At 37.9% G+C, this 72,089-nt stretch overlaps 2 protein-coding genes, 1 non-coding gene and 1 pseudogene across 3 annotated transcripts; 1 reads left to right on the top strand and 3 right to left on the bottom strand.

The window, feature by feature from the left end:
- Positions 1–1,719: 1,719 nt before the first annotated feature.
- On the bottom strand, positions 1,720–2,709 carry LOC112101007. Its single transcript, XM_024190899.1, has one exon. The coding sequence runs from the start codon at positions 2,707–2,709 to the stop codon at positions 1,720–1,722; it is 990 nt and encodes a 329-aa protein (XP_024046667.1).
- Positions 2,710–24,616: 21,907 nt separating this feature from the next.
- On the top strand, positions 24,617–26,367 carry LOC112101006. The gene is made up of 3 exons (XM_024190898.1): positions 24,617–25,123; positions 25,220–25,696; positions 25,801–26,367. The coding sequence occupies exons 1-3, from the start codon at positions 24,617–24,619 to the stop codon at positions 26,365–26,367; spliced, it is 1,551 nt and encodes a 516-aa protein (XP_024046666.1).
- On the bottom strand, positions 25,225–25,332 carry LOC112101387. The gene has a single exon (XR_002907513.1). It is a non-coding gene; the product is annotated as a small nucleolar RNA R71 (small nucleolar RNA).
- Positions 26,368–40,511: 14,144 nt separating the features above from the next.
- LOC112101005 lies at positions 40,512–71,199 on the bottom strand (annotated as a pseudogene).
- Between the last annotated feature and the right edge of the window lie 890 nt (positions 71,200–72,089).

The following is a 72,089-nucleotide window of genomic DNA, read 5'->3' as shown; positions in this document are numbered from 1 at the left end:
AAATACCAATTCACCCCCCCTCTTAGGTTGCACACTTGTATTTCAGTAGAAACTTTTACCACTAGACTGAATGTTTCAATATAATCAATGCCATGAACCTGATGAAACCCTTTAGCAACCAATCGCGCTTTGTACTTTAGTATTGACCCATCAGGATTGTATTTTATTCTGAAAACCCATTTATTACTAACCACTTTAACATGAGCTTTAGGTAATACCAATTCCCAAGTATTATTAGCTTGGAGGGCTTGAAACTCTTCTTGCATGGCTTTGAACCATTGTGGATCAGTTAAAGCTTGAGTGACAGATGCAGGTTGAAATGGTTGGGCTAAAAGAGTTGAGAGATAAGACTTTGGTTTAAAAATGCCATTCTTAGACCTAATGATCATAGAATGACCAACAAAGGTGGTTCAGGAAGGATATGAGGTGGAGAATTACTTAAAAGAGAAGATGAGTTGTGTGAAGAATATGAGGTATAGTTTGAATTATGTGTGGTAGAAACTGAGAGCAAAGGTGAGTATTGAGGTGATACCTGAGGAGATGTTGAGATTGGAGCTATAGAATCATATGCTAAAGTTGTTGCTAAAGGAGCTTGAAGTTGAATAACAGAAGATGATGAAGAATGATACTTAGAATCTGACTGAAGTGCAGATTCTGTTTGAGAAGATATTGAGACTGAGGAAAAATCAAGACCATGAACATAAGGAAATGATTTTTCATCAAAGACTACATGATTAGAAATGTATGTTCTTCCAGAGGAAGGTCGACATAGGTAGCCCTTATGATTGGAACTATATCCAATAAAAATACACCTACCAATCCTGAATTCAAGTTTGTGTCTGTTATAGGGTCTTAGATAAGGAAAACATGCATAACCAACAATTCTAAGAGTAGAATAATCTGGTTTTTTATGGATTAGTTTTTGATAGGGTGAGATATTATGCAAGACTGGTGTGGGAAGTCTGTTGATTAGGAAAGCGGCAGTATGAAAGGCATTCCACCAGAATTTTAAATGAAGATGTACTTGAGCAAGTAAGGTAAGGCCATCATCAACAATATGTCTATGTTTCCGTTCAATTCTTCCATTTTGATGATGAATATGAGGACAAGGATGCCTAAATTGGATTCCTGAATTGTTGAGTAAGGAAGAAAATGATATGAATTCCCCACCCCAGTCAGTTTGTACTGTTTTGATATTCTTTTGTAGATGCTTTTCAATCAAGGTTTTGAACTTCACAAACATTGTTAATGCATCAGACTTGGAGTTTAATGGAAATATCCAAGTAAAACGGCTAAAATCATCTAAGATTGATAGGTAATAGGCATAACCTTGAGTGAAAGTAACATGAGGGGGACCCAAATATCTGTATAAAGTAGCTATAATGGTTTTGTGGACTTAGTTTGAACAGAGTTAAAATGTAACATATGATTCTTTCTAAATTGGCAAGCATAACAGAATTCTAAGTTTTGAATTTTATTGAGACTACCAAACTTGTTAAATGAGTCAAGGATTGTTTTCAAGACATGAACAGCAGGGTGTCCCAATCTTCTATGAAGAAGATTTACATCAACAACTTTTGAAGCCATAACAGACAGACAAGACTTTTTATTTTCCTGAAAGGAATTGAAACCAAAAGTTTCACAAGCTAAATGAGGAAAACAATCAAAAAAAGACTAAAATTTATTCTGAGTAAGAGAAATTGTATTGACAGCAACAGACTAAGGATGAGAACTTGGACTTTTGACTATATGGAGACCTCTTTTAGCAACTCCTTCAAGCAATATGATCCATGTTCTCCTAGCCTTAATAAAACAATAAGTTCCAACAAATTCAAGGGTAACATTATTATCAGCAAGTAATTTAGAAACACTGAGTAAATTCTTAGTGATTTTAGGTACATGTAAAACATGATTAAGAAACAATGACTCAAATGTGTTTGTAGTAAGTTGTACTGATCCAACATGTTCAATAAGCAATGCATTTCCATCACCAACATATAGTTGTTCATTACCAACATAAGCTTTAGGATTGACAAGCTTACTTAAATCATTTGTGATGTGGTTAGTTGCTTCACTATCGATATACCAAGAGGGATCTTCAACAATCTCAGGATTTGCAGCACAAGTTACTTGAGTTGATGGTCCAAAGATACTAGGCATACCATTGGGAACATTTCCAGAAAAATATGGAGAGAGACTGTGAGTAAAGCTCGGAGTAGAGAACCCATGAGTGTGTCCAGGAGCAAAAGCATTAAAGCCAATAGTGTAATTATAAGGAGTATAGCCAGGGATAAGAGTAGGATCTAAGTAAGCCATATTGGCTTGAAATGCAGCTCCTCTTGGCATATAAACATTCCCAAAATTAAGTCCAGAAAAAACTGACCCTCTGCCAAAGTTATTAAAAGACCTGCCTCTACCATATTGTCCTCTGAAATTTCCTCTACCAAAATTCTTCTGAGGAACAAATGAAGGATTGAACCTGTTTTTGCATCTATTTGCTCCATGTCCAGGAATGAAGCAAATCTGACAGACAAGATTAGAAAAATTTCTTCCACTAGCAAATTGAGGTCCTCCATTATTATTAAAACCTCCATTATAACCACCAAAATTTGGACTATTATCATTTCCAAAATTACCTCCAGAATTTTTCTGAAATCCATTATTATTTTTGCCAGAATATGAGCCTTTTTTAGCTACATTTGTAGACATATGATGCATAACATCACTAGCAATTTTGCCTTTCTTTCAATCAATCCTATTTTCATGATTCAGAAGTAGTGAGTACAAATCATCTAGAGTAATAGTTCCTTCTTTGGCTAAAATATCAGTTATCAAAGACTCATAATCAAAAGAATTAAGACCGGTCAGCACATGCATAATAAAGTCACTTAGCTCAATTGGTTTCCCTGCTAAGGCTAATGTATCTGCTATACGTTTGATTTTAGAAAAATATTCAACCATAGTCATAGATCCTTTCTTAATTGTCTGGATTTGCATTCTAAGTGTTTGAATTCGTGCTTGAGACTGAGAAATGAACATACAGTTAAGTGATTCCCAGAGTTGCTTTGAAGTTGCACAATCAATCACAGTTGACAGCAAGCTTTGCTGAATGGATGACATCATCCAATTCAAGAGAAGTTGATTCGTCTTTATCCAAGCAACGAACTCAGGATTTGCAAATCGTGATTCATTTTCATCTGATGTTGAAGCTTCACCAGTATTGGAAAGTGAGATAAATTTCTCTAGACATTTCAGATCACCATTAATAAAGCCTTCTAAACTGTTTCCTTTAATTGAAGCCAAAACTTGTGTTCTCCACAAAATGAAATTGTTTTGATCCAGTTTTATTGGTGTGACAAAGCTATAGGATGAATTGGATTGAGTAATATTTGCCATTGGTAGCTTTGATACCATGATAGAAACTTAAGTATATGTGTTTGGCAAACGAGAAAGTTGAAAGAAAGAGAAAGAAAATCTTATAAAGGAAACTTATAGAAACTTCTTATTAACAGAATGAATACATCTCACACACACTTTTATAACGAGTATCAATCAATTGTTAATAAGTTGTTACACACACACGTGAGATTTCTTAAACCAATATAACTAACTGAGCCACGTCAGCTGAGTGAGCTAATTTGCTACACTCATACATAAGGATGGCAGTTTAACCCAGACCCGGACGAACCCGGATAATTCGGGACGGGTTGAACCCATACCGGAGTGTAAAAAATCTGGTATCCGGAATGAATTTTGGTTCTGGGTTTGGGTTAACCCGTATATCCGGAACCCGGACCCGGATATCTTATTTTAATATTATTTTTTAATTATATTTATTAATTAATATAAATACAAACAACGAAAAAAAAAACCCAATTTTATCTATTCCTCTTCCTCATATCGCAGCTGCCGCCTGCTGCAGGAAAAGTGCCTATTCATCATCATCAGTCCAGACTGTTGCCGTCACAAGCTCGAGTTCACCATCGTCGCCAACGCCTTGCGTCTTTTGTCAGATCGCTCGCAATTCGAACTCAACAACACTCCTTCATTCGGTTTGCCCCGCTCTCTGTCTCTCTTAAACTCCATGCGTTAACATCTTCGATTTGGCCGCAGGAGACCAAATGGCTGGATTAATCTTTAACTAATCCATGGATCTTCCTTCATTTCCTTCGCAACCAAACAGGGCCTTTACCTTGGATTAACGTGCTAATTATTTTCGCTTTGTGGCATCATGCAAGACAAGAAGGTCGTCGCTTTCAGGACATCAAGCATTCAAGCCCACTGCTTGCAGGTTTCATAGAAAATGATGGAGAAATATTTGTGGTTTTTTTATTAATTGAAATATTGAAATTTATGGATTTATATTATTGGATGTGTTATTGCTTAGAAAATTGTATTGTTTATGGATGATTTACAATCCGAATGTGTTATTGATTGGAAATGTATTAAAATTTTATTTTTAGAATTTTAGAAACTGATTCATTGATCTGGGTTCAAAACCTGGATTTTGCCGGGTTAAACCCATTCCGGACCCGGATGAAAAAAACCGGATTTTAATGCGGGTCCGGGAAGAAGAAAATGGTGTTCGGATCCGGAACCGAAAAGGCTAAACCTGAACCCGAACCTGAATTTTACCATCCCTAGTCATACAGACAATAACAACATGTGCTCGTTTCCTCTGTTTCATCACATTTTATCAACTTGACTAACAAGTTTCAACCATTTTAATTTATTGTATCATTAAAGTAAATGCGGTACATGTGTTTTCTTCTTGGTGGGTCAAAATCGTGTGACTTTGGGATATGGACATGCGCACATATCATTCAAAACGCTTTTCATGCAACTTGAATTTTGTTTATTTTTGCTTAGAATTTCTCTTTCAATTTACTGAGGAGACAGACATAGGGAAAAGAAAAAAGAAAAATAAGCTGCGGAAAAAACGATGACTTTGGAATTAATGCGAGAAAATTCCTAGAAGTTGCGGTGTCAATGTGTTATTTCAAAGTGCACGTTGATTGAATGTGTTAAGAATACAAGAGTCAGCAGAGTCAGCATTAGCAACGGCTCAACGTCAGCTCAGAGTCAGCAGTAGCTCAGCATTAGCATCAGCTCTACGTTAGCTCAGAATAACAAACTTTGATGATGTGGCCGCTGAGTCAGCAAGTTAGCTAGAATTAAGCAGAGCCATATTTCTCATTCTGTTAAGACAGTTTGTTTACTTGAGCTTAATTCAAGCACATGCCATTTGTGTGTATAGAAAGTTCCGGATGTATGTATAAATCGGCTTGTAAAATCAGATTCAAGAAGTATGAAATATACGTTAAGCTCATCAAATTCTCTCTTTCAAGTCAACACTTTCTTTTCAACTTTCTCAGTAGCTAAACAGCATTGTTCTGCAAATTAAACTTTGATTGAATGCAACATGCATATGTAAATCTAAGTCAGTGACGTGGAAAACGATAAATGTATTTTTACCCTCTCTCATCTGCGCTCTCAGCATCAGAATTAAACAGTTAAACCTAGTCTATCACCACCACCACCAATCAGTATATATTTTACACTGAGGATGATAAAGACGTACATGTATCCTCAAATGATCACAATAAAAATTTGCACTTCTAGATATTATAAAGGTCTACAAAGCATGCGAACATCCAGAGATGTAAAGAATGGTGGAATAATGTCAAAGGCCGGTGGCCACAAAGCCAATTCAAGTTGGCTTTGACAAGCCGGCCAAAGAAAATGGTGATGCCGGCCAAAGAAAATGGTGCCATCCAAATGGAGAAAAAGAAGAAGTTGGCAACAACATTTGAAATATATACATATATATATATATATTAATTTAATAGCCATTTTTTGGCTATAAAAGGAAGAGCTCCCTAATTCATTTTATTCCAATCTTGAGATCCAAGTTTTGTAGAGAGAATTGAGAGTTTAAGAGCTTGCATTTATAAGCTCTAATTTTAGTGATTTGAGAGTTTGGGTGTATTGAGGTTTTGGGTAGTGAGCTAAAATACTACAATACTTGTAACTTCTTTTCACTAGTAAAATATTTCCTTTTGTCTTCGCCCGTGGATGTAGGTTAAAAGCCGAACCACGTAATTTCTGGTGTCCTCTATTGTGCTTGTTCTTTATTTTATTTCCAATTTCATTTTAGCTGCGGTCCTGCTTCACCCACCAATTTCCTAACAGTGGTATCAGAGCTATTGGTTGTATTTTTGGAGTCAGGAATTGTTCACGTATTCACGTATACAGTGTACGGCACTATTCACGTATACGGCATACGATACTATTCACGTATACGGAGTACGGCACTATTCACGTATACGGTGTACGGTACTATTCATGTATACGGTACTATTCACGTGAAACGGTGGAAGCGATCCAAGAATTTTGCGGTGCAAAGCAGGGAATAGTGGTGTGAGTAAAGCAACTGTGTGATTCTGTACATGTCTAGGAAAGTTCTGTCACAAAGGCGATAAGAGCTTAAGGAGTCTGGGTTTTAAGTGGGACCATTGTGACCCCTCCAGTCTTTCCTGGGAACTTTCCTGGTGTGCATTCTCACACATACTCACAACTATTCAAGGTGGTACACTAGCTTGTGTACAGTATTTATCAATAAAATGGCGGCAAAGTATGAAATTGAGAAATTTAACGGAAATAATTTTTCGTTGTGGAAAATGAAGATGAAAGCTGTATTGAGGAAAAATAATTGCTTGGCAGTAATTGAAGAAAGGCCCATGGAGATAACTGATGACAAGTGGAACGAGGTAGACGGCAACGCCATTTCTGATCTACACTTGGCACTTGCGGATGGAGTATTATCCAGTGTGGCAGAGAAAAATACGGCGAAGGAAATATGGGATACTCTCACAAAATTGTACGAGGCCAAGTCACTACACAATAAAATCTTCTTGAAGAGGAAACTCTATACTCTTCGAATGGCGGAATCTACAATGGTGACCGACCACATCAACACATTGAAGACTCTATTTTCACAACTCACAACGTTGGGTCATAATATAGAGGAAAATGAACGTGCAGAGCTTCTACTTCAAAGTCTACCAGATTCGTATGATCAACTCATCATCAACCTGACGAACAACAATCCAGTGGAGGGTCTAGTTTTCGACGATGTTGCAGCCTCCGTATTAAATGAGGAGAGCAGGCGAAAAAACAAGGAAAACAGACAAGCAAGTTCGCAGCAAGCGGAGGCGCTATCGGTGACGAGAGGAAGATCAACAGAACGTGGCCCCAGTGGGAGTCAAAATCATGGTAGATCAAAATCCAGAAGTAAGAAGAATGTTAAATGCTACAACTGTGGCAAGAAAGGGCACGTCAAAAAGGAGTGTTGGAGTAACCAGAAGAAAAAAGAGGGCAAAGAACCTGAGTCATCAAATGCTCAGGGGTGTGTAGCAAGTACCTCAGATGATGGCGAAATTCTCTACAGTGAGGCAACAACTGTTTCAGAAGGCAGAAAACGACTTTCTGATGTCTGGCTTATAGACTCGGGAGCTACCTGGCACATGACCTTTAGGAGAGAATGGTTCCACACATATGAACCTATCTCAGGAGGATCTGTATATATGGGTAACGATCATGCCTTGGAGATCGCTGGTATTGGTACTATCAAAATAAAAATGTTTGATGGTACAATTCGCACAATTGGAGAGGTAAGACATGTCAATGGCCTAAAGAAAAATCTATTGTCTTTGGGACAAATGGATAGTCATGGGTGCAAAACTCATGTGGAGAATGGAATTATGAAGATCGTTAAAGGCGCACTTGTATTGATGAAGGCAGAAAAGATCCGTGCTAATCTATTCATGCTTAAAGGAGAAACACTACAGGAGGCTGATGCGTGTGTCGCGTCAAATGGAGAAGAATCAACGATGATGTGGCATCTCAAACTCGGCCACATGTCAGAACAAGGCTTGAAGATTCTCTCTGAGCGAAAATTGCTTCCGGGGCTCAAATCGGTAAGTTTACCATTTTGCGAGCATTGTGTTACAAGTAAGCAGCATAGATTAAAATTTAGTAGATCTATTGCTAGAAGTAAATGCATTCTAGACTTGATTCATTCTGATGTTTGGGAATCACCGAATATATCCATGGGAGGTGCAAAGTACATGGTGACTTTCATTGATGATTATTCCAGAAGATGTTGGGTGTATCCAATTAAGAAAAAGTCAGATGTATTTCCAGTGTTTAAAGAATACAAAGCGCGGGTGGAACTTGAATCTGGTAAAAAGATCAAGTGCTTGAGGACAGATAATGGTGGAGAATATACAGACGGCGAGTTTCTTGCTTTCTGTAAGCAAGAAGGTATTCAGAGACAGTTCACGGTGGCATACACTCCTCAACAAAATGGAGTGGCAGAACGGATGAACAGAACTCTTACAGAAAGAATAAGAGCTATGTTGAGGACTGCTGGTCTACCCAATTCATTCTGGGCAGAAGCAGCCAAAACTGCCTGTTATATAGTAAATCGGTCGCCATCTACAGCTATTGGGTTGAAGACGGCGATGGAGATGTGGACTGGAAAGCCAGCTGATTATTCCTACCTACATGCATTTGGATGTCCTGTGTACGTGATGTACAATGCCCAAGAAAGAACAAAGCTGGATGCAAAATCTAGAAGATGTATCTTCTTGGGGTATGCTGATGGAGTAAAGGGGTATCGTTTGTGGGACCCCACTGCCCACAAGATCGTCATCAGCAGAGATGTTATTTTTGTAGAAGATCAACTGCAAAGAAAAGATGAAGATGATGGCACTGTAAAAGAAAAGTCAGAGACTGTGCCGGTATATGTCGAAAATAATCCAGAAGATTCAGATTCTTCTGAAGCAGCATCAGAGCACGAGGAACAAGAACCAGTTGAGTCCGAGGCTCCAGAAGTTCGTCGGTCAACTCGTGAGAGACGACCGCCAACGTGGCACTCGGAGTATGTCACAGAGATCAACGTTGCATACTGTCTTCTAACAGAGGATGGAGAGCCTTCAACTTTCCATGAAGCTTTAAACAGCTCAGATGTTGCTTTGTGGGTGACAGCAATGCAGGAAGAAATTGAAGCTCTACACAAGAACAAGACATGGGAACTTGTACCACTACCACGTGGAAGAAAAGCCATTGGAAACAAATGGGTCTACAAGATCAAACGTGATGGCAATGACCAAGTGGAGCGGTATCGTGCGAGACTGGTAGTGAAAGGATATGCTCAGAAAGAAGGTATTGACTTCAACGAGATATTTTCTCCGGTGGTTCGACTCACAACAGTCAGAATAGTCTTGGCAATGTGTGCTACATTTGACCTACATCTAGAGCAGTTAGATGTTAAAACTGCATTTCTTCATGGAGAACTTGAAGAAGAAATTTATATGCTCCAACCAGAAGGTTTTGCAAAAAAAGGAAAGGAGAACTTGGTTTGCAGGTTGAACAAATCTCTATACGGTCTCAAACAGGCGCCAAGGTGTTGGTATAAGAGATTTGATTCCTTCATCATGAGCCTTGGATATAACAGACTCAGTTCAGATCATTGTACATATTACAAGAGATTTGAAGATAATGATTTCATCATTTTGCTGTTGTATGTGGATGACATGTTGGTAGCAGGTCCCAACAAAGATCGAATCCAAGAATTGAAGGCACAGTTAGCTAGGGAGTTTGAAATGAAGGACTTGGGACCAGCAAACAAGATTCTAGGGATGCAAATTCACCGAGACAGAAATAACAGGAAGATTTGGCTCTCACAGAAGAATTATTTGAAGAAAATCTTGCGGCGCTTCAACATGCAAGATTGTAAGTCAATTTCTACCCCACTTCCTGTTAATTTCAAATTATCCTCAAGTATGTGTCCTAGCAATGAAGCAGAGAGGAAGGAGATGTCTCGAGTACCGTATGCATCAGCAGTGGGAAGTTTAATGTTCGCTATGATATGTACAAGACCGGACATTGCACAAGCAGTGGGAGCAGTCAGTCGATACATGGCGAATCCTGGCGGAGAGCATTGGATAACTGTGAAGAGGATTCTGAGATACATCAGAGGAACCTCAGATGTTGCATTATGTTATGGAGGATCAGAGTTTACTGTCAGAGGTTATGTGGATTCAGATTTTGCAGGAGATCTTGATAAAAGGAAATCCACTACTGGTTATGTGTTTACACTTGCGGGAGCAACTGTAAGCTGGGTTTCGAAACTGCAGACCGTTGTGGCTTTATCTACAACAGAAGCAGAATACATGGCAGCTACACAAGCTTGCAAGGAAGCTATCTGGATACAAAGATTATTGGAGGAGCTCGGGCACAAACAACAGAAAATTCCTGTGTTTTGTGACAGTCAGAGTGCCTTGCACATTGCAAGGAATCCAGCTTTTCATTCCAGGACAAAGCACATAGGAGTTCAGTATCACTTCGTTCGAGAAGTAGTGGAAGATGGAAGTGTGGATTTACAGAAAATCCATACGAAGGAGAACCTAGCAGATGTTTTGACCAAGCCGATAAATACTGATAAGTTTGTCTGGAGTAGATCCTCCTGTGGCCTAGCAGCAACGTAGGCAACATGATTATGGCGAAGCAGAAAGGATGATGTGGAGATTGATTGATTTTCAATCAAATCTCCAAGTGGGAGAAATGTCAAAGGCCGGTGGCCACAAAGCCAATTCAAGTTGGCTTTGACAAGCCGGCCAAAGAAAATGGTGATGCCGGCCAAAGAAAATGGTGCCATCCAAATGGAGAAAAAGAAGAAGTTGGCAACAACATTTGAAATATATACATATATATATATTAATTTAATAGCCATTTTTTGGCTATAAAAGGAAGAGCTCCCTAATTCATTTTATTCCAATCTTGAGATCCAAGTTTTGTAGAGAGAATTGAGAGTTTAAGAGCTTGCATTTATAAGCTCTAATTTTAGTGATTTGAGAGTTTGGGTGTATTGAGGTTTTGGGTAGTGAGCTAAAATACTACAATACTTGTAACTTCTTTTCACTAGTAAAATATTTCCTTTTGTCTTCGCCCGTGGATGTAGGTTAAAAGCCGAACCACGTAATTTCTGGTGTCCTCTATTGTGCTTGTTCTTTATTTTATTTCCAATTTCATTTTAGCTGCGGTCCTGCTTCACCCACCAATTTCCTAACAAATAATGCAGGATAAAGGACAGATCCACGAAGAAATTCCAAATTGTGCATTTACTGTAGTAATAAATTATTTATTATAAATATTAGAAATCATCGTGCATTTACTGTAGCAAGCACTGCAATGATGTGTGTGTGTATATATATGTATTAAAAATAAAAATGGAGCTTTCAGTTCTCTCAAAAGAAAATTAATTTAGGTTATATTTGGAATTAAGGTGCTGTACTTTTAAACTACAGCTGTTGTAGAAAAAAAAAGTTGTAACTATAAATAAAATTTAATAATTTATAGTAAATATAAATTTTAAATAATAATTTTGATAAGATTATTAAAGATATAATAGATTTTTCATGATATAAGTGAAAAACCATATTAACATAGGTTTCAAATTACAGCAATTAGTATTTACCAAACACCTTAGTGCTATAACTTTTAAGTTATACCTATCCAACATTAATCCCAAATGCACTCTTAATTGCTCAATCTGATTTCATTTCATGGATTTATGATTTATCAGGAACGGTCCCCATCTGCAGAAATTTTTTTAGGTTGTTTGGAGCCACTGGTATGGAACAACTCCGAATCCCACTGTATTTGACTGCTTTTGTTGACTGGCCTGAGGGTCGTTTTGGGCTGAAATGGCTCAAAAATTTCAAAGTCGTTTCATGCACCCCTGTAATTTAATCAAGCCGATAACTGCAAAAATCAAGAGTTATTTAATTCAGTTTATATATAATAAATTTAAAATGAATTTATAGCTCTATCTTCGTTGTATTATTATAAACGAAGAGCGTTATTCCTATTTATGCTCTGCTTGTAACCTTTTTAATTACCACTATCAAATCCTCGAGTTCATGGCCGACGTATATAAAAAGCAAAAATTCCTGAATTTGCAGCTATTAAAGATGCGTATCGCTACATTGAAGGTACTAGTCCAAATCCACGTAGAGGGCATTTTATCCATTTTCACCGGAACGTGGAACGGGGGAAAATATGCATTCACTATTATTATTACTTTTTTGTCCTCCTAATCCACTTTCCTTAGTTTTCTACCTTCTTCATCTTCTCCTTTCGAGATTGGGCAATGGCAGCTATGGGGAAGACCTCGACAAATATTTAAACTAAAGCCATGGGGTAACAAAAATTATAAGAATTGAAATATAAAGCCATAGGATAAAATAGTTAATTTAGTTTTGTAAGACTTCACTAGACAAACAAGCAAAAAGAGAAAGTACATGTGTTTAACATATTGAATGACCAGCAAAAACACAAATATTATTTACCTCAGATTTTATAAGACTTGGGATGTCTATCAACTGAGCATGTCCCGTTTTGGGGTAAAACCCAAAATGAATATGAATATGTACCATGTAATTGACAAGAATAATTCTTATCTCCAATCCACAAGAATAATACAAATTGTGGCTGATAATTAATATCTTCATGAGCAATACGTGTACGGAGGAGCGGAATTATGGGAGGTCTAGGACGCCAAACTTTAAAAATGACCTTTATCTAGGTAAATTTTATTCTTTACCCCCTCAGTTTCATAGTTCTCACGTATTGCCAGCTGCGTTAATAAAGTTTGTTGTTTCCACATTATTATACATGAAAAAAAAAACACGAATTGCAGAGCATATATATTACATAGTAACATAAATAATTGGTTCATTAAACGAATTGGTTCATTAAGTTAGTTGCTTCCATATTATTATAACATGAAAAACAAAAAAGGAATTGCAGAGCATCTATATTACATAGAAACATAAATAATTGGTTCATTAAAACATGTTTATTGTCATAAAACTGAAATATTAGGTAGTCCTTCATGGGTTATTGTGTTTAAATCGAGTTGATACTAGGACTTTGGGCTAGTTTGGTAATATTGTAACTTTTAAAATAATTATTGTTAGCTATACCATAGAAATAATCAACTATTAAGAGAATCAATTAAATATTTTGTAAAATATGTTTAAAAGTTTTGAGAGTTTTAAAAACAGTCAGATGTGTTTGATAAATCTTATTGTTAAATTACTGCAAGAATATAGAAAAATAAATTGGGCTTAACGTTGAATAAATTTTTTTACACATTTATAAACATATATATAATATATTTTGTTGTGTATATACAATAATTAATAACTCAAATAAATATTTAATTTTATTAAATTCATTTTTATTTTGTTATCTCAATATAATTGATGATATGATGATAATCTTTTTAAAGTGAACGATTTTATTTTCTAATTGATGAGGTTAATTTTAGACTTTTATAATATATATGGGATATACATAAACTGTATTGGGCAAAAGTCCATTTAGTCCCTGTATTTTAAGATTGATATCCATTTAGTCCTTGTATTTTTAAAAATGCCTCGAAACATCCCTGCCGTTAAAGTATTGATACCCATGCCATTACTTTTTATTTCTTTTGGCTTATTTTTACAATATCACCCTTTTATAATAATTTTTTTTGTTTAGACATTAATAAAAAGAAAATAATTAAATTACTAATTTAACTCTAGAAAATAAAAAAATTATATTAATTTTTTTACAAGCACCATTTGCACACTTGGTAGTTTGCATACAATTTTTGACAATTTAATTTTTGACAATTAAAAATTAATATAATTTTTTTATTTTTAGGGTTAAATTGGTAATTTAATTATTTTCTTTTTATTAATGTTCAAACAAAAAAATTATTATAAAAGGGTAATATTGTAAAAGTAAGTCAAAAGAAATAAAAAGTAACGGTAGGGCCGGGTATCAATACTTTAACGGCAGGGATATTTCGAGACATTTTTAAAAATACATGGACTAAATGGATACTAATCTTAAAATACAGGGACTAAATGAGCTTTTACCCAACTGTATTAAGTACAAAGCTAATTCTCAAATTTAGATTTTGAAAAGCACTCCTTCCCTTTTTTTCAAATATTTTATAGGATGTGTTGATTTTATCAAAAATGATTTCTAAAAAAAATTAATAAATATTACAATTAATTTCTAACTTTTCCAAATAACTTTTGAACCTCTTAAAAGCAATCCCAAAATGCGTCCTTTGAATGAATGCAACATGTAAGTTAAGAAGGTGAAATATATATAGAGCTGTTATCGGGACTCTGAATGAATGCAACATGTAAGTCACGAACGTGGAAGAACTGTAATCTTAGTCATGAGATTGTCTTATTACTTCTTCACAATCTCATTTTGGTTCAATTAAACAAATTATGAATATATGCTTGTTACTAGATATTATGCCCATCTCTGATCACCATCCACCATGCAATTTCTACCATTTTAATTTATTGTATCACGAAAGAATGTGTGCGATCATGCATGTGTTTTCTTCTTGGTGGGTCTAAGCCGTGTGACTTGATGAGGATAGTGTTGGATCATAAACTTGATCCAAGATGAATAAATCAAGCCCAACTCATGGAAGGTTCCATGAGTAGGTATGGTTTGTGAGGTGTGAGGATTGAATTATTTGAGTTAGGTGTGGTTGGAGAAGTATGTGAGTGGTAGGTTTTAATGGATGGTGAGAATTTGTTTATTAGTTGAATAAATGAATGGTTATGATTAGTTTGTTTCATGTATAAATACCCCCTCTCCCCTTTGGTTTAAACATCAAGTGAAGTAGCAAAATCTCTAAGGTGTAGAGAGTGAAAAATAAGAGTTGTAATTGGTGAGGAGTGTTGTTGAAGAAATAAAATAGTGTGTTTTATGTGAGTTTTATTTATTAATTCTCCAATAAAGTGGTATTAGAGCTAGTACTTGATGCTATATATGGTCATATAGCATATCAAATCGAAGATCTCGACGAGAGGAACGTGACGTCGCAAAACTCATCCCGATCCGAGACCGGACGCGCCCACACTTGCCGCCGGAATTTTTCTGTCCTGAAGCTGAGTCGACTCACCGAATTGAACTAAGCTGAGCCGAGCTGAACCGAATCAAGTCGAACCGAGCCAACTCGAGCTGAACTAATCCGGACCGAGCCAAGACTACCAAGCCGGTGTTGACCGTTGACCGTTGACTAGCGTTGACCGTTGACCGAAAGTTGACTCGAGTCCTTCCCAAGGTTTTTCGAAGTGCCGGATCCATCTGTGCTTTCAGAATCTCCAAATTCTCACTCAATTTGTGAGTTATGGCAAATGATAGTATGATGTCATTTCAAGTTCCACAATTAAAGGGAAGTAAGTTTGACAATTGGAGTATTAAAATGAAGGCTCTATTGGGCGCACATGACGTATGGGATGTCGTGGAGAAAGGCTTTATTGTGCCAGAAAATGAAGCCACTTCAACTGCGGCGCAGAAGGAGAATTTAAAAGACTTAAAGAAGAAAGAGAATAAAACAAAGTATCTCATCTTTCAATCATTAGATAAAGATGCTTTTGAAAAGATTACTAGTACAACCTCCTCAAAAGAAGCATGGGAGAAACTAGAGACCTCTTACAAAGGAGCGGAGCAAGTTAAGAAGGTTCGTCTCCAAACATTACGAGGAGAATTTGAGTCCTTACACATGAAGGTGTCGGAGTCAATTTCTGACTACTTTACTCTGGTTGTGACCGTTTCCAATGAATTAAAAAGAAATGGCTAGGAGTTAAAAGAGGTAAGGATCATTGAAAAGATACTTCGATCAGTAGACTCGAAGTTTGACCATATTGTTGTGACAATTAAGGAAACAAGAGATTTAGAGGATATGACGATCGAGCAACTTCAAGGAATGTTGCAAGCTTATGAAGAAAAACTAAAAAAGAAGTAAGGAATCGAAGAACAACTTCTCAAGATGGAGGTCAATCAAAAGAAAAGAGAAGAAAGCTCCGACAACGAGAGAAGACACTATGTCCGAGGAAGAGGACGAGGACATGGTAGAGGTCGTGGTCATGGACGAGGTTGGAATTTCAACAACAACAACTCAAATTATGCTAAAGGAGAAAGCTCAACCAGAGGATGAGACAGAGGCAATCCAAGATCGAGGTATGACAAATCCCAAGTACAGTGCTGTAATTGTCAAAAGTTTGGGCATTATGCTTCAGAATACAGAGCTCCAAGCACCAGAATTGAAGAGAAAGTGAACTATGCTGAAGAGAAAAATGGTGAAGATGATACACTTTTACTAGCACGCAATAACACAAGTGGAGGTTAAGAAAATACATGGTATCTTGACACAGGTGCTAGCAATCATATGAGTGGAAACAAAATAATGTTCGTGCAACTAAGTGAATCTATGAATGACAGTGTTGCTTTTGGAGATGATTCAAAAGTACCAGTGAAGGGTAGAGGTAACATTCTTTTTTGTGCAAAAGATGGTAGTCACAAAATAATTTCAAATGTTTATTATGTGCCCAATATAAAAAGCAACATTCTTAGTTTGGGTCAACTTTTAGAAAAATGCTATAATATTCACTTAAAAGATTATAGTCTTTTCCTAAGAGATGACAAAGGAAATCTAATTACAAAGGTGAGAATGTCAAAGAATAGAATGTTTCCTTTAAATATTCAAAATGATGTTGCAAAATGTCTCAAAGCCTGTCACAAAGATCAATCCTGGATTTGGCATCTTCGATATGGGCATCTCAACTTTGAAGGACTGGAGCTACTATCTAAGAAGAACATGGTGAAAGGCTTACCATACATTAATCACCCTGATCAACTTTGTGAAGGATGTTTACTTGGCAAGCAGTTTAAAAAGAGCTTTCCAAAGGAGTCAAACTCAAGAGCTCAGAAGCCACTCGAGCTCATTCATACTGATGTGTGCGGTCCATTCAAGCCAAACTCCCTTGGTAAAAGTAACTACTTCCTTCTCTTCGTAGATGATTTTTCAAGAAAAACTTGGGTGTATTTTTTGAAGCAAAACTCAGAAGTCTTTGAAGCTTTCAAGAAGTTTAAAGCTGCAGTTGAAAAAGAAAGTGGATACCAGATTAAAGCCATGAGATCTGATCGAGGTGGAGAGTTCACTTCCAAAGATTTTTTAGAGTTTTGTGAAGCAAATGAAATTCGACGCCCTTTGACAGTTCCAAGATCCCCCCAACAAAATGGTGTTGCAGAAAGGAAGAACAGAACCATCCTCGACATGGCAAGAAGCATGCTTAAGAGTAAGAGGCTACCTAAAGAATTTTGGGCTGAAGCTGTTGCATGTGCAGTCTACTTATCCAATCGATCTCCAACAAGAAGCGTGTGGGGCAAGACGCCACAAAAAGCTTGGAGTGGAAGAAAACCTGGCATCACCCATCTAAGAGTTTTCGGAAGCATTGCCCATGTACATGTACCAGACGAAAGTAGAGCCAAACTGGATGACAAAAGTGAGAAGTTCATCTTCATTGGCTACGACAACAACTCCAAAGGATACAAGCTTTACAATCCAAACAACGGGAAGATCGTGATCAGTCGAGATGTAGTTTTTGATGAAGAAGAAGAATGAGATTTTGGCTCTGGTGTGAATGACTTCAACTTATTTCCCATTGAAGAAGATGATCATACACAGATAAAACAAGTAGACGAACAACAAGAGCCTGCCACTCCACCTATCTCACCAGCATCAACCACATGCGGAGATTCACCGCCGTCTTTCTTAAATGAGGTAACTGAGAGACATGATAATCTCACTCTCTTTTGCCTCTTTGCTGATTGTGAGCCAGTCAACTTCCAAGAAGCTGCACAAGATGAGAAGTGGATAATTGCAATGGATGAAGAAATCAAAGCCATTGTGAAGAATGATACTTGAGAGCTTACTACTCTTCCAAAAGGTCACAAGGCGATCGGTGTCAAATGGGTGTATAAAACAAAAAGAAATGCGAAGGGAGAAATTGAAAGGCACAAGGCGAGGCTAGTTGCAAAAGGCTATAGTCAAAAGGCTGGCATAGACTATGACGAGGTATTTGCTCCTGTAGCTCGACTTGAAACTATTAGACTTATTATTTCTTTGGCTGCTCAGAACAAATGGAAGATTTTTCAAATGGATGTAAAGTCTGCTTTCTTGAATGGATTCCTTGAAGAAGAAGTTTACATCGAACAACCATTAGGCTATGTGGTGAAAGGACATGAAGACAAAGTTTTGAGATTGAAGAAAGCTCTTTACGGGTTAAAGCAAGCACCAAGGGCATGGAATAACAGAATTGACAAGTATTTTCAAGAGAAAGGCTTCACCAAATGCCATATGAACATGCTCTCTACGTCAAAGAAAAAGATGGAGATATTTTGATTGTGTGCCTGTATGTGGATGATCTCATCTTCACTGGAAGTAATCCAACCTTGTTTGAAGAGTTCAAGAGAGTGATAATAAAAGAGTTCGAGATGACTGACATCGGACTGATGGCATATTACCTCGGCATTAAAGTCAAGCAAAAGGAAGAAGGCATATTTATCTCCCAAGAAAGCTATGCAAAGGAGATTCTCAAAATGTTCAAGATGAATGATTGCAAGCCTATAAGCACGCCAGTGGAATGCGGAGTCAAGTTATCCAAATATGATGAAGGCGAAGATATAGATCCAACATTCTTTACGTTATTTGACATGCACAAGACCAGATATCTTTTATGCTATTGGACTTGTGAGCCGATACATGGAGAATCCAAAGACCACCCATTTTAAAGCTGCAAAAAGAATCTTTTGCTACATCAAAGGTACAACTAATTTCGGCTTGCTATACTCATTTTCTAATGACTACAAGCTTGTTGGATATAGCGATAGTGATTGGGGTGGAGATGTAGATGATCGAAAGAGTACCACAGGATTTGTGTTCTTTATGGGAGATACTGCTTTCACATGGATGTCAAAGAAGCAACCAATTGTCACGCTATCCACCTATGAAGCTGAATATGTAGCTGCCACATCAAGTGTTTGTCATGCAATTTGGCTCAGAAATTTGCTGAAGGAGTTGAGTTTGGCACAAGAAGAGCCAACCAAGATTTGTGTTGATAACAAATCAGCAATTGCCCTATCCAAGAATCCAGTTTTTCATGATCGAAGTAAACACATAGACACTCGCTATCATTTCATAAGAGAGTGTATTGCAAGAAAAGAAGTGCAAATCAAGTTTGTAAAATCACAAGATCAAGCAGCTGATATCTTCACTAAGCCACTCAAGCAAGAAGACTTTGTAAGATTCAGAAGTTTGCTTGGTGTCACAGGATCAAGTTTAAGGGGAGGTGTTGGATCATAAACTTGATCCAAGATGAATAAATCAAGCCCAACTCATGGAAGGTTCCATGAGTAGGTATGGTTTGTGAGGTTTGAATTATTTGTGTTAGGTGTGTTAGGTGTGTTAGGTGTGGTTGGTGAAGTAGGTGAGTGGTAGGTTTTAATGGATGGTGAGGATTTGTTTATTAGTTGAATAAATGAATGGTTGTGATTAGTTTATTTCATGTATAAATACCCCCTCTCCCCTTTGGTTTAAATATGAAGTGAAGTAGCAAAATCTCTAAGGTGTAGAGAGTGAAAAATAAGAGTTGTAATTAGTGAGGAGTGTTGTTAAAGAAATAAAATTGTGTGTTTTTTGTGTGTTTTATTTGTTAATTCTCCAACAGATAGCTGAGAAATGGATGGTTGATTATGAAAGCAGCTCTTGCCAGTATTTGCGAACTTCTCAGCTATAAATATCGTGGTTGATATTTATATACAATCAATTTGATAATCCCTATGATTTAATAGTTTTTCTGGACTCTAACTTAATATTTCTGCATTAGGGTACTTATTTCATGTCATAGCAAACTTAAATTTGTGACTTCTTGATTTTCGCTCGCCCCACAGAAAGACTGGGCCAGCAAAACTAAAATCCTTGTTCCTGCTACGAAAACTGGGTAAGATCCTAATAGGAGACGCTATTACTGGCAAGAGGCACTTTCAAAATTAATGAATTATATGTAAATCTAGAATTTATATAGCTGAATTTATTGATTTCTAAACCATAACATAATGTGATCAAAAGTTGGTGACAAATTGCTAGTAGGGATGTTGTGCTCTAGAAGCGTCATTTCTTATGGTTTGATACCACTTTTGCGCAAACCGAAATCAATAAGCACCAAATTTTCATAAGAAAATAATAGACACAAGAATTTAATATGGTTCAACAATAAAGCATATGTCCCCGCAGGTAAAAGAGAACAATTGTTTTACTAATAATTAATAGAGTACAAATTTGAGTAACAAAACCTCATCTTCCCCAATACTCAAACACACCCAGTACTTTTATACATCTCGAGAAAAACAGTTTTCCCAAGACACATATTCTCTCATATCTCTACAAATAGCGCAGACCCAAACTGAACACCCAAGGAAATGCTCTCCCAAACTTTCTAAGAGCTCACTGGCATATACTCCCTTTCTTTGGACTCTTTCACAAAGAAATCTCTTTGCACTCTCAGAAAGCTCTTCATCTAAGCTCTATATAATTCTACATTTTTAGCTGTTTTCACTGAACAAAATGACTCGGCATTAAACAATGCATTGCATGTCTTACATTAAAAAGGAACTTTTCCATCACAACATGCACGACAGAAATATATTTTTCAGCGTTCACATGCAATTTAATCTACACCTAGCATTCTCTGCTTAAACATAAGAAAATTGGATGCATTTCAATTTTCTAGAGAATTAAACCATTTTCTCCTAGTTCAGATGCCATTTTCTCCTTTGACAACTTCAATTTCAAAGCTTGAACATTTCCATTTCCGAGCACAATTAATTCGAAGCTTGACTTCTGATTTTCCTTCCTTCTCAGTGATTGTATAAAAGGATAGGTAGTTCAATTGTTTTAGTTGCAACCAAATACTTTCTCCATTTCTTATTGGAATAATAATTATGTCGAGGTGCCACGGAAGAATAAATGCAGCTGTCTCCACTTTACTTATTGCCTATATAGTTTTGTCAGTCTGTTCATGTCCCTTGCTTATAGAAGCCAGAATTCAAAATTTCTCAGCTATCCAAGGTGCAGATCAATCTTCGCAACTTCAATTAATTTCTTGTAAATATTAATCACCATTTAATCATTTATATAGTAGTTTTATTTATTAATTAGTCTTTGCTTCGAACTTCTAATTACATGCGACAGGAAGTTTAGTTCATCAAAGTAAGAAAGAAGGATTAGACCATCGGAGACGAATGAGGAAGCTCCTAAACTACCTTTTCCTCCGGCAGGCAATCGTGGGCCCCATGCCGGAGATTTTTAGATTGTTTGGAGCCAATGATATGGAACAGCTCCGAATGCCACTGTCTTTGACTGCTTTTGTTGACTGGCCCGACGGTCGTTTTGGGCTGAAATGGCTCAAAAAATTCAAAATTGTTTCGTGCACGCCTGTAATTTAATTGAGCCGATAACGGCGGAAAAGCGGAAATCAGAAGACTTCAGCTCAGTTTGGTATTATTTGTATGCGAGAAATAAAATATTCAAACAACTAACGCAAAAATCAAGAGTTATTTAATTCAGTTTATATAATAAATTTATATGAATTTGTAGCTCTATCTTCATTGTATTATCATAAACGAAGAGCGTTATTCCTATTTATGCTTTGCTTGTAACCTTTTTAATTACCGCTATCAAGTCATCGAGTTCATGGCGGACGTAAATAAAAAGCAAAAATTCCTGAATTTGCAACTATTAAAGATGCATATCGCTACATTCCATTTCCACTGTAACGTGGAGGAGGGGCAAATATGTATTAACTCCCAATATTTGAGAGAACTCGATACGAGACCCGTGTGTTGAAAAATTCAAGATTGGAATTCAAATACAAGCACTCAAATTTGGCTAATCCATCAATTGGCCATCTTGCATACACATGCATGCATTCAGCATTGGAGGGGCAAATTTGAAGACAAATTGCTAAGGTAAGCAACTAATTTTTGTTGACAATTTTGTTGGGGTTGGTGCAATAGTGCACCCCATTTTTCCTTATAAATAGAAGGCAATCCTCATTTGTTAGTGCATCCAAAATTTGTGAGATCCAATTGAGTTTTGGTAGAGAAATTCCTTAGGTGCTAAGGGAATTTGGGTGTATTAGGTTTTGGGTTTTGAGAGTTTTTCCACTTTTGTAAAGTCTCATTATTAGTAAAATTATCTTTCAATTTTTGTCCGTGGACGTAGGCTTTACGCCGGACCATGTAAATTATTGTTTCCTTTTCTTTGCATTTGTTTACATCACATTTATATTTCTCCAAAAATTGCAGTCACCGTAATATTGGTAATTGCTGAACCCACACTTCCGCAACACCGTGGGATCCTTTTTCTTTTTTCTTTTTTCAATTTTTTTCTTTACCCGTCACTAGAGTCGAGCTAGACAGAAATGAAAATGGTTCGACAATAAAGCATATGTTCACGGAGGCAAGAGAGAACAATTGTTTTACTAACAATTAATAGAGTACAAATTTGAGTAATAAAACCTCATCTTCCCCAATACTCAAAATTGTTTTACAAATGAAAATTGTTTTACAAAATCAATTTCTTAAATTAGAAAAGTAAAATAGTACATTCACTATTATTATTGTAGTTTCTTTCTCCTAATCCACTTTCCTTAGTTTTCTACCTTATATTACGGAAGCGCGGGTTAAGCAATTACCAATATTACAGTGACTGTAACTTCCGGAAAAATATAAATGTGGTGTAAATAAATGCAAAGAAAAAGACAATAAATTTTATGTAGTTCAACGTAAAGCCTACGTCTATGAGCAAAACTGAAAGATAATTTCACTAATAATGGGACTTTATAAAAGTGGAAAGACTCTAAAAAAACAATACCCAATACACCCAAATTCCCTTAACACCTAAGGAAATTCTCTACCAAAACTCACTTGGAAATCTCACAAATTTGGATGCACAAATAAATGAAGACTTGCCTTCTATTTATAGCAAAAATTGGATGTACTATTGCACCAACCCCAACAATTTTGTCAACAAAAATTAGCTGCCTACTGATAACTCTAGGAAATGAGAGTTATTACATCTGTTCTAGACTTGAATAAAGGGCATTTAGAGAGCAAATAATGTGTTTTGAGTACATTTCGGTAACCTTTTGCATAAACATTCATTTTAATTGAGTTGTAACAAGTTTTGCTTGAATCATAATGATTTATGCTAAAAACAGGTTTTAATTTGTAGGTTTTCGATTCATGAAAGAATGCGAAAACAGGAGATGAGAAAGAGGAGGAAAGAAGATGGTCACAAAAGAAAGAAAGCATAATCGGAAATAAAACAAGTGCTGTTGCGGATGTCAGAGCAACTAGTGCTGCAGCAATTTGTGAGTGACGCGGGAGAAAATATAGGCGCGGTCAGCAATTAAGTCACGATTTGCATGTTTCCTAATTTAAACACATGCACGCTCATAGGTTTCGGTTTTAACCTATTATTGCAATATATAAAGGAAGCATGCACCACATAGCAGGAGGCGGAGAATTATTATCATCCAAAAATATCAATTACAAAGGTGAAAAGAAGAAGAGGATTAAGGAGTGTTGCTCGACATCGTTGAAGAACCGAGGAGGATCCTTAGACTTTCATCGTGCTCAATCTATATTATTTTTCTTCTTTTGATTGATTGGATGTATTCTGAGATCAGTATATTTATGTTTACTTTTCTCATTCAGAGTATGAACTAAATTTAAGTGTAGTTGAGTGACAAATAATCCAATGGGTTCTTGACTGTTCTTATATGTTGCTATGATAATGTTGTAGCATTATAATCTAATAGCTTTTATGAACATAATTGTTATTTCGGTTGACCACCCATTTAATGGTTTCAGTTAAGATAGAGCAGCAAAAAGACATGTCTTAGCGGATATTATTAGAGTATTACTTGTTCTTAAGTTGAGTTTCCTGGATTAGGTTATCCTAAATCCTATAAGGGCAATACTTGAATTAAGATGTGTGATATCCTAGACATAGGTGTTCACCTTGTAGGGTAGAGAGATTAAAGGTCATAAAGCCATACATTAAATTTATGAGCAACTGGTCATTGTTCGTAGATTTGAAAGTATGAGATTTCCAACATGCGATAGCTGCGGAAGCAGATTTGTTCTACCCAGTGCTGCAGCACTTATCATAAACAACTGGTGCTAATTCGGTAATCACAATCACCCCATTAAGAGAGTTTGATCATTTAACTACTACGTTCTCAATTGATTCTTAAACACAATTAACTTTTTTTATTTTGTACAAGTATTAGTTTATTTCTATCTCTCATAATTATTGATTACGGGAGAATAATTTGACAAGTGTTTGTTTCGATCTTTAGTTGATTGCATTATTGTGGTTGCTTTAGCACTTTGAGTAACATCAATCCCTGTGGAGACGATTTTGAATACTCATTACTTTATTACTTGTTGTGTACACTTGCACTTTGGCATTGATAATAATTGATTATATAAATCAACCAACAAGTTTTTGGCGCCGTTGCAGGGGATTGATTGTTTATTTCTGAAGTGTAAAGTAAATCGTGATATCACTAAACTAAACTTGATTCATTCTATTGATTGGCAGATCATCACGTGCATGGGCAAGGACGGATCTGTGATATTCCAATTCGATCCTGAGATTGAACGGACTATCAGGAGATTGCGAAGAGAACAAAGAAATCCAAAGACTGTTACAGGCATGAATAACTTGCAAGATGAGGGAAATTTGAACCCTCACGGGCCTTTACAACCAGCCAACATTCAAGAAGAGCAGAATGAACATGTTAATGGGAGACAACCAGGAAATAACAATATTATTTACATGGCAGACGACAGGGACAGAGCTATACGAGATTATGCCGTGCTAACTCCTCAAGTTGTCCACCCTGGCATCATCAGACCTGAAGTAAATGCTGTCAACTTTGAGTTAAAACCAGTGATGTTTCAAATGTTGCAAACAGTTGGGCAATTCAATGGTTTGCCAAATGAAGGTCCTCATCTCCATCTTAAATTATTCTTGGAAGTAAGTGATGCTTTTAAGATTGCTGGAGCAACGCAAGATGCCTTAAGGCTGAGACTTTTTCCTTATTCCTTAAGAGATCGAGTAAGAGCATGGTTAAATTCATTACCATCTGACTCCATCACTACATGGAATGAATTGGCTGATAAATTCCTAATGAAATATTTTCCACCGACAAAGTATGCAAAATTACGGAATGAGATTACCTCTTTCCATCAAATTGAAGATGAGAGTTTGTACGAGGCTTGGGAAAGATTCAAGGAATTGCTCAGAAGGTGTCCTCATCATGGTATTCCCTGTTGCATTCAATTGGAAACTTTCTATAATGGGTTAAACCCGAGTACAGGGTTAATGGTGGATGCTTCAGCAAACGGGGCCTTGTTATCCAAATCCTACACTGAAGCTTATGAAATTTTGGAGAGAATTGCCAATAATAACTACCAATGGCCTTCAGCTAGGCAACCAGTAGCCAGAGGATCAGCAAGGGTACACATCATTGATGCAATTACAGTCCTATCATCTCAAGTAACTTCATTGACTAACATGGTAAAAGCCATGACAGCTGCTCCAGCAACAGTAAAGCAAGTTACTGAACTTTCTTGTGTTTATTGTGGTGAAGATCATGATTTCGATAATTGTCCTGGAAATCTAGCCTCAGTAAATTATGTGGGTAACTTCAATCGACAACCTTAGAACAACCCATATTCAAATACTTACAACCCAGGCTGGAACAACACCCAAATTTCTCATGGAGCAATCAGAATCGCAATGCTCCAGCATTGAATGGACTAAGTAGAAACACACAGCCACAACCACCTGGTTTTCATCAACAAAGCCAAGGGCAAAAGCATGTCAGTCAGGATCCAATCACTTCATTGGAAGTATTAATTAAGGAGTACATCGCAAAGAATGAAGCAATTGTGCAGAGTCAAGCTGTATCCTTGAGAAATCTTGAAAACCAAATGGGACAACTAGCTACAGCAATGAGCAGCAGAACTCAAGGAAGCTTACCTAGCAACATAGAAGATCCTAGGAGAGAGAGCAAAGAACATTGCAAAGTGATTAGTCTGAGATCTGGAAAGCATGTTGATATACCATTTAAGGTAACCAAAAATGGGATGGAATGCAATTCAGCTCAAAAACCAACACAAAAGGGAAGTCTGTTACAGCAGACTCCCCATCAAGACACTGATGCAAGGGATCCAGCTACAGCAACTGCAAAAGAAATCCAACCAGAACTTGCTGAAAAAGAAGTTACAACACCAGTAGCCACAACCTGCACCAACCTAAACAAACAGAGTTTGGTACTTCCTGAATCTAACCAGTAGTTTAGACATCCGTCACCCTTCCCTCAAAGGTTCCAGAAGTAAAAACAAGACAAGCAGTTCAACAAATTTCTGGTAGTGCTGAAACAATTGCACATAAACATACCTTTTGTGGAAGCTTTGGAGCAAATGCCAAATTATGTGAAATTTCTAAAAGATATCTTGGCACAAAAAAGAAGGCTGGGAGAGTTTCAAACTGTTGCTCTAACATAGGAAAGTAGCCATATGCTTCAGAGTAAAATTCCGACAAAATTAAAAGATCTAGGGAGTTTTACAATACCCTGTTCTATAGGGAATATGTATGCTGGCAGAGCACTTTGTGATCTGGGAGCTAGTATTAATTTGATGCCATTATCTGTGTTTAAGCAACTTGGAGTAGGGGAGTGCAGACTAACAACTGTCACTCTGCAATTGGCTGACAGATCTCATGCATATCTTGAAGGAAAGATAGATGATGTACTGGTGAAGGTTGACAAATTCATTTTCCCTGTCGATTTCATTGTGTTGGACTTTGAAGCTGACAAAGAAGTACCCATTATACTCGGCAGACCTTTTCTAGCAACTGAAAAGACTCTGATAGATGTACAAAAAGGAGAGCTGACCATGAGAGTAAATGATCAGCAAGTCACATTTAATGTACTAGAGGCTATGCGAAGCCCTGATGAAATAGAAGATTACAATTTCCTCAGTATAGTGGATCTTGTTGTAGCAGACAGAGAGGACAGATGCTACAGTAATGTACTTAATAAAGTCACCACCTTTGAGGAGGTTGAAGAGGAAGATGTTGCAGCAATTCAAACAGATTGGATGGACCAACAGAAATCTAATAGGCACAACAAAGCTATTGAACACCTGAATCTTTCAGACAGGGAAGTAAAAATAACTTTACCATCTATTGAATCACCCCCTAGTCTTGAATTAAAAATGTTACCGTCACATTTAAAGTATACTTATCTTGGTCAAAACAACACACTCCCTGTAATCATTTCTTCTACTTTGGATGCAGGTAAAGAACAAAGCCTAGTGGATTTGCTGGGAAAATACAGAAGAACAATTGGATGGACCATGGCAGATATAAATGGTATCAGCCCATCAATATGTATGCATAAGATCCTTTTAGAAGACTGTTCCAGTAATTCGGTGGAGTACCAGAGAAGGCTAAATCCCATTATGAAAGAAGTGGTAAAGAAGGAAATCATCAAATGGTTGGATGCTGGAATCATATACCCAATATCAGACAGTTCATGGTTAAGCCCAGTTCAGTGTGTTCCAAAGAAAGGATGGATAACAGTAATGGCTAATGAGAAGAATGAACTCATTCCTACAAGGACAGTGACTGGATGGAGAGTGTGTATGGATTACAGAAAGCTTAACAAAGCCACAAGGAAAGACCATTTCCCACTTCCATTCATAGATCAGATGCTGGACAAACTTGCAGGAAAACAGTACTACTGTTTCTTAGATGGGTATTCAGGCTACAACCAGATTGCTATAGCACCAGAGGATCAAGAGAAGACTACATTTACCTATCCTTATGGAACATTTACCTTCAGAAGAATGCCATTTGGGCTATGCAATGCTCCAGCAACATTTCAGAGATGCATGATGTCTATATTTTCCGATATGGTAGAGCAAACTTTGGAAGTTTTCATGGATGATTTCTCAGTTTTTGGAGAAACATACAGTACTTGTTTACACAACTTGGAAGAAGTTCTTAAAAGATGTGAGATGACCAACTTAGTATTTAATTGGGAGAAGTGCCATTTCATGGTGCAAGAAGGAATAGTGTTGGGTCACAAGATATCTAAGGATGGTATTGAGGTAGACAAAGCCAAGATAGAGGTAATAGATAAACTGCCACCCCCAACTTCAGTGAAGGGGATTAAGAGTTTTTTGGGTCATGTTGGATTCTACAGAAGATTCATTAAGGATTTTTCCAAAGTCGCTAAACTTCTGTGTTCATTGCTGGAGCATGACAAACCATTTCACTTTGACAAAGAATGCATGCAAGCATTTGGAGAATTAAAGAAAGCCCTCATTACTGCCCCAATAGTCATATCTCTAGATTGGAATTTACCATTTGAATTGATTTGTGATGCTAGTGATCATTCTGTGGGAGCAATACTAGGGCAAATGAAGGATAAGGTTTTTCATTTCATATACTATGCAAGCAAAACTTTCACTCCAACACAGATCAATTACACCACTACAGAGAAAGAGTTGTTGGCAGTAGTTTTTGCTTTTGACAAATTTAGAGCTTACCTGGTAGGTACTAAAGTGACTGTTTACACAGACCATGCAGCCATCAAATATTTAATTTCAAAGAAGGATGCTAAATCAAGACTAATCAGATGGATCTTATTGCTTCAAGAATTTGATATGGAAATCAAAGATAGAAAGGAGACTGAGAATCAGGTGGCAAACCACTTGTCGCGGTTGGAAGCAGACGCTAGTATATTGACAAGGAAGGGCATCACTGAAACCTTTCCTGATGAACAGCTGTTGGTAGTACAGCAAGGACAGATGCTGCAGCACTCAGAATCTCCTTGGTATGCAGACTTTGCTAATTATCTAGTAAGTGGGTTGCTACCACCTGAGCTGAAATTTCAAGAGAAAAAGAAGTTTCTTCATGATGTTAAGAGTTACCAGTGGGATGACCCGCATTTATATAAGTTATGCTCAGATCAAGTAATAAGAAGATGTGTTGCAGCAGATGAAATACCTCAAATACTGGAGTCCTGTCATGTTGCAGCATACGGAGGACATTTTAGGGGGCACAGAACAGCTGCCAAAATTATGCAATCAGGTTATTTTTGGCCCACTATTTTTAAAGATGCTTATGACTTTGTTAAAAGTTGTGATAGATGTCAAAGAACAGGGAACATAACTAGCAGACATGAGATGCCATTGACCAACATACTGGAAGTGGAAGTTTTTGATGTTTGGGGAATAGATTTTATGGGACCCTTTCCCCCATCCTTTGGAAAATTATATATCCTGGTTGCTGTAGATTTTGTCTCCAAGTGGGTGGAAGCTACAACATTACCTACCAATAATGCTAAAACCGTGGTAACTTTTCTTCAAAAAAATGTTTTCTCCAGGTTTGGCACTCCTAGAGCAATTATTAGTGATGAAGGTGCACATTTTTGCAACAAAATCTTTGCTGCAACAATGATGAAATATGGAGTCAGACACAAAGTAGCAACAATATATCACCCACAATCAAATGGTCAAACTGAAGTATCTAATAAAGAAATTAAGAAGATCTTAGAAAAAGTGGTGAACCCAACAAGGAAGGATTGGTCTTTACATTTGCATGACTCTTTATGGGCTTACAGAACAGCATACAAAACCCCACTCGGCATGTCTCCTTACCGAATTGTTTATGGCAAGGCCTGTCATTTGCCGCTGGAGCTCGAGCATAAGGCACACTGGGCACTGAAGAAACTAAATTGGGATATGTATGCTGCAGCAGAACATAGGAAGCTTTAACTTTGTGAGCTTGATGAATTAAGGTTATTTTCGTATGAAAATGCCAGAATTTATAAAGAGAGAACAAAACACTAGCATGACAAGCATATTCAACATAGGCAGTTCACCCCTGGTCAATTAGTGTTGCTCCACAATACAAGACTAAGATTGTTTCCGGGAAAGCTCAAGTCACGATGGTCTGGCCCGTTTAAGCTGTTAAAATCTTACCCTTATGGAGCTGTTGATCTTTTGGATGAAAAAACAGGCCACCAATTCAAGGTCAATGGGCACAGGGTTAAGCATTACATACATCCAACAGTAGAAGGTTCAAAGGAGGTGTTACTCCTTCAAGAACCCAGCTATTGAGCAAAGACAAAAGATCAGGCTGAAGGACCCTAAATCAAGCGCTTCATGGGAGGCAGCCCATTGAGGAACCAGCCACTATAAACCAATTTTGATATCCTTTGGTTTTATGGATCAATATTCCTCTTTATTATTTTCTCTTTAATATTTTCGTTACTCGTGTTTTGCCATTTTCACCATTTATTTTTTTCATTTTACATTATTGCATTCCTTATTTTCAATTTTATTTAATCTATTTATTTTTATAATTGTAGACGTAATTTTAGTTTGAAATAAAAGCGGCAACTGAATCTCATATTGACAAGTGCAAGCATCTGGTGGCAGAACTCAGAGGACAACAACCACGTGTCAGACGCTTTGGTATGAATTCTGGACCCATTGTTGGAATGAGCAAAGGGGGGCTGCAGTAACAATTTTTCCCGTTACAGTAAATTAAAGGCTGGAGCCTTCACTTACCGTTGGAGATGAAATCGTGACAGATGGACGCTCGGATATGGATAGAAATTGCGGAAACAAATCTCTGAAATCACAGCTTTAATTTCAATAACCGATAATTTTGGGATATGCACATTTAAATCAAATATTTTATTCCCTCAATTATCTCTAATTATTGTAGTTATCTTCACATTACAGTCCGCTATAAATAGGAGTCACTGTACTTAGTGTCCACGCCACTATTCCCCATCTCTTTCGCAAGTCCAACTCTCCTAATTCTTAAACTTTTCTTCTCTTTTTATTCTCAGAAACAGTAGCTTCAACCTGTTACTGCTGCAGCAATGCCGAGATACAAGAAGACAGCCAACCGCCTCAAAGATCCATCACGATTCCAGAGTTACCACGCTGAGGACAAATACGAAGAATTCATAGAGCCGCGTCGGATTCTTGAAGAAAAAGGGTTTCAATTTCCAGACCAACTCACTGGAATTGTGGAAACAATTCCTAATGATGCAGCAAAGCAAGGATGGCTAGAGTTTTGCAAACACCCTCGCAATCCCGTGCTACCGGTGGTAAAAGAATTTTATGCCAATTTGGTAAACCCTGATCAGCACAACATCTGGGTAAGAAATATTCTTGTTCCATTGGACTCCCGTGTTATCAATTCTTTTTATAACTTACCTGCTGAGATTACTTGTGAGTATGCTAAATTGCGTGATAAGTTAATCTCGAAAAAGTGGACTACCATTTTTACAACTCTGACCATCGAAGGAGCATCATGGGTTAACGAGGAAGGGCGTGTGGTAAACATGATAGATTTGAAACCTATTACTAAGATGTGGGTGAAATTTTTGAAATCTAGGCTTATGCCCACCACTCACACTACTACGGTTTCACAAGAACGATTAGTTTTGTTATATGTCCTTGTTAGAGGGCTGCCCATAGATGTGGGTAGCATCATTGCAAAAGAAATTTGAGAGTGTGCAGCCAAAACTCACCGAACTGCTACTTTGTTATTTCCTTCACTTGTCACCAGCATTTGTGTAGTTTCAGGTGTTCATCTTGAAGCCAGCGATGCGCATGTAAAAAATGATGGTGCCTTTACGGCACGAACAATTGAAAGAGTTGCTGGCGAGAGTGCTGGAACAACCACTGAACCAGCTGCTGTAACAGGAGCACGACGAACACTTGGATTAGAACAGACCATCCAAGCACTCAGCACCCGTATCCACCAATGTGTGGAAGCTCAGCAGAGGGAAAATGGTCGGTTCTGGAGCTATCTACAGCACCTGGATGGCCAACTACACCAATTTGCTGAATTCATGAAACGCAATCATCGGAACTTCCCTGCTTCCCTGCTCTAGCAATATAATTTTGACACCAGTACCACAGGTGCTCCAGCAGAAACCAGTGAAGAAGTCACTACTTCAGATGAACTAGCAGAGCCAGCTGCAACTGAACCACCAGCAGAAGTTGACTCAGAAGATGCTGAACCATCTGACCCACCTGAGGAGGAAGGTGACAAATCTGAGACTGATAGCTCACCCTCAGAGGCAAAGGATAATTCAGAGCAAGAAGATGAGGAACCACCCATCCCAACCCAGTCCAGAATTAGGAAGCGGCACATTATTCCAGACGAGGAGGAGGATGACCCTGACATGGAGCCTCCTATTCCAGTATTTGTAGGCAAAGGAAAGGCCAAGAGTAAAGCTAAACTGACAACACCTCCAGCCTCTGACGATGAGATGGAGCAAATCGATGCTAACCTAGCTGCTGCTGCATCCACAGCCATGCCTACATCTGAGCAAGCCGAACAACTACTTAAGGTCATTGCTGCCATCACAGCCGAGGGCCAAGCAGCTAATGCATTGACCCCAAAACCTCCACAACAACCTCCCAGCAAGTCTATCCGCACCAGTCCAAGGCAACCCAGCAAACGAAAAGGAAGTACATCTGCGGGTCCTGCTACAGCAACCCCAGCTACAACTCCTCTCATCAACCCTGCAGCGAAAAAGAAAAAGACATTGCCAACCCCCTCCCCAAAGGCTTCACCAAAGGATAAGCTGTGCAGTGCCTTTAAGAAGTGCTGAGAGCATCACATCGGGGGCCGCAGTCCCCAACACAGGGGAGTACTTTTATCTTATTAGTTGCCTACCTGTTCTTACAAAAAAAAAAAAGCTTTGTTTGTCTATTTCTGTTTTTTTATTTTATTTTGTTTGCTTGTGAGGACACAACACCTCTCAAGTTTGGGGGGGTTGTTTCCAAATGCATGAGTTTTATGTATGTGGTTATGTTTGTATTGTGTGAAGCTCTATTATCTGTTATTTGCATGGATTTGAAAACCTAATGAAGATAAATTGAGTGCTATTTATGAGAATGCCAAGTAGAGATAGTTATAGATAGAAATGAATTTATGTCCCAACACTTAGCCCGTGATTGAGTTGTATGAGACTGCTAGAGCAAAACCAAAATGATTAGAAACAAAAGTCTGAAGTTTTGAAGGAGAAGCATGTTGATTGACTGTGATAGTTATAAAATAAAATTTTGCTCCAATGACTTAAGTTACTGAGTAACCAGATCTGAGTATGCACCCCATATGCAGAAGTGTGTAAAAAGGCAGCGAGAGTTATGAGCAGTGTTGTAGTATATGTTCTTAAAAAAAAATTCTCCACAGATCTAAGGCATATGTCTGCTGTCTAAGGCATTGAGTAACCAGGTTTGTTCATGAGCCCCATGTTCAGCCTTGAGTCAAAGATATCTTGAGATAAGACTATACCACAGATATTGCTGCAGCAACTCTGATCTGGGAATGGTTTGAGTAATTGGGTGTCATCATTACAAGTGATCGACATTCACATGAAAAATAAATGTCGCAGTAAGGAGGTTGATTATTCCCCAGGGTGTCAAAGTTAAAGCTATTACAGTTTGAATATGTGAAATTTATGCTACTCCTTGTAAGAATGAAGTATATCACTGCTAAAATTTCGGCAGTCCTTTGGTAATGTTACAGCATATCGGGAATTCAATCACAAGGGCAGCACACACACACTAAGGACAGAAAGAAGCTTAAGTCTAGAACTGATCTACTATAGGCATTTTGTATGATTGGGATTATAATCTGAAGGTGGAAGAATCTGTGCAAGTTTGATAAAAGAACTAAAGTTGTGTGCATGTTTGTTTGCGGGAAATGTTGGTATGTGTCATTACTTGAGGACAAGTAATAGTTTAAGTTTGGGGGTGTGATAACTCTAGAAAATGAGAGTTATTACATCTGTTCTAGACTTGAATAAAGGGCATTTAGAGAGCAAATAATGTGTTTTGAGTACATTTCGGTAACCTTTTGCATAAACATTCATTTTAGTTGAGTTGTAACAAGTTTTGCTTGAATCATAGTGATTTATGCTAAAAACAGGTTTTAATTTGTAGGTTTTCGATTCATGAAAGGATGCGGAAACAGGAGATGAGAAAGAGGAGGAAAAAAGATGGTCACAAAAGAAAGAAAGTACAATCGGAAATAAAACAAGTGCTGTTGCGGATGTCAGAGCAACCAGTGCTGCAGCAATTTGTGAGTGACGCGGGAGAAAATATAGGCACGGTCAGTAATTAAGTCACGATCTGCATGTTTCCTAATTTAAACACATGCACGCTCATGGGTTTCGGTTTTAACCTAATATTGCAATATATAAAGGAAGCATGCACCACATAGCAGGAGGCGAAGAATTATTATCATCCAAAAATATCAATTACAAAGGTGAAAAGAAGATGAGGATTAAGGAGTGCTGCTCGGCATCGTTGAAGAACCGAGGAGGATCCTTAGACTTTCATCGTGCTCAATCCATATTATTTTTCTTCTTTTGATTGATTGGATGTATTCTGTGATCAGTATATTTATGTTTACTTTTCTCATTCAGAGTATGAACTAAATTTAAGTGTAGTTGAGTGACAAATAATCCAATGGGTTCTTGACTGTTCTTATATGTTGTTATGATAATGTTGTAGCATTATACTCTAATAGCTTTTATGAACATAATTGTTATTTCGGTTGACCACCCATTTAATGGTTTCAGTTAAGATAGAGCAGCAAAAGGGCATGTCTTAGCGGATATTATTGGAGTATTACTTGTTCTTAAGTTGAGTTTCCTGGATTAGGTTATCCTAAATCCCATAAGGGCAATACTTGAATTAAGATGTGTGATATCCTAAACATAGGTGTTCACCTTGTAGGGTAGTGAGATTAAAGGTCATAAAGCCATACATTAAATTTATGAGCAATTGGTCATTGTTTGTAGATTTGAAAGTATGAGATTTCCAACATGCGATAGCTGCGGAAGCAGATTTGTTCTACCCAGTGCTGCAGCACTTATCATAAACAACTGGTGCTAATTCGGTAATCAACAGTCACCCCATTAGGAGAGTTTGATCATTCAACTACTACGTTCTCAATTGATTCTTAAACACAATTAACTTATTTTATTTTGTACAAGTATTAGTTTATTTCTATCTCTCATAATTATTGATTACGGGAGAATAATTTGACAAGTGTTTGTTTCGATCTTTAGTTGATTGCATTATTGTGGTTGCTTTAGCACTTTGAGTAACATCAATCCCTGTGGAGACGATTTTGAATACTCATTACTTTATTACTTGTTGTGTACACTTGCACTTTGGCATTGATAATAATTGATTATATAAATCAACCAACACCTACCTTAGTAGTTTGTCTTCAAATATGCCTCTCTAATGTTGAATGCATGCATGTGTATGCAAGTTGGTCAATTAATGCATTAGCCAAATTTGAATGCATGTATTTGAATTTCAATTTTAAATGCATGTATTTGAATTCCAATTTTGAATGCATGTATTTGAATTCCAATTTAGAATTTTTCAACACCTTCACCATCTTCTCTTTTCAAGATTGAGCTATGGCAGCTATAGGCAAGACCTCGACAAATATTTAAACTAAAGCCATGGGGTAAAAAAAATTTATAAGAATTGAAATATAAAGCCTTAGGATAAAATAGTTAATTTAGTTTTGTAAGACTTCAATAGACAAACAAGTAAAAGAGAAAGTACATGGTCCAATAGGAGGTTTAGTCCCCAATTGGTAGAGGAAAGGTTAGATCGGTTGCTTTACTACAAAGAGTGGGGAAATATATTTCACGAAATAGCAGCAGAACACCTCGAGACATAGACGTCTGACCATAATCCTATTATGATGTTGATGGAAGAAAGAGGCAGAAGTATAAGGTACAACAAAAGAACTTTCTCAAGGGTCCATTATGAAGATATGTGGAGCCCCTACGAGAAATGTAAAGAGATTGTCCAACATGAGTGGCATGTGAAAAGCAATTGGAGCTGTGAAGATCCTATTTCTCGGTTTAAAAAGGCAACTAAAGACTCACTGGCAGAACTACAATTATAGAGCTAGGAGGAATTTCGAGGTAGAGAGAAAAAAGTACAGAAGCTGATAGAGAAGTTAAAGGCTTACAGAGAGAGCAATAATTGATATGTCAATGGCATTGAAACTCAATCACTAGAGAGACAAATTGATGATCTGCTAACTGATAAAGAAATCTATTGGAGTCAGAGGTCAAGGGCTATTTGGTTATGGGAGGGAGACTGCAATACAAAGTTTTTCCACTCTAAGGCTACTTCAAGAAAGAGAAAAAACATGATCAGAGGAATTATTGATGACTACAATCAGTGGACAGAAGAAGTTGATGAAATTGAGAAGATGTTTTGTGAATATTTTGATAACCTATTTGCTTCTAATAACCCAACTCGGCACCAGATGGAGTCAACCCTTAAAGACATGCCCGTAAAATCTCAAATGAGATGAATGCACAACTTGAGCAGCCTTACACAGAAGCAGATGTCATAGAGGCTCTGAATTAAATGCACTCAACAAAAGCTCCCAGCCCAGATGGTCTGCCGGCAGCCTTTTTCCAAAAGCATTGGAAGCATGTGAGCCAATGAGTCATTGCTACTTGCCTACATATTCTCAATGACGAAGGTAATATCACTCCCCTAAACCACACATACATGGCTCTAATTCTGAAGGTTAATATGCCTAGGAAAGTGGACTATAGACCGATAAGCCTATGCAATGTGATCTATAGAATCATTGTAAAAACTATTGCAAATAGGCTGAAATTATTTTTGAATCAAGTTATTTTCCCAAACCAAAACGCCTTTGTTCCTAATAGACTCATAACCGATAACATAATTATTGGGTATGAATGCCTTCACAAAATAAGGCTTAATAAAGGAAAAAAACAGGGGTTGGTAGCCTTGAAATTGGATATTACCAAAGCATACGATATGGTGGAATGGAATTTCTTGAAATGTACATTAGAGAAAATGAGGTTCTCGTTAAAATTTGTTGAGTTGATCATGAGGTGCATAACCACACCATCCTTCTCTGTACTGATAAATGGAGTAGCTAAGGGCTTGATCAAGCCACAAAGAGGGCTAAGGCAAGGTTGTCCTTTGCCTGCATATCTGTTTCTTATTTGTGCAGAGGTTTTTACTAACCTCCTTACGCAAGCGGAATCACAAAAGCAAATTCATGGAATAAAATTCAGTAAGGATCTGTCTATCACTCATTTATTGTTTGCAGATGATAGCTTGATCTTCACAAAAGCCACAAAAGAAGATAGCTTGTGCTTGAAAAGAAATCTTTGAGTGTTATACTGCTGGCTCAGGCCAAGTATTTAATTACAAAAAATCATCCATGTTCTTTAGTCAAAACACAAAACAGGAGCTGATTTCTTTAATCAAGAATGTCTTCCAGCTGCAGGTTGTCTCTAGACATGAGAAATATCTTGGACTGCCCTATATGGTTGGTAGAAACAATATCAACTTCTTCAATGATATCAAGCTTAGAATCCTTAGCAAGATATCCAGCTGGCAAGCAAAGTTGTTTTCATCTGATTAGAAGGAAATTTTGATAAAGGCAGTTCCCCAAGCTGTATCGGCTTATGTTATGAGTGTGTTCAAGCTCCCATTAGGGCTTTGTGAAGATATGCAAAAAGTTATTGCTCGATTTTAGTGGGGAAACATCAAAGATCATAGGTCAATCCACTTGTCAAAGTGGGAGAGGATGTGCCAGGCTAAGAGTAGAAGTGGGCTGGAATTTCGAGATTTTTCGAGCTTCAATCAAGCTCCAGTTGAAAAGCAGGGCTGGAGGTTTATTCAAGAACCCGATTCCCTAGTAGTTAGAGTAATGAAGGCTAGATACTTTAAACACTCAAGCTTCATGACAACAAAAATTGGCTCTTACCCCTCATTCATATAGAGGAGCATTCTTTGGGGAAGAGAAGTTGTCGAGAAGAGCTTGAGATGGAGAATTGGGAATGGTGAGCAGGTCCATGTGTATCATAGTAAATGGATTCCAAGACCTGACACATTCAAGCTGATACGCCCCCAAATAAACGATAAGCATGAATGGAAAGAAGAGATGATTCAGCATCTTTTTTTTAGGGATGATGTAGAACAAATTATAAAAATCCCCCTTCCAAAGAAACTAATGCCGGATCAGGTGTTGTGGCATTACGACAAAATGGGTGAATACTCGGTGAAGAGTGGATACCAATTGGCTTTAAAGATGAAGTTCCCAGACAAGCCAAGCTCTTTAGATAAGAAGCAAAACGCATGGAATGCTATCTGGTATCTTCAAATACCAGAAAAAGTCAAGATATTCATGTGGAGGGCAGCTAACAATTTGCTGCCAACAGCAACAAATCTATGGAAGAGGAAAGTTGTGCAATCCCCCTAGTGTCAGAGATGTAATAGGACAGAGGAGACTATCTTTCATGCACTTTTTGAATGTAAAGCCTCTAAAAGAATATGCCAGTTGACATGCTTCGAAGAAAATGTCAGGCTTCGCAAGATCAAAGATGTTTTTAGCTTATTTCAAGCCATGTCGGGAAAGAGAACCAAGGCTTAAATGGAACTGATGGTTGTAGTGTACTGGAGCATTGGGCATTCAAGGAATCTCCTCATTTTCAAAAACAAAAGGGAATATTCCCAATCATCAGTTGCTGCAGCAGAAGCAATGGTGCATGCTTATAAAAAGATCCAAATACTGCAAATGCATGAAATTTCCAAACAAAGTAATGTTGTCTAGAACTATTGGAAACCTCCACCAGTAGGATGGTTGAAGGTTAACGTAGACGCAACAATAAAGATTGATCAGAAAAGAACTAGATTGGGAATTGTAATCAGGAACTCAGATGGCAAGTTTGTACAGTAACTATAAAGACCACAAGATTCTTGGATAGAGTGGACTATGCAGAAGCTGAAGCAACTAAATTCGGATTAGAAATAGCAGAGCAGACATGATGCATCCCTGTGATTATAGAGTCTGATTTGCAAGAAGTGGTAAATTTAGTCTCTTTAAAAAAAGGCACAAGATCTGAGATTTTCTAGGTTGTAACTGAAGTCCAGAGGGGGTAAGAAGATTGAAGCAAGTGAAAGTGCAACATACTCCAAGAACCTGTAATAGTATGGCCCATTCTTTTGCCAAGCTAGTATTAGAGCTCAATGATCTTGTTATTTGGGTGGACAACATACCAACCCCTTTTTTGTATCTATTCACATAGTTGATTGAATGAAAGTAATAATTTCTCTCAAAAAAAAAAAAGAGAAAGAGAAAGTACATGTGTTTAACATCTTGAATGACAAGCAAAAAAATAAAAATAAATATTATTTACCTAAGATTTTATAAGACTTGGGATGTCTATCAACTGAGATGGTCCCATTTTGGAATAAAACCCAAAATGAATATGAATATGTACCATCGGCTCCCTCTCTCTGCCTTGTCAATTGCATCTCTCACGACACCTCACTCTTTCAGCTGTCTGAAAGAGAAAGACCTGTTGGGAAATGAACTATCACAAACAATTGTAAATTAAGCAGAGACAAAACTATTTTCCTCTTTGTGTGATTAAAATAGGATGTGTGTTATGCAAATTTTATTGAACTCGCAAGTGCATGATCCTATTGTAGAATAGATCAACGATGACGAGTGTCGATCCCAAGAAGAGGTGGATTTTAATTGCGTGTAGATTTAATTTTCTAAGTGAGTGGTTGGATTTATGGTGAAAGTAATTTAGAATATCATAAAATTTAAATTAGAATGGCAAGAATAAATTTAAGTGAAAACTATTAAAATGAAGCGCTTGGTTCTCTGGATCTGTACTCAACATGCACCATGTGTTTAATATTCCTTATTAGTGCCAATCAAATCATGAGGGGGGGGGGAGTTTCCACTCCTCATGAACCTCACTCAAATAAATATAGTGCTAAGTGCTTATCGTGCCAAATAGTAATAACCTTGCACTAGGGAGATGGTTATACCAGTTCAATATCTAGACAAGATTATTACTATATGTCGACAAAAAGTCAAAATATCCATATAAATCGAAGGGGAAGAGAAAGTAAATTTACCAAATTAAGCTCATGGAACATGTTGAGACTTCACCTTCAACCCAAACTTGAAAGAAAATTAGCTACTCATAATTGAACTAGGGGTAAAATGAAAATTTATTAAAATACGTAGAAAATATAGGATAGAGAAAGAATTACAGAAAATAGAGCTAAAAAACGAATTCAGGGGTGCCAAATTAGGAGGACCCCGTATTTATAGATACAATGAGTATATCATGACCATCAAATTAAAATAATTTGGACGCTCACGATTATACCATGTGGCAAGTTGTGATTGGATATAACACATCATTAGAGCTGTCATTCCATGTATATGCATGTATTGTACGTACGTTTTTCGTCCACTAACATACTACCACGTCACCAGTCAACTCCACATAATCATTTTAGTCCAATAGGATCATAACACATCATCGGTCAACGCCAAATCAAGACAATGCCACATAAGCAGTCAATGCCACATCATTCGTCCAATCAAATACTGCCACATCATCGATCAATGCCATGTCGTCGATCAGTGCCACATCATCGTACTGTATATGTGAACAATGTCGTTTATCATTTTATGCTTCTCCTAAGGTTTTCGACTGTCCTGAGTTCAGAATTGCTATCCGTTTTATTATCTGATCTCTCGTTCATTGTGAAATGACCATGACGCCCCTTAAAATACATAAAATACTTAATATAATAAAAAAAAATAATTAAATCACAAGGGACTTAAATTCATAAAAGTAGGAATTTTAGTGAGACTTGAAGTGTAAAATGACGATTTTCTCCTTTATAAATATACACTTTCTAGCACTCAATAATGTGCACCACAAATAAATAGGTAAAAAGATAAAATAATATATTCCAAAGCAAAAACTAACCACAAAAGATACAGATTTTTACATGAAAAACTCAAAGCGGGAAAAATCACGGGACCGTAACCTGATATAATCTTCCACTATATTAATGAGATTACAACATAAATTCTTCTCTAGATAATACTAGAGGCTACCAATATCAAGAATCTCAATATTCATGACTACAGCAATAGCTTAATATTTGTCTTTCTAACAAGTGGGTATCTCAAATAATAGTAAAAGAGAAGATAAAATAAAAATCAAGACTAGTAAGATTATAGATGGCGATGTCAAGAACTTACCCTCAAAATTTAGGAGAAAGTGGAATTAATTTTGCCTTCCGATCATCTAATTAAAGATTAAAATCACTATTCCCAAATAAAAGCATCCATTGTCTTCTCTCTTGCTCTCTCTCTCTCTCTCCCGCCGTTTCTTCTGCACGCTCACATTATCTAAGGTAGCGGCTTTCGCTTGCTTTTATAGGTAAATTTTATTTGCACCCTTTAAGTTTCTTTTAATTACTTAATTACCTACACTTATTAAACTTTGGGATTAAGACACCCAAATGAGATGGATCCAACAAGACCAGATGCTAATGGTGACATCTCTGTAAAAGATATTAGTAAATGAAATGGAAATTCACTAAATTTGAATCTTTGTGAGATCGACAATATAGTATCGAGGGTATTTTTAGAATATACCAAATCAGTATAGTTATCCTTCTTCTGACACAGCAACAAAATTTCAATTGGTATCGAAAAGAAGTTCTAGAAAATTTATTTCTTCTTTTCTTCTTGCTAGCCGATGTATAAATATGTACTATTCAATAGAAAATTTCAATAGAAAATTCTTAAAATTTCTGTAGTATGGGGGTTATTTTCCATGCTTGTCTCCGGACTCAAAATTCAAAATCAAGTAAAATGTGAATCCTACGAATTGTTTTCTAATAATTCGTGCTGAAGATTATCATATTTCCCCATTTCAATTCAATATGAGATCTACAAATCTCCTTTTCATAGATGTAGAATTTTTGTTGTAATTCTCCTCTTTTTTTTTCAAGGAATTGGTTAGTTGTCCAAAAACAAGTAACGGCGGGAGATAGGATTCGATAAAAATAACAGAACGCGAAAAATGCATAAAATAATTCTAATAATTGAGATTTGTCATGCCCTCTTTGTTATATTAGACCCAAGGGTTCTTTCTTGACCTACCTACAATGCGTGGGCTTTATCCTTTATATATATATATATATATATATAGACAAAATAGAAAATCTACAAAGGAAAAAATAATAGGAGTTCTTACTTAGTTTTAGAATCGAATTGAACCAAAATAAAAATTTCTAAACATATCACAAAAAGAATTACATCAAGTTCTGTTAGGGGCCATACCAGAGGCAAAATGAAATAAAATCTAATACATAATATCCCAAACAACAAAACCTTAGAAATAAACTAACAAATGAGTAACATTGACAACCCAAAAACAAGTTTCCTTTTAAAAGTTGACACAAGCCAACAATTGCATAAAATAATTTTGCCTCAATTATTTCCATATCTAACAACCCTAACCAGAACCTATTGCTCTATTGGTATTGGTATACACTAGCAACTAAAAGAGCTGAGTTTACGGTTGTTTTTGGCATTGATATGTGTAGAGAATTTATGGTTTTTTTGCTGTACTTAGCATTACTAGGGGAAACGTCTCACCACAATCACAGAAAATGCCATTTTTTGTTACTAAAGTGGATGGGAATTGTTATTTACGCTATTATGCATCCATAGATCTTGGATTTAGACGGGGGAGAGCGAGAGTGACCCACGACTGCTGGATTTAAGGGGGGAGAGAGAGAGAGCTGTGTGTTGTGAGGAAGAACATAGAGAGCGTGGGGGAGAGAGCGTGTGCTATAGTTGCCTCAAAACGCACCTTTTTGTGCTGCGCGTAATGCTAAATGTTGTGTAAGTGTCATTTTCCTAATTAAGATCGCAGCTATGTATGTAATCAAGGATTTGTTACGACATCTATGAGACTAATAAAGAAATATATAATGAATTGGTTTCGGACCATATACGAAAAAATCCTTCGCATAAAGTTTGGAAAATTTTATGGCGTCTAAATCATTGAGATTAGAATTAACTTCAATCTCAACCCTGGCAAGGAGTCCCTTCAGTTGGTCCTGTATGTCTCTGGCATGCTTCATACTCTTGACCTGAATATAATTCTCACGACACCACTCTATTGAGTAATTACAGTCCCTTCAAGAATTATAAACCCTTAGCAAAGCAATGTGATCCCCAACATCTCCCAAGTGGAAGTTCATTCTTGCATTGTCTGCATGTATTTGCTTGTCCTTTAGACGATAGATTATTGAATTTCCAATAGAAAGCATTGCAGCAATGGTAATAATCTCAACCGAACACTTGTATTTATCTGAGGCAATTATTGTTTTAGATAGCATAGGATCAAAAGAACGAAGACGTGAATGTGGCATGATGCAAAGTTATAAATCTTTAATTTGATTCTCACTGATGTTTGCATGATAGAAAGTAGATCAATAAGAGGTGCACTTTATTCTGTGACTTTTATTTATGACTGTTCAAGGAAGGTGTGGGCTTTTGCTTTAAAATATAAAAATCAGGTGCTTGATATGTATAAGTTCTTCCATACTTATGTTTAGAGAATGACTGGAAGAAAATTGAAATGTGTTAGGGCAGATAATAATGGTGAGTACAGAGGACCATTTGAACAGTATTGCAGATCCCATGAAATCAGACTTGAGAAGACTGTACCAAAAATCCCTCATCAAAATGGTGTTGCAGAAATGATGAACAAAACAATTGAAGAAAAGATTAGGTGTATGCTTTCTGATGCCAAGCTTCCTAAATCATTCTGGGCAGAGGTTATGTGTACGGCAGTGAATTTGATTAATCTTTCTCCTTCAGCTTCATTAGATAGCGATGTACCTAAAAGAGTTTGGATTGGGAAAGATGTTTCTTATAAATTCTTGAGAGTATTTGGGTGGAGAGCATTTGTTCACATCGTTAAAGATGAGAGATTAAAACTTGATGATAAAGCCAACGAATGTATTTTCTTATGCTATGTACATGAAGAATTTGGGTACAGATTATGGGATCCAGTGGCAAGAAAATTAATCAAAAGTAGGGATGTTGTGTTTCTTGAAGATCAGATAGTTGGTGATGAAGAGAAAAATGATGAGTCTCAGTCATCTCCAGAGATTCCTATTATTCCAACTACAGTTTCTCCACCTGCTGTTCATGATGATCACGAGGGAGTTGAAGAGGATAATAATGATGGTCCAGCAAAATCAGTTGACCATGCATCTCCAGAACCACCAACACCACCAGTTGAGCAAAATTGAAAAGATCCACTAGAGAACGAAAACCTTCCACTAGATATTCTCCACATGAGTATGTGATGCTTACAGATGGAGGAAAGCCAGAATGTTTTGAAGAAGCTATGTCTCATCAACATAAAAATGAGTAGGTTAAAGCCATGCAAGAGGAGATGAGATCCCTGAATGCCACACTTATGATTTAGTGAAACTGCCTAAGGCAAAAAGGGCACTGACAAACAAATAGGTTTACAGGTTGAAGACTGAAAATAACTCACAACAGCGGTACAATGCTAGATTGGTTGTGAAGGGTTTCGGTTAGAAGAAATGTATTGATTTTGAAGAAATTTTTTCTCCTGTGGTGAAGATGTCTTCTATCCGAGTAATTCTGGGATTAGCAGCTAGCTTGAATTTAGAGATTGAACAGCTCGACGTAAAGACAACTTTCTTACACAGTGACTTAGAGGAGGAAATATACATGGAGCAACCTGAAGGGTTCAGTGTCAAAGGCAAAGAAGAACTTGTGTGCAAATTGAAGAAAAGTTTGTACGGGCTAAAATAGGCACTAAGGCAGTGGTACAAGAAGTTTGATTCTTTTATGGAGAATCATGGTTTCAGCAAGACTATGCCTGACCATTGCGTTTTTGTAAAAAAGTTTCGTGATAATGATTTTATTATTCTTTTGCTTTATGTGGATGACATGTTGATTGTTGGCAATTATGCTATAAGGTTAACAATATGAAGATAGAGCTTAACAAGTCTTTTGCAATGAAGGACATGAAATCAACAAATCAAATTCTTGGCATGAAGATTTCCCGTGATAGAAAAATTAGAAAGTTATAGTTATCTCAGGAAGCATATGTTGAAAAGGTTTTTGAAAGATTTAACATGGACAAGGAAAAATCTGTTTGTTCTCACTTGCAGGCCATTTCAAGCTTGGTTCCGAGAATTGTTCTACAAGTGAGAAAGAGAAGCAAAAGATGAGAGGAGTTCTTTATGCTTCAGCAGTTAGTAGTTTGATGTACGCCATAGTTTGTACAAGACCAGATATTGCTCATGCAGTTGGTGTAGTTAGCCGGTTTCTCTCCAATCCGAGTAAAGAACACTGGACAACAGTAAAGTGGGTTCTTAGATATCTCAAAGGCACTTCCAAGGCATGTTTATATTTTGTTGGTGACAAACCTGTATGCAGATATGACAGGAGATGTTAATTTCAGAAAGTCCCTATCAGGATATTTGCTTACCTTTGTAGGGGGAGCAGTTTCATGGCGGTCCAGACTTTACCAATGTTTTGCTTTATCTAACACAGAAGCGGAGTATATTGCAATCAGTAAAAGTTGCAAAGAAACCTTCTGGATGAAGAATTTTTTACAAGAGCTGGGTGTTAAACAAGACAGCTATGTTGTGTATTATGATAGTCAGAGTGTCATTCACTTGGCAAAGAATTCAACATATCATTCAAAGTTGAAGCATATTGATGTGAGGTATCATTGGATACGAGACGTGCTTAAGTAGAAATAGTTGCAGCTTGAGAAAATTCACACAACGAAGAATGCGTCAGATATGATGACCAAGTCATTGCCCAAGGAGAAGCTGGAAAGTTGTAAGCAGAAAGCGAGCTTGGTGGTGGCCCTCAGATGTGATGGAGGGGGAGATTTGTAGGGCCCATCTCACATTGGTGGACCAAAAAGCCTAAAGTCTAAAATAATTTGTTTAATGTGTAGTTATTGTAAAATTCTGGACTTGGATGAAATTAACCAGAAAATATATAAAGGAAATAAGTGAAGAATCACGAGAGCTGTAACCATTTCGCGAAGAGAGACGACGTTGCAATAGAGAAAGATTTCTTTGGGGTTTCAATCTTTGATCAAACAATCAGAAGGTGATTTTAGCTTTGATTTTTCCCAAATTTGAAGGGTAAATTCTTGACATCGCCCTCTACATTTCTATTGGTATTGATCTGTATTTTATTCCCTCGATAGTTGTTGTTTGAGATATTCACTTATTGGAGAAATATATTTTAGATCTATTATTATAAGCTAAGATTGTTGAGAATCTTGATGTTGATAGCCTCTAGTATTATTTGAAGAAGAGTTTGTGCTATAATCCCATTAATATAGTAGAAGTTTATATCGGATTACGGTCCCGTAGTTTTTTTCCGATTTGGGTTTTCCACGTAAAAATTGATGTCTCTTGTAATTTATTGCTTTGGATTTGTTGATTTATTTTCTGCCTATTTGTTTATAGTGCACATCTTATTTTAATCACATAAAGTAAAAAAGAGTTTTGTTTCTGCTTAATTTACAGTTGCTTGTGGTAGTCCTTTCCCAACATTATAATATTTCGGAGATGAAAGAGATTGACTTCTGTCCTCTGTTATTGCTCAGCTGAAACCGTAAGTCCCCAGCCCAATGTCACGGGATGAGTGTTTTGCGCAGCTAACCCGTGCGGCACTTAGACAACTTTGCCGAATGTTGCTAAGTAAGCCTAGAGCTTCTCGAACTAGAGAAGAGAGCAATTGAGCCAAAGAAGAAAACTTGTATTGCACAAAGAGAGAATACAATGCTTGAGTTGCTTACAATGCTTGTTGTAGTGTTTGTTGGATACAAATGCCTAATGCCATCCCATATTTATAGGGGAGGCTTGCCAAGCTCTAGAGATTCTAGAGAATTCTACCACTTCCTAGCTATTTACATGTGCTGGAATTCTATGGAGAATTCTAGAGTATTTACAAGCTCATGTGCTAGAGTTGCCTAGAATGTTCCGGAATTGGGCCAAGCTAGCACTTTTGGTCTTGTGTTGGCTGTCTAGCCTGAAATTGTGGGCAATTGGGCTAGCGAATTGGGCGGTCCGCAACATCCTCCCCTACCTAAGCTCGCGGCGTCCTCGTCGTGCTCTCGTGCTTGAACCTCTGGATGTGCTCAGCGAATTGCCTCAAATCATCTTCACATTCCCAAGTGGCTTCACTTTCGGGGAGGTTTTTCCACTTCACCAAGTACTTGCTATGTGTTGGCACGCCCCTCCTCGAAACCGTGTGGTCCGCAATGATGTAGTCCACATCTTTGTCGAACGCGGTGACAACGGCAGTTGGCGCGCCCCTTGATTCTCCGCGACTTGGTTCTCCCATGTCTTCGTGATATGACTTGAGAAGGCTCACATGGAAGACCGGATGAATCTTGAGTCTTGGCGGAAGTTGGAGTTGATACGAGACGTTGCCCACACGTCGAACAACTCGGAAGGGTCCCTCGTAGCGCCTCACTAACCCCTTGTGAACTTTCCACAAAGTCTTGAATTGTTGGGGTAAGAGCTTGATCATGACTTGATCACCTTCCTTGTACTCAACATGCCGTCTCCTTGTATCCGTCCATTTCTTCATTTTCCTTGCGGCTTTGTCGAGATAGGCTCGCGTGATGTCCGCTTCCTCATGCCATTCGCGGGCGAGCTTGTGTGCCGCGGGGCTTTTCCCTCCGTAAGTCGAGGCTATGGCATTGGGGGTCATGGGCTGAAATCCCATGATGATCTCGAATGGACTCTTGCCCGTAGCCTCACTTCGCTGCAAGTTATAAGAAAATTGGGCGATGTCAAGTAGTTTCGCCTAGTCCCGCTGATGAGCGCTCACATAATGCCTCATGTACATCTCGAGGAGGCCATTAATGCGCTCGGTCTGCCCATCCGTTTGTGGGTGGAAGCTTGTTCAGAACTTGAGATCAGTCCCCAACATCTTGAAGAGCTTCGTCCAAAAACGCCCAGTGAACCGTGGGTCTCGGTCGCTCACAATGCTCTTCGGAACTCCCCAAAGCTTCACAATGTGCTTGACGAATAGGCGGGCTGCCTCGTCCGCTTTGCAATCGCTTGGTGCGGCAATGAATGTAGCATATTTGTTGTATCGGTCGACAACAACCATGATGCTTCCGCAACCTTTGGACTTGGGCAGCGATGTGATGAAGTCCATGGAGACACTTTCCCATGGCCTCGTTGCTAGCGGTAGCGGTTCTAACAATCCCGCTGGAAGTTGATGATCCACCTTGTCTTGTTGACACACAAGACAAGTTCGCACATATGCCTTGATGTCGTCCCTCATGTGCGGCCAAAAATACGAGGCTTGGACTAGTGCGGTGATGTGCTCGATTCCTGGGTGACCAACCCACTTAGAGTCATGGCACTCCTTGATTACCTCCTTCCGTAAGTTTGCCCACCTTGGCACGAACAGCCGATCTCCCTTGGTGAGGAGGATGCCTTCCTCTTGCCAAAAGCGCCTTGTCTTTCCCTCGAGCACCTTCTCCAGCAAGTCCTTTGCTAACGGATCTTGTTGGAGGTCTTCCTTGATGCGTGAGACAAGGTCGGACTTCGGTTGGCTCATGCTAAGTGTTGCCAATTCTGCCTTGCGGCTTAGAGCGTCCGCAACGACATTGGCTTTCCCCGGTTTGTACTCTAGCCGATAGTCGAATTCCGCAAGGAAATCTTGCCATCGTGCTTGCTTCGGACTCAACTTCTTTTGAGTTTGGAAGTAGCTTGTCGCCACGTTGTCCGTCATGATCGTGAAGTGTGAACCAAGCAAATAATGTCGCCACACTTTTAGACAATGGATGATGGCTGTCATCTCCTTTTCTTGCACCGTGTAGCGGCGTTCCGTGTCATTTAGCTTTCGACTCTCGAACGCTATGGGGTGGCCTTCTTGCATAAGGACTTCTCATATGGCGAAATCCAAGGCATCCGTTTGGACTTCGAAGGGTTTAGTGTGGTCCGGAAGAGCGAGGATGGGTTCCTCCGAAATTGCCTTCTTCAACTCCTTGAATGCGCGTTGGCACTCTTTAGACCAATGCCACGTTCTGTTTTTCTTGAGCATATCCGTCAAGGGTGCCGCCTTGGCCGAATAGCCCTTGATGAAGCGGCGGTAGTAATTCACTAACCCAAGGAACGAGCGAAGCTCATGCACTTTTGAGGGAGGTTCCCATTCAAGGATGGCCTTCACTTTGGCATTCTCCATCATGAGCTTCCCGCCCGCAATCTTATGGCCAAGGAACTCCACTTCTTGTTGTGCAAACGAGCACTTCTCCAACTTGAGGAAGAGCTCGTTGTCTCGGAGTACTTGGAGGACTTGTCACAAGTGTTGGGCATGTTCCTCGAGTGTGGTGCTATACACCACGATGTCATCCAAGTACACAACCACGAAGCGGTCGAGAAATGGTTGGAGTACCTTGTTCATGAGTGTGCAAAATATGGCGGGTGCATTAGTAAGGCCAAAAGGCGTCACAAGGAATTCGAAAGACCCGTACCTTGTTGTGCACTTGATAGTACCTGGAGCGCAAGTCAAGTTTGGTGAAGTATCGCGCTTTGCCAAGCTGGTCGAACAAGTCCGCGATCAAGGGAATCGGATACTTGTTCTTGATGGTGATCTTGTTGAGCGCCCTATAATCGATGCACATCCGCAGTGATCCATTCTTTTTCTTTTGGAAGAGTACGGGTGCACCGAATGGGGCCTTTGAGGGGCGAATGTATCCTGCGTCCAGCAAGTCTTTGAGTTGTCTCCGCAACTCTTCTAATTCGGGTGGCGCCATGCGGTAGGGCGCCAAGGCTGGTGGCTTAGCGCCTTGTTCCAGCTCGATTGCATGATCTACCTCTCGTCGAGGCGGGAGCTTTTTCGGAAGTTCTGGAGGCATCACGTCCTTGTACTCATTGAGGACGGCTTGAATTCATGGAGGGACTTGGCTTGGCGAAGTTCCGCTATTTCCTTCCTTATTTAGTTCCCGAATGGAGACCAAGAAGCTTGGGTCCTTCTTAAAAGCCCTTTTGAATTGCATGGCGGAGAGTGTCTTCTCCTCGGTCTTGCCTCGCTCCGTGGGTACCATGCATGCTTTGCTCCCGTCGAGGATGCTTAGGGAGTTTGTAGCGGGCAGCGGGAAGGCATGGACTTGGTCGAAGAATTCCATGCCAAGGACCATCTTGAAGTCATCCATGGGCACAATGGAGAAGTCAAGCTTTCCGCTCCACGTACCGAGTGTGATGTGCACGTCTTGTGGGATCCCCGCAATTGGCTTGGCGGGTGAGTTTACTGCTTTCATTGTGCCTCCTTCCTTGGTGGCCTTGAGGCCTAAGCGCTTGGCCTCATCTACAGACACAAAGTTGTGCGTCGCTCCCGTGTCTAGCAGCGCGCGAACGGACTGACCGTTTACCTTTGCGCTTACATACATGAGCCCTTTCTTGACGAGTGCGGGCTGTTGCCGATTGAGTGCGTCGAGGCGTTGGAGAGAACCCATGCTGAGTTGGGGTTCCTCCGCGGACATTGTGGGGTTGCTCTTGAGTTGGGCAGCAAGAGCGTTGAGTGACCTTTTCTCCGGACAGTAGCGTACCCAATGAGGACCATTGCATATGAGGCATGGGCTTCGCGGTTTTGGCGCCTCCTTCTTGCCCTCCGATTTTCCTTGCCCGCTCTTGTTGCTAGGCGGCTTTTTCTGCCCCCAATCTTTGCGGTTGTTGCCCTTGTCCTTGCGACTCTCTCTCCCACCTTTGCCTTGGTTGGCCTTTTTGTCTTTGGATTAGGTAGAGTATTCGTCATCAAGTGTTTGAACACCACGCCTATCAAGCTCGGTCTTGGCCCAATCCTTGAGGCCATCTTGGAAGTAGAAGAGTGAATCCTTGTCGGACATGTCGCTTATCTCCAACATAAGGGTAGTGAACTCGTTGATGTAGTCCCGAATGCTACCCGATTGCTTGAGGCGACGTAAGCGCGCTCGCGCTTCCTTCTCCGCATTGCTCGGGGCGAATTGCTTTCGGAGTTCTTGCTTGAAGTCGGCCCAAGTGTCGATGGTGCAAATGCCCTTGCCCATCTCGCCATGCTTGCGATGCCACCATAGTTGTGCCGCGCCTCTAAGATAGGTGGGTGCAGTGCCCACTTTCGATGTCTCATCTCGGACACCCATGGCATCGAAGTATTGATCCAGCCCAAAGAGAAAATTGTCCACGATTGTGGCATTGCGTGTGCCATCGTAAGTGTCGGGCTTTGGCACGTCAATGCGGCACGCATCACTCGAGTTTGCAGAAGCTGGACTTGAGGAGAGTGTGCGCTTGTGCCATGCCCAATCCGAGCGGACTTCATCCACTTCCGCACGGACAACGCGTAGTTCGTCCTGAACAAAACTACGAAGTTTGAGCAACTCTTCATGGAAAGAACGAAACTCACCTCGGAGAGTGTTCGCTTGCTCTTGGATGAGAGCTTTTGTTGCCACCGTGAACTCGGCGTATTCCCCCTCGAGACCGTCCACTCGTTCCTCCAATCCCTCGAGGCTATCTTGAGCGGCGGACAAAGCGATTTCGAGAGTAGTCACACGAGGCTCCAACGCATCCACGGATGGGGCCTTGGACTTGCCGCGAGTGTTGCCTTGGGCGCGTTCTCCCTCTCGGCCGCGGCTTGGTTCTGGTGGAACATCCACACCAACAACACCCTCTTGTACTGGATTCGAAGGGTTGGCCATTGCTCGTGAGCTAATTTGCGTGCGTGCAAACCTTAGCTCTGATACCACTTGTCACGGGATGAGTGTTTTGTGCAGCTAACCCGTGCGGCACTTAGACAACTTTGCCGAATGTTGCTAAGTAAGCCTAGAGCTTCTCGAACTAGAGAAGAAAGCAATTGAGCCAAAGAAGAAAACTTGTATTGCACAAAGAGAGAATACAATGCTTGAGTTGCTTACAATGCTTGTTGTAGTGTTTGTTGGATGCAAATGCCTAATGTCATCCCATATTTATAGGGGAGGCTTGCCAAGCTCTAGAGATTCTAGAGAATTCTACCACTTCCTAGCTATTTACATGTGCTGGAATTCTATGGAGAATTCTAGAGTATTTACAAGCTCATGTGCTAGAGTTGCCTAGAATGTTCCGGAATTGGGCCAAGCTAGCACTCTTGGTCTTGTGTTGGCTGTCTAGCCCGAAATTGTGGGCAATTGGGCTAGCGAATTAGGCGGTCCGCAACACCAAGCTCTTAAAAATTAAATTGATGTTTGATATGCTATTCTCAGTTTGCTCTCAAGCTGAAAATTGAATCGATTCTCCGTCTATGCGGTGTCGTTTCGGATGATGACTAAACTAGCGGTGTAATTGGTAAGTGAAACGGGTAAATGTGCACGAAGCCCAAGTAAGATGCATTCAAGCACCCAATCGTCCCTGCGGCTGCTATATATTAAACGCAGCGTTTTGATTGTAATAAAAGTATGAAACCCGCAGTGCCACTCGGCGAAACGTAGTAGCTTTGAAGGAAATGAGAAGAGAAACGCGCGGTGGCAGGGCCCGAGTCCCTAAATTCGCTTCACCGAGTTGAATTTCAACAAGTCAGTCACTTCGTTTATTCAATCACGAACATGAATTGGTATTTTCTCTGTGTCTCTTCATCTTTCTCCGTTTGCTTCTCGAGAGCTTCTCCTTCTGCCTAGTTAACCATTTCTTTTTTTGAACAAAATGGTTTAAGTAAAGATGCTCGCTTGCAACCGCTCATGCAAATGTGGCTTTTTTTTTTAATGATTTAACATGATGATTTTATTTCCGTGATTATTCTCTTTTGTTAAAGTTTGAAAAATGTGTGTGTGTGTGAGTCATTTTCAAAAATCAGGGGAAGTCACTAAAGTGATACATTTCTTTTTGAAAACAAAATATTATTTGATGATATTATATGTTAATTTTAACTTTTAATTAAGAAACTTTTGAAGTGACAACTTCTGAAAATTTTAGTTGGATCTTTAAAAAGGATGAAGCAAATGGAGAAACATTAAGCAAAATGAATGGCGATGTATATATGGCTTCTGCATATAATGATGATGAGGTTGGTATTCACATGGAAAATCATAGTGGTTCAGGCCGGAGTGGAGATTTTATGGATGTTGATTTGTTGGAGGAAGAGCCTTGTATTCAGTGTAATAGACGTGATGAGAACCTGTTGGTTTGTAGTCAATCTGGATGCCCAATTTCTGTACATGAAAACCGCCTGAGCTGTGGAGTTAAATTTGATGATGTGGGAAACTTTTACTGTCCCTATCGTTGGTATAAATGTGAATTGATGAGGACAAAGGAGTTGAGGAAGAAGGCTATGGAAACAAAGAAACAGTTGGCATGTTTTTATTGATTCTAAAAGTTTTAGTGGTGATAAAAAGGAGAATTGTAGAACAGATAAAGGAAATGAGCTGAATCTCTTCATCAATAGAGAAATTACGGTTATGGTGGTTGTGAGGATCGAATGGATGATGTTCAAGTTGAGGATCTAATTGTGGAAGTGGAGGTAGAGCTAGATAATGATGGGGACAGTGCAAAGACAGCTGATTCCTGTGACAGATTTAAGAGGGCACTTGAAAGTCAGAGTGACCCTCTGGCTGTTCATTCTCATCCTGGAGACAAGATAAATAATAGTCGAGATTAAACACCTGGGATGGGATCACTTGTGAATTATACTAGTAAAAAACGGCCCAGTGAGGAAAATGTCTGTGAAACATATGAGCTTGAACTTTTAAAAGATGGAGAAATGATACCAGTGGAAGATTTAGGACATGTCGATGACAGTGGACATGAGAAGATTGTTGAAAACCAACTGCAAGAAGAGCCTTACACTGCTTGTTGTGTTGGAGAAGAAAATATTGTGGATATTTTACTGAATTTATGGAAAGGGGATATACCTGACACTGAAAAATTGAAGGAAGAAAAGTGAGAAGAAGAAGAGAATGCAGACCCCAGAACTCTGAGAACTGAAATGTCTGATTCTGATATAGAGCCAATGTCGATGCGCCTGAGGTGTGTTGCATGAAGTAGTAAGAAGGCACAATCTCGGGGTTGTTGATTCACCAAAAAAGTTGGCATCATCAAAAGGTGCCAGCCCAGAGAAAACAAAATCTCAGAATGTTGACTTATCTTAAAAGTTATCCCTACTAAAAGGTGCTAATCCAGAGCAAATAGCTCGGGCTCAAAATGAGAAATCAACCGCCTCCAAAAAGTTTACACAAGCTTCCATTGGAAAATTGTGAGTCAGCATGTGCAGTATATTAGAAAGTTTATACTCTCTCATAAGATTTCATGTTGGAAGTATTCCAATTTGGTTGCAAAATAGGAGTTAGTTGTGGTGTTTGTATATGCTTCTTATACTGATTTGGAATTTACTTTTCCATTTCACATTGCAGCACAAACTTCACATTTGCTTCTGAAAAACATAGGAGATTACATTGGACAGCTGAAGAAGAAGAAATGCGGAAGGTATGGATTCATGGTCATTGCAACTGTTTGCTTTCAATCAAAATCACTGTGCTTGTGTTTCCAAATTATGTCCCTTTGTTTTGATATCTACTGTAAATAATGATACTGATTTCACCTAATGAAATATTTGAATCTGTATTAAATTGACAATTGATTCAATTTCATTTAACGCATTGGTGAAATTATTCTGTCTCTGACAGGGTTCCACCTTTACCTAATATTGTTTGATTCCTTAAAATCTTTCTTACATTTCAATTCGGGAGCTCATTTCTAGAATTTAGAAACTTTGCCTTCACTACTGCTTTGAAATTGAATTATCAGAAAAGAAAATATGTGTGTGTGTGATGCATCTCATGTTGTACATTGTTTTCATGTTTTTATATGCAAATAAGAGTAAGAGCTAGATTCTAAAAAGCTAAATTGTTGTTGTGATTCAGTCTTAAATATTCAAGATGGAGTAGTGTGTTGATTTAATTTGCGGCTTGTTGATATCTACTCTTATATTGCAGGAAGGAGAGGACAAGTTTTCAACTAAAATAATTAAAAATCTTTCTTTGAAGAAAGTTTTGGAATTTGGTTGTCGTGTTTTTTATCCTACTTGTACTCCATCTGATCTCAAGGATAAACGGAGGAACATTACGGCCAAAAAGTCCTCAGCAATCAGCAGAAGGTAATTTGGTCATGTATGACTCAAGATGTAGAAGCTAGTCTTTTAAAATCCTTAGAAGTTCAAATATGCGCTGTGCTTTCAAGTACATTCATAAATACATCTCTCTTTCTCTCAGCTATGTGGAAACTATTGCTTCTGAAATGGTTGGGTTGTCTAGGTTGATCAAAAGAAACTCTGAGATGTAAATTTCTATAATGCATTCAGAAAGTTTTATGTTATTTAAACTTTTTTTGTTTTTCATGTTATTTAGACTGCTTCTGCCGTCACTATTTCTGTATACAGCAGCTTGTTTACTGAAGTGTTCTGTTTACCCTTGTTTGTGGATCAAGTCCTGTATATCAGACTATTTGTTTGATTATTCAATGCTATTAGTGTACGTACCCAAGATTCCTTTCCGTCACCCGGTTTGATGGCTTAATTAAAGGACCGATGATACTTGTTTTAAAATATTTTGAACTAAGTTGGTCAGTTTGCATGGCTAATCGAATTCTCCAAATTGCAACCATATAGCCGCATTTTTGTGTTTTAATACTCACATAATGAAGCCTTTCTTATGACGTTTAAAGATTTTGTTTTTCTCCCATTGTCTCTGATTATCATCAGCTCATTCTCTCTAAGATTATGTGCAAATTTCTAGTACTGTCGTGTGCAAATGCTTAGCAGAGCCTGACCAGCAGTATTTTGTTTCATTTTATAGACATTCCAGCGCTCCTAAAACCATCTAGGAAAGGGGAATAATGTTGACAGGCTAAGGAATGTAAATTGATGAGAGAGGCTGTCAGCAGTAATTATTTTTGCCTGTGGGCCTAAGGAATGTAAATTGCTGTGTTGCACGTGGGACATGCTGGGTACTAACTACTAACAAAGAACACAGAGCGATTTTGGTGGGTTGAATAGTCTACCGGAGCAAAGATTTGAGTTCATATTGTAGCTCGGGAAAATGAATTTAACAAAAATATGTGAAGTAAAGTGCATTTTCTTTTCTTTGACTTGGATGTTCAATGTCCGAATGTTGATTTTTCTTCCCTCTCAGTATTATTGACTCTCCAGTACTATGTAAGAAAGTCATCAACCAAAATGATGAAAAAGGTAATTGTAAGTTTATTATATATAGTGAGGCATTTCTGCATTCCGATTTCTGCATACTGCATTACCTCTTTAACTGTAATCTCTATATTAGAGGTCTGTTGTTAGCCGTAATCAAATAAAATTTTAAAGTAAGAGACTCATTTCACTTCTTTGGCATGTATCTGAACATATTTGTGGTACAGCAGAATGTTGAGGTGCCACAGAAATGCCTGTGTCTGTGCTTTGATTGTAGCCTGTATAATCTATTGATAGAAGCAAGAATTCCCGAATCTGGGGCAATTCAAGGCGCAAATCTTTACAGCTTCATTTTTCAGATTCATGTGATGCAGTCTGCTTCCATGTTTTTTTTTTTTTGGTCTTTCAATGTTAATTTTGTTTGTGTCTTTGGACTCTCAATGACAGAAAGTTTAATCCGGCGGACTATGACGGAACGTTTAATCCGGCAGAGCCTCAGGCCGATTCCTATTCCTAATAGGCTGAACTCCCCTGTACCGGATCCTGGGCATAATGAACAAAGTTAAAAACCAGCAAGTGAATGTTATTAAGTCATGAAGTATATGCTTTCATTTCGATCTTGCTTCTTCACAATCTCATTTTTTGTTCAATTAAACAAATTACAAATAAATGCTTTTTACTAGCTATTATGCCCCATCTCTGGCCACCCCTCACCTTGCAATTTCAACCATTTTAATTTATTGTATCAATTTTAACACATATATATAATTGGTAACCTGATTGCTGGCAACGGAGATTTAGATTTCATGATCAATAAATACGCTTGGTAAGAAGGACCAATTATGTATGTAAAGAGTTAATTTTAACTCATTCACATAAAATAACTCGAAATCTCCTCCTTAATTCATCTTATGTGATTGCAATACGTCGATTAAACATTAAAGGCTGGAAATCAATAGATGGATTGGGGGCAAAGTTTGTAAATTTGGGGTCGGAACTTGAGTAATTGTTTGCTTTACAGAGAGCAGGCAGTGATGGAGAAGAAAATTAAACAGGGGCTGGATCTTGCCTTTTATGTGAGGTAGCCGAGCCCTAACATATAATTAATGTTATATGGCTGTATCTGTGATTCATGTTCTAAATTGATTGCAGTTAATTTAGTCAATCTTTTCTTTCTTCAACTGAAAAAAAAAGAGGTTTAATCCGTCGCAGTGTTACCGGGAGACAGTTACAAGCACTATGCATGTATAAAATAATGATGGAGCTTTCAATTCTCTTGAAAGAAAATTTAGTTGCTCAATCTGGATCCGTTTCATGGATTTTAAAATTGGCTTTAAATAATATGAAAAAAATAGGTTCTTATATTTTCTTCACCAAGATCATTTTAAATGTGTATGTTAAATCTGAAATTAAATAAAAATATTTAAGGACAGTTAAATTCGTCAAGTAAATTAAATAATCTACCCAAATAGATTTTAAGTCTGGCTACACTTCTACAGTCGGGGGTTGGAAAATCCTCTACCTTGCAAATATAATCCAACACTACGTTATGGTTTAACTTTGCATTTTAATACGTGCGACAATGGCGATTTCTTTTCAATTTGGATTCAGATTCTCTTCAAATATCATTTTTTTAATTAATTTTTTGAAAATCTTGAGATAAGTGGTAATATGATTATTGAATGGCCAAAAATTTTATTGCTTTTGTTTTACAAAACCAATTTCTTAAATTAGAAAAGTAAAAATCAATTTCTTAAATGAGAAAAGTAAAATAATAAACTTCCATGAACAAACCAAATTCTTATTTTTCATTCACTATTACCTTTTTTTTTTTTGCTAATCCACTTTCCTTAGTTTTGTACCTTCATCATCTTCTCCTTTCGAGATTGAGCAATGGCAGCTATGGGCAAGACTTCAACGAATATTTAAAAACTAGAGCCATAGGTAACAAAAGTGATTAAGGAATTGAAATATAAAGCCGTAGGGTAACACAGTTAATTTAGTTTAGTAAAACTTCAATAGACAAACAAGAAAAAGAGAAAGTACATGTGTTTAACATATTGATTGATCAGCAAAAACTCAATTATTGTTTACCTCAGGTTTTACAAGACTTGGGATGTCTATCAACTGAGCTCATCCCGTTTTGGAGTAAAACCCAATATGTATATGAATATATACCATGTAATTAACACCACGAATACATATCCCCAGTCCAGAAGAATAATTGAAATTATATGCTAATAATTGATATCTCCATGAGCCCTTTTACCCTATGTATTTGTACGATGCCCAAATTTACCCTATTTATGTTTTAGGCTCTGGAATTGATGTTATCGGCAAGAGCCCTTTTTTTAATAATTATTGGCAAGAGATTTGATCTAATTAATTTCAAATTCCCTTAATTATTTTCTTTTGAACATAAATAAAAATCTCAAATGATGCTTGCTTTAAAAACAAATAAATAAACCTCAAATTCCCTTAATTATTTTCTCTTAAAAAGCTTGCCTCTGTGAACATTTATCTGAAATGGCTGCAAAAGATCAGTATCTACAGTGATCATACCCTTCTCACTAGAACAGGACCCACTGCATTAACCAGGATGAAATGACTGCAAATTAACGAATTAACATGAATTTAGTATATATTTTAATTAACTCTATGGAATATCGTTTTACTTGGAATTTTCTCATATACGTGCTAATTTGTTTGTAATATATGTGCACGTACGGATGCTGTATGTTTGATGAGTAATGATATAAATAAGTGTATATAAAATTATATGACATGAATAAATTAATTATTTGTATAAAAATATCATAAACCTACATAAGGAAAAAAAAAATATATATATATATATATATATATGTGTGTGTGTGTGTGTGTGTGTGTAATCACCTCTTTCGAAGTAGCTGCAGTAGTTTCCTTTTGCCAAGTATTTAGATGCTCCTTTGAGAACTTCAATTTCAAAGCCTGAACTTTTCCAATTCCGAGTACAATTAATTTGAAGCTTGACTTCTGACTTCTGATTTCTGATTTTCCTTCCTTCTCAGTGCTTGTATAAAAGGATAAGTAGTTTAATTGTTTTAGCTGTAACCAAACACTTTCTCCATTCCTTATTGGAATAACAATTATGTCGAGGTGCCATGGAAGAATAAATGCGGCTGTCTCCACTTTGCTTATTGCCTATATAGTTTTGTCAGTTTGTTCATGCCCCTTGCTTATAGAAGCCAGAATTCAAAATTTCTCGGCCATCCAAGGTGCAAATCAATCTTCACAACTTCAATTAATTTCTTGTAAATATTAATCACCGTTGAATCATTTATATAGTAATTTTATTTATTAATTAGTCTTTGCTTCGAATTTCTAATTATATATGACAGGAAGTTCAGTTCATCAAAGTGAGAAAGAAGGATTAGACCATCAGAGACGAATGAGAGAAGCTCCCAAACAACATTTTTCTCCGGTAGCCAATCTGTGGGTCCACCACGATCTGGCAGGGCCGTCGTTTTATTCAACTATTCGCAATAGAAGGAATAGGTGAAGCTGGAAGCATGAACACCTGCAAAAAAAAAAGCCATAAAAAAATTAGTCCAATAATAAAGATACTGCAGCATAATTTGAATTTCTGAATTTTTACATACCTCTATGAAATGACTTCTATTAACAAATCTAATAGCAATGATTTTATGATAGGAGCGTGATAATGGAATAGATCTAAGTGAAAGGAATGTTAGATTCAGCACATCTGATATATGTAGTAATATTACATTATATTTAAAAGCAATAATATGACCAGTTTCAGGCATGGTCATCCAATACTCTCTCCCTGGGTTATTCTCAAAGTATAAAAGTGAATGAATATAACATATGCACGCTAATTTTTCTAATAAAGTGTAGTATTTAATTTTTCTCCTTCGATATTAATTTTAAATTTTGTTGGTTTTGTTTTAGAATTTTTACGGCGAAGTTGATGCGACTCGATTTTTCTGACATTGTGGGTGAAAGTTGTTAAATGTTACATATTTATAAAATATATCGCATTTGGATTATTTTAAAATTATCACGATATCAAATTGTGACAAATTGAGCACGATTAAAAATTGGGGTAATCAGATTTTATTTCCATCACGGTCCGGTATTAGCTTAATTTGTATTAAGCTTAAGTGCCAAAAAAAAAAAAAAAAGTAGAAGCTGGTTTCTATAAATGGGAAGGGGGAAGCAAATTTCCAAAAGAGGAAAGAGAGAGGGGCACGTGAGAGAGAAGGGGTAAGAGAGAAATTGACCCGTTTAGCCGGGTCCGAGCCGCATCCTTGACCCGGCTCCAGCTGTTGATTCCGGCCACCTCACCGGCCGAGCTTGGTACCGATTTGAAGCTTGAGCGACTCCGGTCGCTGTCATCGTCACCGGAAAGCAGCCAGCACGCCGGCGATCGAAGCTTGAAAGACCGCGGCTCAACCCGTTTTCGGTATCGTCAATCTCATCGGAATTAGGTTGCACCACCGGTTGGGTTCGACTCCTCACGTCACTAGCTTTCATTTCCGACCAACCCCGCCACCTGAAACCTCCGTTTTGGCCGTGAACGACCGCCGGAAAGCTCACGGATTTGGGAGCATGATCCGCCGCCATCACCGCGCGTGTAAGGTCACCGCCGGCACCTTTGGACTCACCGAGGTCTGAACTATCAGACCTAAGCTTCCCGTCGTCGTTGACTAAGTCTGGTCACCGTTGACTGGCAGGGTCAATTCGGTAATTTTACAAGACTTTGGGGTAAAATTGTAATTTGAAGAAATGATGGATAAATTGGTAATTTCATATTAGGGCAGTGAGGTAATTTAAGATTTTGAGGGTAATTCAGTAATTTACGTTATTAAGGACATTTTGGTAATTTTACACTCCAGGGGTAATTTCATAATTTCTTACATTGTGGTTATTTTTATAATCTGAATTGAGGTTAGCTTGGTAATTTAAGATTGCGAGGATAATTGGGTAAGTATTGACGTCGGGGACATTTTGGTAATTTTGGCATGCATGGGTATTTTGGTAATTTGAGGCATACAGGAATAGTTGATTATGAATGAATATTTGTTTCGAGCTCTAATGCGTAATATTAGTTGTATTTCACATTTACGGAAAAATAATTATGTCGTTTACTTGATTACAAGGACCCGCGAACTAGAATCAACTCGTGGACATTGTTGATACCGAGTTTGAACATCGTCATTATGAGTGGAATATACAAAACTAATTTTCATAGTATATTCTGATTTTACCATACAGTACAACATATTTTGATAATAAGTATTTGATGCTTCAATTTAATGATTTTCTAGAAAATTAATTTTTTTTTATCTCCGTGCTGATATTTATTGTTATTAAGAATGAGTTTGATTAATGATTTTATTGTCGTTTTTTAGTAAATGTATGATATTAGAATTCAGTGGATTTGAGATATGTTAAATAAAAAGGAAATGAGATTTCAAATGTGATTATATGTTTATGTACATGTGTATAAAAAGTTGTTTGGAAAATCATTGGATAGTACCTTTCCCCTTCAGATACAGAGATACAAATTATATGAGATGAATATAGTGATACAGATGATATTAGATGAGAGGCCTTTGGTGCCCGTCTAAACACACACAAAGACTTTGGGCCGTGTGTTCGGGCGCTTTTGCCTTTTGGAGGCTTATGCATGCAGCATGATAATCACAGAGATACAGGTGTTGAGATATATGAGATATGAGATGACATTTCCCCGTCTATCCGTTGTAGCTCCGAGGCATGATGGTTCCTTGATTGCTCGTCCGTTGAGGTCCGGGTATGATGAGATTATTCCCCTTGGTACTTGTTTGATGATAGTTTTTAGTATTCAGTATTTGATATTATAAGTGTTATGATTTCATTGATTTTATCCAGATTTCTATAATATAGTTATTTCAGTGCATGATTTGATTTGAATTGAATATGTTTATGTAAGTTCTTATGATATTTTGATGAAATTGATTTGAGAAAGATTAAATCATTTTAAATAAATTTATTTTTAAAAAATTGTTATCCACTCATGGAGCTTACTGATTTTTATACTCACCTCATTTTTATTATATTTTTTCCCCCATAGGAGATTTGCAGGTACATCAGTCAACCCAGCAATGATAGTTAGATTTGAAATTGTGGCCACGTGATGGTGCTAGGAGTTGTAGATTTAATATTTTGATATTTGGGATATTACGAATTGTATTATTTGTTATATTTTGAAATTAAGGATAACTATTGTATTTTAATATTAGAATGATTTGAGTGTTGTTTGGTATGTTGATTTGAGGAAGTTGGTTGTGGAGGTTGATTGAATATTGTATTATTTTTTTGGAGTGTTAATTTCATAAATTGCAGGTTTGGAGATGTTATATTTATAAGGGAGATTTTGTTGAATTTTTTGTAGAATTTTTAGATATCAGAATTATTATTAGTTCGATTAAGCGAGATTAGATAAACTCATTCTGAAAATTCGAGGCAGGTCGTTTCAATGAAGTACGTCCTCTGCTCTACCAGCATATTCAAAGACTCTTTTATAATCATCAAAGTGACTTTGTAACTCAACAACTAGGTCTTTCCTACATGTGCCCAGTTATCCTCCCCAATACCTATTAGGTCAGCCACTGCCCGAAATCCCCAATTACCATCTGCAGCAACATCTCTAACACCACAAATATAAGGCCTCAATCCAAATGAAAATGAATCAATATAAGAAGCATGATTTGGTGCTTTTGTTCGAGAAACACTCATTTTTCGTTGCCATTTTAGTTTTTTTGTAGTTGTACTTGAAGACAAAAAAAAAAGAGGTTTAATCCGTCGCAGTGTAACCGAGAGACAGTTACAAGCACTATGCATGTATAAAATAATGATGGAGCTTTCAATTCTCTTGAAAGAAAATTTAGTTGCTCAATCTGGATCCGTATGATGGATTTTAAAATTGGCCTTAAATAAAATGAAAAAATAGGTTCTTATATTTTCTTCACCAAGATCATTTTAAATGTGTATGTTAAATCTGAAATTAAATAAAAATATTTGAGGACAATTAAATTCGTCAAGTAAATTAAATCTACCCAAATAGATTTTAAGTCTGGCTACAATTCTACAGATGGGGGTTGGAAAATCCTCTACTTTGCAAATATAATTCAACACTACATTATAGTTTAACTTTGCATTTTAATTCTTGCGAAAATGGCGATTTCTTTTCAATTTGGATTCAGATTCTCTTCTAATATCATTTTTTTTTAATTTTTTGAAAATCTTTAGACAAGTGGTAATATGATTATTGAATGGCCAAAAAATTAATTTCTTAAATTAGAAAAGTAAAAATCAATTTCTTAAATGAGAAAAGTAAAATAATAAACTTTCGTGAACAAACCAAATTCTTCTTTTTCATTCACTATTACTTTTTTTTTGCTAATCCACTTTCCTTAGTTTTGTACCTTCATCATCTTCTCCTTTCGAGATTGAGCAATGACAGCTATGGGCAAGACATCAACGAATATTTAAAAACTAGAGCCATAGGTAACAAAAGTGATTAAGGAATTGAAATATAAAGCCGTAGGGTAACACAGTTATTTTTGTTTAGTAAAACTTCAATAGACAAACAAGAAAAAGAGAAAGTACATGTGTTTAACATATTGATTGATCAGCAAAAACACAAATATTGTTTACCTCAGGTTTTACAAGGCTTGGGATGTCTATCAACTGAGCTCATCCCGTTTTGGAGTAAAACCCAACATGTATATGAATATATACCATGTAATTAACACCAAGAATACTTATCTCCAATCCACAAGAATAATTCAAATTATTTGCTGATAATTGATATCTCCATGAGCAATGCATTTGTACAGAAGATCGGAATTATGGGAGGTCCTGGACCCCAAGCCTTGAAAATGAGTAAGTGACCTTTATCCACGTAAACTATATTCTTTAGCCCCTCAGTTTCATAGTTCTCACATATTGCCAGCTGCGTTAATAAAGTTTGTTGTTTCCATATGCCCCCGAATGAAAATTCTGGTTTCACCACACTCAGTCACGAGAACAATGAGCAGATTTGAAAGGGCCATTACTTACTAGTATATAACATGCGTTGATGGAATGAGATTTTTTGTTTCCAGACTACTATAACTTAAAAAAAAAAAAAATTGCGGAGCATATATATTATATGGTAACATTAATAATTGGTTTATTAAATCATGGTGATTGTCATAAAACTGAAATATTTGGTAGTACTTCATGCGTTATTGCATTTAAATGGGGCTGTACCGGGACATTGAAAGAATGAAACAAGTAAGTCAAGAAGGCGAAATATGGAGCTGGTACCGGGACTTGGAATGAATGCAACATGTAAGTCAAGAACGTGCAAGAACTGCCATCTTAGTCTCCTAGACTTATTGTTACATTTTCCATGTAACTGCGTAATCATGATTTCCAAGGAAAAATTTTGTGTAGTTGAAGGGTCCACACAAAATAGTAAGGGGTCGACGGCATTGGCACTGCATTTTAATCTTATTCAATGATATTCAAGGGATCTTGTGTATCACATCATCTGTTATTCCAATAAGTTCATAGGATTATATGTTAACAGATTGCAAAACTGAATTGATTCTCATTGAATAAACAACCGTATAAATACAAAACCAAGAGTGATTGAAGATCCTACAAACTAGGAAGTTTACAACTGAATCCTATATCTGCTAATGATAGCTAAATACATTTGAATATATTTGAATAATACAAATTGATGAGAAAGACTTAAGTCAAGTAACTGATTATCTCTATTATGCCCCCTCAAGATGGAGCTCGGGAAAAAAGTCCAATCTTGTGTTTAAGGTTAAGAAAACGTTGGCGTGGAAGTGGTTTGGTAAGAGCATCTGCTAGCTGATCTTCAGAAGAGACATGAGCGACACGAAGAGCGCCACTTTGAACTTGATCCCGGATAAAATGAAAATCTATGGCAACATGCTTCATGCGGGAATGAAAAATTGGATTTGAACAGAGTTGAGTTGCCCCTATATTATCACAGTAAATGACAGGGCAGTAGGGAAGCGAAATACCAAGATCAGTCAAGAGATAACAAATGAAATTAAGTTCAGCAGCTGTATTTGCAACGGAGCGATACTCTGCCTCAGTGGAGGATCTAGCAACTGTCCGTTGCTTTTTAGAGCTCCAGGAGATGGGACTTTTACCAAGATAAACAACATAAGCATTGGTGGAGCAAAAAGTGTCTTTGTCCCTTGCCCAATCAGTGTCTGAGAATGCATGTAAACTGAGATTAGAGTCTTTGTAAAGTTGCAAACCATCATCAACAGTACCAACAAGATAACGTAGTAGGCGTTTGACAAAGGACCAATGTTCAGTTGTGGGGCAGTGCATATATTGAGATAATTTGTTGACAGCAAAGGCAATGTCAGGTCTGGTTATTAGCAAATACTGAAGGCTCCCCACTACCTGGCGATACTCAGTGGGATCAGAAAGAGAAGAACCGGAGGTGAGCGTGAGAGCGGGGCTTGTTGGTATGGGAGTGAGAACAGTCTTTGCTTCTTGCATCTTGGTTTGAGTGAGAAGATCCATGATATATCTCCTTTGTGAGAGTAACAAGCCATGTTTGTTTGGGATAACTTCCACACCCAGAAAGTAAGTGAGGAAACCAAGATCTTTGATGGAAAATCGCTGAGCAAGAATGGAAATGAAGCGATTAACCGTGGTATCATTGTCTCCTGTGAGAATTAAATCATCAACATAAACAAGAAGATACATGGTGCGGCCATCCGCATGAAAGACAAAGAGTGATGTATCAGCATATGAATTTTGAAAACCAAACTGGAGAATGAAGGTTCTGAGTTCATGATACCACGCCCGAGGGGCTTATTTCAGGCCATAAATTGCTTTGTTGAGTTTGCAGACATAAGAGGGGTTGTCTTTATCAACAAATCCCTGTGGTTGTGACATGTATACATTCTCGAATAGATGTCCTTGAAGAAAGGCATTGTTTACATCAAGTTGCCTTAAGGACCAGCCACGACTGACAGCTATACTGAGAACGATTCAGACAGTAGTCGGTTTTATAACGGGACTGAACGTGCCTTGGTAGTCTATTCCAGGACGTTGGTGGAATCCTTTGGCAACCAATCGGGCCTTGAACCTGTCAATAGAGCCATCAGATTTTCGTTTAGTTCTAAACACCCACTTACAGCCAACCAGATTTTGACTGCTATCTTGTGGAACGAGAGCCCAAGTGACATTCCTCACCAATGCATCATATTCTTCAGACATGGCCTAATGCCATTTATGGTCTTTGAGGGCTTGGGTTAAGGTTGTTGGTTCATGATCATCACCTTTGGTTAATTGAGTGTGAAGATTCATTTTGGTGATAGGTTTACGAATATTGTTTTTGGCTCTAGTAGTCATGGTGTGGGTGGGTTGTGGCTGAGGCTCGGGTGGGCTTATAAGTGGTGCTTGTTGTGGAGAATTGCTGGTATTTGAAGGTTCACGTGTTTGTGGTGGAGAAAATGTGGCGGCCTGGTCTTGTGGTAGTAAAGCTTCACGTGGGGATTGCTGTTGGGCATCAACTGCAGATGACGAATTGAGTGGTGGTATCACAGGCAAGATAGGAACTCGAAGTGGTGATGGAATCCAAGTAGAAATTGAATGTAATGGAGAACAAGAGGCAGGAGCAGAGAGATTAGTGAAGGGAAAGACAGTTTCAACAAATCTGACATGCCTAGAGATATATATTTTGGAAGTGGATGGATCAAGGCAGTAATAGGCACTCTGAGTTAGAGAGTAGCCAAGGAAAACACATTGTTTGGATCGGGTGTCCAGTTTGTTGGTAGTGTATGGTCTTAGCCACGGATAGCATAAACATCCAAAAATTTTGAGTTTTGAGTAATTGGGAGCTGCTGTAAAAAATTTTTCATAAGGAGAAGAAAGGTTCAAGGTGGGTGTTGGCATACGATTTATGAGATAAACCGCTGTGGCTAATGCATAAGTCCAATAACTTAAAGGAAGAGATGCATGAGAGAGTAATGCTAGACCAGTTTCTACAATATGAAGATGTCTACGTTCAGACAATCCATTGTGTTTAGGGGTATGAGGTGGTTTAGTGAGATGAGAGATACCATTTGTTGAAAGAAAATTGGCAAGGGCAATGTATTCACCACCATTGTCGGAATAGAGTGTTTTGATGGGTTTATCAAAGTGTTTTTCAACAATGGCTTTAAATCTAATAAAAATATCCTTGACTTCTGACTTTTGTTTAAGAGGGTAGAACCAAATATATCGGGTGAAATGATCCATAAAAATGACATAATATTTAAATCCATTATTTGATATAATTGGAGATGTCCAAACATCAGAGAAGACAGTTTCAAGGGGTTGAGAAGATATAATGGTGGACTGGGAGAATGACAATTTGTGGCTTTTATTACTCAAACAAGCATTACATGAAAAACTGTTGGAAAATGAAGAAGAAAAATCAAGTTTATTTTTGGAAACAATCTGTTTCAGAATATGGAAAGCTGGGTGTCCTAATCTTTGATGCCACTCGGATAGAGTTGTTTTGATGCTGGAAAAAGCAAGCAAGGGTGGAGATACCGGCCACTCATAAACGCCATCGTTAGTGTTGCCCTTTAGAAGTGTTGCCCCCGTGCGAATGTCCTTTACAAGAAAAGCAGTTGGTAAGAATTCAATGGAGACATTATTTAAGGTGCAGAATTGAGAGATGGAAATGAGATTCTTTTTCATAGCAGGAACACAGAGGACATTGTTCAATTTAAAAGTTTTATGAGTTGTTTGAAGAGAGGAAGAACCGGTATGAGGAATGGAGAGACCCGAGTCATCATCGATCATAATGTCATCGGAGCCATTGTATGGAGCATGCATAGAGAGATTGTGGAGGTCAGCTGTAACATGGTGAGACGCTCCACTGTCCAGGAGCCAAGATGTGTGGCTGGGGTTATTGGATGCATAATGGGCCCTTGGTTGCCATGGGGTGGCAGAGTGAATGGTTGAAGCAGGAGAAGAGCTGTTGGATGTGTTGACTGGGACTAGCCGAAAGGAGGGGCACCTTTTTGCTGTATGTCCTTGTATCCTGCAAATTTGACAATAACCCAAGTATGGCCGATGAAGAGAGTATGCAATTGTAATTTCCATGAGAGGTAGTTGGTGGAGGTGAGTTTTAGAGGGGTTTGGGCAGCAACATTAATGCTGATAAGGCTGTTGTGGGAGTCATTTGTGTTGAGAATGGAGGGGGAAGGGATAGCCATGGTTTGTGATTAAAGAGAAGAGAGATTCGGGAGAGGAATGGAATATGTTACCTCTGATTTTGCTCTGATACCATAACAGATTGCAAAACTGAATTGATTCTCATTGAATAAACAACCGTATAAATACAAAACCAAGAGTGATTGAAGATCTTACAAACTAGGAAGTTTACAACTGAATCCTATATCTGCTAATGACAGCTAAATACATTTGAATATATTTGAATAATACAAACTGATGAGAAAGACTTAAATCAAGTAACTGATTATCTCTCTCTATTATATGTGTCACATCATTTGTGGTTCCAATCAATTGAAGGGATCATAATTGTCATTTTCCTAATTAAAATCGCAGCTATGTATGTAATCAAGGATTTATTACAGCATCTGTGAGAACTGATAAAGAAATATATGATGAATTGGTTTCAGACCATATACGAAAAAGTCCTTCGCATAAAGATTGAAAATAACGTCACCATTTAATGAGGAATTATAGATTACTATATATGGATGTATCAATCTCAACCCTGGCAAAGAGTCCCTCCAGCTGGTCCCGTATGTCTCTGGCACGCTTCATACTGCTGACCTGAATATAATTCTCACGACACCACTCTGTTGAGTAATTACATTCCCTCCAACAATTGTAAACCCTTAGCAAAGCAATGCGATCCCCAACATCTCCCAAGTGGAAGTTCATTCTTGCATTGTCTGCATATATTTGCTTGTCCTTTGGACGATAGAATATTGAATTTCCAACAAAAAGCATTGCAGCAATGGTGATAATCTCATCCGAACACTTGTATTTATCTAAGGAAACTATTGTTTTAGATAGCTTAGGATCAATAGGAAACTCAGCCATCTGCCTGCCAACTCTAGTTAGCTGACCAGCTTTATTTAATGCACCGAGAGCATAAAGCAGCTCAAAGGCTTTGAGTAGTGCCTCCTCTAGTGGCGGGTCTATGAAATCAAAATTTACCAAGACATTTGAGAATAAGGACAACATTTTCCAGATTAGTTCGTTGTATTTCTGGCACAGTATTGTCATCCATATCCTGTGATAATTGTGCAGAGTGTACAACCGAAAGCATTTTCCTGGACCTGTTCTTTCGGAGAGACCTGTACGTTGATTCGCTGAAGCTTTAGAGATGGGGTTTACTAACAATGACTCCATTCCGGTCTTTGGATTATATGATTTCACCTTGGCAAAACGTGGATGAATAACATACTTAATTCCATATATTGTCAATGAAGTTTCAGCAATATTTGTCGCAAGAACAACTTTCCGAGCCCTCTCTGGTGTAGGTTCAAATATTTTTGCTTGAAGCTCAGTTGGTAGGTTTGCATAAATGGGGCAGATAATCAATTCAGCTATTTTGGTTCCCAAGCCCCTCGTCCTCTGCTTCAAAATCTCCTCCGCTCTTTCAATTTCATCCTGACCAGTGAGGAAGACCAGAATATCTCCAGTGGCTCATTTACATGGATCTGTAGCGCGGTGACAATAGCTGCTTCAATATAATCAACTTCAGGCGCTTTCGTATAAAAAAGTTCAACAGGATATCTCCTCCCTGGAATTTTGAAAATTGGTGCTGAACCAAAGTAATCGCTAAACTTCTCTGCATCAAGTGTTGCACTTGAGATAAGCAACTTGAGATCTGGTCGGTAGTTGATTAAATCCTTTAGTAGTCCAAACAAAATATCAGTTGACAAGGTTCTTTCTTGAGCCTCGTCCACTATCAACACTGGCTCATCCACTATCAACACACTGTAGCTCTCTAGACTTGGTTCAATTACAATCTCTCGCAATAGCATACCATCCGTCATGTACTTCAAGACAGTCTTATCTGAAGTGCAATCTTCGAAACGAATGGAATAACCAACCTCATGCCCAAGCTTGACACCCATTTCCTGAGAAACTCGAGCAGCAACACTCATGGCGGCAACCCACCGCGGCTGAGTGCATCAAATCTTTCCCTGCTTGGTGTAACCAGCCTCATAAAGATATTGAGGTATCTGTGTAGTCTTCCCAGAACCTGTTTCTCCAACTATAGCAAGGACCGGATATCCACTAACAGCTTGAAGCAATTCCTCCCAAAATGGAAAGATGGGTAAATTTTTTCTCTCCTCCTGAAGCATCTCTAAGGTTGATTTCACCACGGACTTGTTAGGTAACTCGCTTTCAAACTCATCAAAATTGTCACCATCAAACACAGATTCACTAAAAAAGTCAACAATCTTGTCCTCAATCTCAAACGTACACTGATAATCATCAGATTGCTGCTTTTTATTTTTTGAACCGTATTTCAAGTTTGCCTTTTCCCTTTGTTGTTTCTCCCAGGCATCAAATGGGTTCATTTTGTCCCTATCACTCTCATGACTACAGCACTGCAAACCCTCCTGACCAACCAGGTTTAATATTTTCTTCTCGTAGTCTAAATCACAAAGCTCTGCGCTAATAAGCTCCTGACCTTCAAACAGGTGTTCCTTATCGTTTATACGATCTTTGATTTCCTCCAGTTTCTTTTGCGCCATTTTTGGCAAGTATTTTGTCATGCGCCGCTTGGAAAAAAAAAAAAAAGGAGCCAAACGTGGTTGATTTCAAAAGCAACAGCCAGCTGCCTACTTCACCACTTCTCCACATGCCAACTTCACTCCTTGCTTGCCACATGCATATTTCACCTGCATGCTTCACTCGTGAGTCGATGGCCGTGTACATATAATTTGAAATAATTGAAAGCAGCTCTCATTTGTGCTTCCATTTTCGAAGTGAAAGCAAAACCGAGAGAAGAAAAGAAGAAAAATCGAGAGAAAAGAGAAGATAAAAGAGAAGGAAAAAGAAAAGAAAACAAATAGAAAGAAGCCGAATATAGGAGATGAAGTGGAATTAAGAGGAAATATTACGGAAATTACACCACAAGAAAATACAGTATTGGCTACAAATTCTATTGCAACGAAACTTACTTTATTGCTAAAATTCATATCTTGCAACAAAAATTAGCCTTTATCGCTATAGCTAAACAGATTTTGTTCTTCTTAATGATGTGGAATAGGCAAGAAAATTAGAATATATGGCAACAAAATATTTTCTTGCCCTACGCTATGTTTGGCAACAAAAGTGTTCTTGTTGCCTAACAAGCTTAATGAAGGCAAAATATGTTTCGTTGCTCAAGTTTTTTCACAAGAAACACTTGAATCAGTTGCAACAAATGAAATATTGCAAAAAGTTGTGATTAGCGAGAAAATTTGTTTTGTGCTCTAAGAGTTTTTTGCAACGAGATTAATTTTGTTGCGCAAAGGTTAACAAAAATATTAAATTTTCCAATATTGCTAATAGCAGATTGTTGCACTAAAGTTCCATATGATGTTCAATAACTATTATGTGGCACCATTATAGCCTCATGTTTCACTATAATTAGTATAGTATTTCTTGTCTGGCAACCATATTCCTCTTTTGACACATCTTGATAAATTGTTAAATTATTTTAATTATGATTCCAAATTTACTTTTCAGGTAATAAGGTTTATAATAATATTTTATACAAAATTTAAAATGATGACATTAAATCTAAGAAAAA

Source organism: Citrus clementina, unplaced genomic scaffold (assembly GCF_000493195.1).
Source record: "Citrus clementina cultivar Clemenules unplaced genomic scaffold, Citrus_clementina_v1.0 scaffold_2, whole genome shotgun sequence".
Lineage (NCBI taxonomy): Eukaryota > Viridiplantae > Streptophyta > Magnoliopsida > Sapindales > Rutaceae > Citrus > Citrus x clementina.
The sequence above is the reverse complement of the archived record's forward strand: the minus strand, read 5'-3'. Positions and strand labels throughout refer to the sequence as shown.

Excerpts from the sequence above, each read along its gene's own strand:
- LOC112101006 (XM_024190898.1), top strand. The coding sequence starts at position 24,617 with ATGGGCAAGGACGGATCTGTGATATTCCAATTCGATCCTGAGATTGAA. Across the intron at positions 25,124-25,219 it reads CTTATTCCTTAAGAGATCGA|TATGCAAAATTACGGAATGA; the intron begins GTAAGAGCATGG and ends CCACCGACAAAG. Across the intron at positions 25,697-25,800 it reads GTCCTGGAAATCTAGCCTCA|AATCGCAATGCTCCAGCATT; the intron begins GTAAATTATGTG and ends TGGAGCAATCAG.
- LOC112101007 (XM_024190899.1), bottom strand. The coding sequence starts at position 2,709 with ATGTCTACAAATGTAGCTAAAAAAGGCTCATATTCTGGCAAAAATAAT.